The 72,089-nt window shown below is 42.1% G+C and overlaps 3 non-coding genes across 3 annotated transcripts; all 3 read right to left on the minus strand.

The window, feature by feature from the left end:
- Nucleotides 1–14,254: 14,254 nt before the first annotated feature.
- trnal-uag (transfer RNA leucine (anticodon UAG)) lies at nucleotides 14,255–14,337 on the minus strand. Its single transcript has one exon. It is a non-coding gene; the product is annotated as a tRNA-Leu (tRNA).
- A 21,119-nt stretch (nucleotides 14,338–35,456) lies between these two features.
- trnaf-aaa (transfer RNA phenylalanine (anticodon AAA)) lies at nucleotides 35,457–35,538 on the minus strand. Its single transcript has one exon. It is a non-coding gene; the product is annotated as a tRNA-Phe (tRNA).
- Nucleotides 35,539–68,142: 32,604 nt separating this feature from the next.
- trnal-uag (transfer RNA leucine (anticodon UAG)) lies at nucleotides 68,143–68,225 on the minus strand. The gene has a single exon. It is a non-coding gene; the product is annotated as a tRNA-Leu (tRNA).
- Between the last annotated feature and the right edge of the window lie 3,864 nt (nucleotides 68,226–72,089).

Genomic DNA, 72,089 nt, shown 5'->3' on the forward strand with positions numbered 1-72,089 from the left:
CAGAAAATCAAGGAACAAAACAATTATTGCGCCTGGCTCCTCAATGGGATAGCTTTAACGTGTTAATGCGTTGGTTTAACAGTCCGGGTGTGGCAAGCTTCTAATGTCTCCCGACTTCGGCAAAAGGAACCTGTCTATTCTAGCCATACATGAGAATATAGCATAAATACACCAAGGGATTGGGTGAGTTCCCATCACAAAAAAAAAAAACTGCGAGCCTGCACTACTGTGACCATAGTACAGTATGGAGACCAAGACCTTTTACGAGAAGAGACGAGGTGCTTCTGCCGCCCCAGCTTGCGAAGAGCGAAGGGTAAGCAAATACAGCAGGTTTCATCTGAAATACGCGATTTTAGCGTATATTACAAGGTATTATTGCCGTTTTGAATTATACAGATGCAGCCATTCAAAACGAGCAGGCGATACCGTATTATTTTGCGGTGTGCTTGACACAGCCTACCACGAGTTACCGTAAATTCTCGTATAGTACCTCATATAAACCACGTGGTACCTCAAGTAAAATAATAGTATCCGGAATTTCTGCAAGGTGGAGCTAATAAAGCTCAACCTCTCATGTTTGAGGTGTCGCCATCAACGTCTTTAATGAAGATATTACTAATAGTATTAATAATGAATGACCTTGGACAAGCTGTAAACTCAAAGTATTGCCCTGGTCCACGTTCTTTTTTTCATTGACCGTCTTTGTAAAAGTAACACCGCAGCATTTCGCAATCACGCATTTGTTTCCAATCATGCAAAGTACAGTAATTTTTGAAAATCTCCGATTCACCATGCCTTTCACATGCTCATAAAAGAGATTGATTTAGGAACATAAACATATTACTGTGTAAAAATGGTACTGTATACAGTATGTATATGTATATTTAATGTCTTTACTGTGCCTGTTAAAGTATTGAATATTTATATGGAATTTTACCACTAAAGGGAAATCTTAGCAGCTGAGCATAAAAAGAATAGGAGCATACTGTAACGTGTGTGAAGGCCAAAAACGATATTAATTTTGGAACATTAACATACAGTATATGGCTGGTCTTGGTACTTTAAAGAAAAAAAACACAGTACAATGGAACAGTATTCCATTTCTCCCTAAACATTTTAAGCATCAAAGTCTTTAACTAACGTGATACCAGAGTCAACAAGCATACTTTTAGAATTTGATTAAAAGGGAATATAATATGGAATCGCGTATCTAAAGAAATTAATAACGATATAATTATATTCATGTACCGCAACACAAGAATAGTACATGCTGTACAATGTCTGTTGACACTGTTTCTGTAGGGCTTTTTCAACACTCTTCATATGACCTTGCCAGTGGTGCTGTGGGTTAGGTTCCCAACTTATACGTCACATGTTGGGTGTTTGAATCCACCTGGACCCATTACTTTTCTTTGAAAAAATAAAACTTTTCCCTGGGTCAGAGATTAAATAAAACTTCACTCGCACCAAACAAATGTATATTTCTAAATATCACAACATGATCGAATTTAAGTCATTTTAATAACAATTAATAGTCACCTATGCGTTTCAATATAAAAATTAATATTGATTTAAATCGTGTTTTAATTTAAATCGCAAAAGCGTGTTTAAATATATGTGTTTTTTGACTCACAATCAGAAAAATGCAACATAAATTGATATCTTTGTCTTCTAAGTATCTTAATAAACTTTCAGCATAGCTTTCTCCCCGTTTAGATTTATTTTGGGATCAAACGTGGAAAGATTAGATGTAATCGTTTTTATTTTTTAAATACATTTTAGAAAAGTGTAATCTAAACTAAAAAGCTGTACACCACCTGCTATAAAGATACATATTGTAATACTTTCGGGTTCGGATAGGACGGACACAAGAACTCAGACTTGCGGAGTTAAAGCAAGTTAAAGCCTTTATTTTTCTTCTCTGTCACCACCTGCCAGCCCGGCTCTCCCGCAAGGAACTATTTACAAGGAAAACGGATACCTCCCCAGACTGTACGCCCGCTTCACTGTGGGACAGCCGCACTGGTCAGCGGCCTTCCTAAACCCCGCCCTGACCACTTTCACTCCCCCTGCCCCTCCCCACGCACCCCAGCCGGGCGCCCTTCGGCCTCTGCCCGGGGCGAATGCTCTGCAATATGTTTTAGATATTTTGATATTTAGACCCGGCGCGGCACCGAGAGAGTGTCTGCATTTATAACTTAGTTTTTACAATTAGTCAAGCTATATGAAGCATCTCTTTTTACTTTTAAGTCCCTTAATTATCATTAAGCACAGCTTTCTCACCACTTAGACTACTTTTTGATACCATCCTTAGACAAAGCAGAAACTTATTGTACTTTCTAATGACATACAAGTGGAAAGATTACAGATTTTTTTTGTCTTTAATTTTGTTACATTATACATTTTAGAAACGTTTCATCTATACAAACACCACAAAACTATTTTCGATTGTATTTCTGAATGTTATGTTACACTTACAGTAGTTCACTGTTTTAAATACATCTAATTAAGAAAGTTAGGTGTTAGCATAAACTATTAGTAATCAATATTATTTAATTTAGCACTGTAATAAGTTGTTGCACTTTCCCCCGCATCTTGTAAAAATATATTTTCATTGTTCAAATATACATTTAATCTGACTATCATATAATAAGTTAAATACAAAACCAAAGAAAAAACAGGGTAAAATATAATTCAAAATATTTTGCTAACAATGTTAACTGTTTATAAATAATAAAATGTATTAACTAAGGAGTAGGATGGCACAGTTGTTAGTATGCTTTTTGTTTTGTTTCTTTTTCATAAATACAACAGTAGTACCTGATGTCTCAGTGGCTTTCAAAATTAAATTATGCATGCAAACCTGTGAACTGGCCTCTGATACTGGCCATGTAATACCATGCATTGTGGAATAATAGTTTATTTTAAAGGATAGAGAAAGCACAGAAAACAGGCAGTTAGATTGATCAGATTAGTATGAAAAGCCATTTAGCAAAGAGGGAATGAGAAGAGTGACAAACTAGTATACTTTAGATCTTTTTTTCTGAACCAGGGGAAATCTGATCATGTTTCTCTATAACAATAATAAAAAACTTTATTTTATATATCACCTTTAAAAGTGGCATCTCAAAGCAATACAGTAGATGTAAAAACAGTTAAAAGGACCACAGATTACAAAGTAAATACCCAACACTGATTGTACCCATCTGTCATGCTAATAAAGCACCTTGAATTGAATTGAATTGAATTGAGAGGGGGGGGGGGGGACAAGCGAGAGAGCACAGACAATAGATTAGCATACTGTAGAGGAAAACAGTATAGGCATCGTTGATATTAGGACTTTTGAAACCAAATTTCCCAAATTTAATATGTGCTTTTCTATATTTATTGTCAATTGGTTGTCCATAATATTGCTATTCTAAGCAAGAAGGAGCACTTCACCCCGCCTGCTGTGGGAAGAGTTGGCTTATTCCTTCCCTGCCTCACCGAGGGCAGATCCTGCCAGGCCCTCATCGACACCGGTTCAACCATCACCCTGCTGCGGCCTGGTGTCCTGCCAGGCACCGAGGCAGCCGGACCCCCAGGGCGCTCACCGCGCACTTTGGAGCTGCGAGGGTGAAACACCCCTTCTACCTTGCCCCAGTCCGTGAGGACTGTATCCTGGGGTTGGACTGGTGGGTGGTTGCCTTGACTTGGGCGTGAGGGACGGGGTGCTGCGCTGGGGGTGGCAGGTGCCCTCCAGCGGCGAGGTCAGGTGGCAGTTTGTGGTGGGGCAGTTCTCCAAGCGGTGCACGGCCAGCCGGAGGCCGCCAAGCAGTGACCTCGCCGCTGGAGGGCACCTGCCACCCCCGGCGCAGCACCCCGTCCCTCATCTCCAAGGCCATCCACAGTGCTCAGAGTGCCTTACAGACTTCGGGTAGGGGCAAGCTTATCTCACCGTACTGGGAGTCAGTTCTGGCACGCTCGCCCCGACACCCGCGGCTCTGACAAGCCAAAGAGACGCCTGCCGCTGCCACCTCCGCTTCCCGCTCCGGTCAACCCACACACTCTGGACACCTCCCGCCCCGCCCACCGTAAGACTGATTCATTCCCCCTGCCCCACCAACTCTCGCCGGCCCAAGCCAAGGCAACCACCCACCTGCTGCAACCAGTCCAACCCCAGGATACAGTCCTCATGGACTGGGGCAAGGTACTGTAGAAGCGGTGTTTCACCCTCGCAGCCCCAAAGTGCACGGTGAGTGCCCTGGGGGTCCGGCTGCCTTGGTACCCGGCAGGACACCAGGCCTGGCAGGGTGATGGTCGAACTGGTGTCGACGAGGGCTTGGCAGGGTCTGCCCTCGATGAGGCAGGGAAGAAATAAACCTTCCCACGGCAGCAGGCGGGGTGAAGCGCTCTTTCTGGCTTTCCAGAGTGGGGATAGCGTCGCTCAAGGGTGGCCTTCCCCCCTTTAGGCCGCCCCGCTCCTGTTTCCCGATGGCCTCTGGTGTCCCCGGGGCTCCAGCGCCCGGCACTCCCGTGCGATGTGCCCCCTCTCCCCACAGCGGTGGCAGATGACCAGCCGTCGTCGCTCCCCCAGCATTGCCGCGGTGGCCGTCTCCTCCTCCCCATCTGATTCCCCGTGCACCCCTCCGTTGGTGCCCACCGGTCTCCTCGAATATGGCATCAGCCTGCTCAGCCAGAGCCAGGGCCTGCTCCAAGGGGACCGGAGAGGCCAGCATCAAGTGGCGCTACACCTCAGTCGGCGCCAGGGCCCAGAGTAACGCCTGGAGTGCTATCTCCCGGTGGGCCTCCTCCGGGAGAGTAGGGTAACCCTGGCGGGCTAAGTAGGCCACGTCTGCGGCTGTTACCTTCACTGTTACCTGAATTCCCCCTGCCTGTCTGGCTTCTTTTAATCCTTCTGTGCCCGGATTGCAGCGGGTAAGATGTTTTTCCAAGAAAAAAAGAGAAATTAAAAAAAAGAGAAATTTCACCAGAGCCTCTTCTCGAGTCTAATTTTTAGTTTAGAAGGATTCAAGCAGGATTTTAGATGAAAGGCAGCGACCTTAATCAAGCCCAAATCATAATTGAACCCATTCAGAGCCTACATTACATTTTAGCGTTTAATTCTGAGCAGAAGACCCTCACACCTGAAGAAGGCTTGCGTTTTACCGTCTTACCGCTTTCTTTTTTACTGTCCTGGTGGTAGATTTCGAAGATCGTTTCGCCCGTGCTGTGTTTTCCTGAAGAACAGGCTACGAAGAAATATTTATAACTGAATGTAAAATTCAAAACGGCACTAATACCTTGTAATATGCTCTATAATCGCGTATTTCAGATGAAGCCTGCTGTATTTGCTTACCCTTCGCTCTTTGGAAGCTGGGGCGGCAGAAGCACCTCGTCTCTTCCACCTCGTCCAAAGGTCTTGGTCTCCATACTGTACTGTGGTGGCTGTAGTGCAGGCTCGCAGATTTTTTTTTGGGATGGGAACTCACCCAATCCCTTGGTGTATTTATGCTATATTCTCATGTACGGCTAGAATGTGTTCATTGTCTTCCAATGAAAGGCAGGTTCCTTTTGCCGAAGTCGGGAGACATTAGAGGCTTGCCACACCCGGACTGTTAAACCAACGCATTAGGACGTCAAAGCCCATTGAGGAGCCGGGCGCTTGTTTTGTTTTGTTCCTTGATTTTCTGATCTGCATTAATTACAGAAATCAAGTTCCTGCTCTATGCAGACGACCTGGTCCTGCTGTCGCCCACAGAACAGAGGCTGCGGCAGAACCTGGCACTGCTGGGGCAGCACTGTCAGACCTGGGCGCTGACAGTCAATTTGGAAAAGACCAGAGTTATGGTTTTCCAGAAAAAAAGCCAGACCTCAGGGAAACAGGTAAAAATTCACACTTAACAACAACACATTAACACCTAACAACGGGTGCAGGGCCGAATTAGGCCAGTACCCACTATTGTTAAACAGAAAAGTATATTCAAGTATTGGCTTTAATATTAGCCGTACAGAACATTAAAGTGCCCCTTTCCATTCAGCGGGTGTCTGAGCCGCTGTGTCCTGTCTTCTGACAGTCACTGTTGTGAATGTCTGTAGAGTGTATCTTATTTTTAGTAGTATATTTTTATATTATATTCCCTATTAATCAAACTTTAAGAGTATGTATCGGCTTGTCCCCCCCTCCCGCCCCTCTCTGTGTACAGTAGAGCCTCCTGTCCTGGATGGTGGAGCCCATACAGCTGTGTCTGGAGAGAATCCAGCCAGTACAGGAGGCTCTACTGTACACAGAGAGGGGTGGGAGGGGGGAACAAGCTGCACAGCCGTGTGGTTGAAGCTGATACCCTGGATTCTCTCCAGACACAGCTGTATGGGCTCCACCATCCAGAACAGGAGGCTCTTCGGTACACAGAGAGGGGCGGGGGGGGGGAACAAGCTGTCCAGCCGTGTGGAATGCAGAACCCTTTACAGAACCCTAAACAGACAATACACACTAGCCGAATATTTGACCGAGATATCCAGACACAGCTGGATGAGCTCCACCAGCCAGGACAGTCAAATAAGATACACTGCACAGACATTCACAACAGCGACATATCATAAAACCTTTGCACATACTGTTAAATTATTACTTGTTTTTCAGGAAGTTAATAAAACACTTGAATCACTTATCCAGTCTCTCGAAATAAAATTATTTTTCAAGCAATGCAACTAACGTCGGGCAATGTGTTTTTTTTAATCCAACATTGACAGCCACATCTTAAATCTTGTCAGTCAGCTCTTTTTTCTCTATTTGAATTGTGACGAATCAAACAACTTGGGATAACAAGTGGTCTCAAAGTCACCGAGCTCACAGAGCTTCAACAACAGATGGCAACTTCCTTAGTCCTTCCTTAGTCTTCCTGAAATTGTCAGATTATGAGTGAATAAAAGCATTTTATTAAAAACACGTTTGCGTTTGTTTGGGAGCTATATTATGTATTTTCATATGTAAGATATAATGATGTGTTCCTGCTTACACATTGCACGACTTTAAAAGCTAGAAAAACAGGTTTCGATTCACATTATCTGGCAAGCCTTGTTTTGTCAAAGGACAGCACATACTTTGAAAAGACTGCAAATGTATTAGCAAGGGTTAATTGCACTATGGACCGCACAAAGAAATTTAAAATTGTCTTCTTTAGGTGTGAGGACAGGAGTGGATCGCAGCAGGCATAATCAGCAAATAACAAGAAAACAAAGAAAACAGGGCAGGTGAGACGAGTATCCAGAGAGCGAGTGATCAGAAAAAGGAAACAATTGTTAAGCCCGGGTTTTCGACACAATTTTTTTAACTTGCTAATGCATCAGACACATTTGCTGGCGTATTGTGTTTTAAATGAAATAGGAGTGTCTTTCCCTGGTATAAGCTCATTGGTATGGTGTAAGTTTTATCTGTACCATACTGTATACAGGTACAGACTTCAAGCTGCACCACTGTATCGCTTTGGGAAGGAGACGGACTATGGTCAAAATCACGAAAGTCTGATAAAGACAGTCTCACGTTTGTGGACAGTCTGTCCACAAACAAAACATTCCTGTTAGACAAGAGGAATGTAAAAAAAACAATTACTTTTTGTCAATGAAAACCGGTGTGTGTGTCTCTCTCTCTGCTGGATGTCTCTCTCTCTCTGCTGAATGAATAAAAGCATTTTATTAAAAACACGTTTGCGTTTGTCTGGGTATTTACTTTGTAATCTGTGGTCCTTTTAACTGTTTTTACATCTACTGTATTGCTTTGAGATGCCACTTTTAAAGGTGATATGTAAAATAAAGTTTTTTTTTATTATTGTTATAGAGAAACATGATCAGATTTTCCCTGGTTCAGAAAAAAAGATCTAAAGTATACTAGTTTGTCACTCTTCTCATTCCCTCTTTGCTAAATGGCTTTTCATACCAATCTGATCAATCTAACTGCCTGTTTTCTGTGCTTTCTCTATCCTTTAAAATAAACAATTATTCCACAATGCAGGGTATTCCATGGCCAGTATCAGAGGCCAGTTCACAGGTTTGCATGCATAATTTAATTTTGAAAGCCACTGAGACATCAGGTACTACTGTTGTATTTATGAAAAAGAAACAAAACAAAAAGCATACTAATAACTGTGCCATCCTACTCCTTAGTTAATACAATTGATTATTTATAAACAGTTAACATTGTTAGCAAAATATTTTGAATTATATTTTATATATATTTAACTAATTAACTATATTTAACTATATTTATATTTAAATATTTAACTATATGTATTTAACTTATTATATAATAGTCAGATTTAATGTATATTTGAACAATGAAAATATATTTTTACAAGATGCGGGGGAAAGTGCAACAACTTATTACAGTGCTAAATTCAATATTATTGATTACTAATAGTTTATGCTAACACCTAACTTTCTTAATTAGATGTATTTAAAACAGTGAACTACTGTAAGTGTAATATAACATTCAGAAATACAATCGAAAATAGTTTTGTGGTGTTTGTATAGATGAAAAGTTTCTAAAATGTATAATGTAACAAAATTAATGACGATAAAAATCTGCGGAATTCACAGACGCCAGTGGAACGAACAAGTCTCCCAGATATCCAACTGTTGCCCATCACTCAAGAGAAGGAGGGGGGGTTGTACTTGCAGTGAATCGGTATAGATGGGAAAGCCAGAGCCAACCGCTACGCCACCCTCGTGTTTGGGGTGATCATTCTCAGTGCATAACAAGGAAGATTAATAAACATAAACATAATCTCATGGTTAAATAGTTAAGTCTAGTTATGTGTGAGTCTAGTCTCACAGAGCTTCAACAACAGATGACAACTTGTGAGTTCGATTAAGAATGAATAAAAGCATTTCATTAATAACGCGTTTGCGTTTGTCTGGATGCTGACAAAGTAAAAAACAATTACTTTTTGACAATGAAGAACTGTGTGTGTGTGTCTCTCTCTCTGCTGGCGTTTGTAATCGTTTTTATTTTTAAATACATTTTAGCAAAGTAATGTACCATAAAAGTATTGTGAGACATATTTGGGTTAACATGTTCAGTGTTCAGTGTGTGGTAATTTGTTTGGTGCGAGTGAAGTTTTATTTAATCTCTGACACAGGGAAAAGTTTTATTTTTTCAAAGAAATTTTTGTTAAAAATAAAGTCATGGCTCCAGCTGGACTTGAACACCCAACACGTGATATACAAGTCAGGAACCTAACACAGCGCCACTGGCAAGGTCACATGAGGACTGTTGAAAAAGCCCTACAGAAACAGTATCAACAGACATTGTACAGCGTGTACTATTCTTGTGTTGTGGTACATTAATATAATTAAATCGTTATTAATTTCTTTAGATACGCTATTCCATATTATATTCCCTTTTAATCAAATTATAAAAGTATGCTTGTTGACTCCGGTATCACGTTAGTTAAAGACTTCGATGCTTAAAATGTTTAGGGAGAAATGGAATACTGGTGTGTATTTTTTCTTTAAAGTACTGAGACCAGCCATATACTGTATGTTTATTTTCCAAAAATTAATATCGTTTATGGCCTTCACACGCGTTACAGTATGCTCCTATTCTTTTTATGCTCAGCTACTAAGATTTCCCTTCAGTGGTAAAATTCCATATAAATATTCGATACTAAAACGGGCACAGTAAAGACATTTAAATCTTTCTACGACCGACCAACGCACCACGAGTGCCCCTGTCGGTCAACCAATCACGTACCACGGTATTTTGCGTCACAATGCGCGAGGCCGTAGCCAATTACCCGCGGTACGTGTCTGTGCCGCGTACTTTGAATGGCTACATCTGTGCATTCAATTATAAGTATTTCTTCGCAGCCTGTTCTTCAGGAAAACACAGCACGGGCGAAACGATCTTCAAAATCTACCACCAGGACGGTAAAAAAGAAAGCGGTAAGACGGATGAAAAGAAAAGTTTATTTAAAGTCTGTTCCTCAACTGATGAATACTACTGTGTGACTTTATTTCTTACATGAATTATGTTATTTTGCCACAGGCTGTGGGTCTTTGCTCTCGGCCACTGGCCAGGGTGCCAACCTGTAGAAGCAGCACCTGTATGGAGACTTTTCGGCAGCAGCGGGAGCAGTACAACGCATTACTGGGGAGGATTGGGAGGTTAGAGACACTCCTGAAGATGCAGAAGAAGGAGACAGTATGTTCCGGCAGTCAAACGGTAGAGCAGCTGTCTCCCGATAAGTGCCTCTCCCCGCCGCTCAGGTTGCAATGCCTGGCGGAAGCTCTGGCCCCCACAGAGCACACACCGCCTCAGGACACTCAATCCTAGCCTCTCTGCTCACCATCGCGCAGGAATTGGCTGATGCTGTCCCTGCCGTATATCTCCCCTCAGGAAGCATCGTTTACAGAGTGGAATTCACAGACGCCAGTGGGACGAACAATTCTCCCAGATATCCAACTGTTGCCCATCACTCAAGAGAAAGAGGGGGGGTTGTACTTGCAGTGCATCGGTATAGATGGGAAAGCGAGAGCCGACCGCTACGTCGCCCTCGTGTTTCGAAATCTTGTGACTTTTGAAATTTACTGGGGGTGGACCACATCTGTAAATTTCGATGGGTCCAGAGGCAAAAGTGCCTTGTCTTGCAATCTCCGAGAAACTATTAGTAGCATGGTGAATCAGAGATTCTCAACACTTACTTTGTGCGACTGGAAAAGAATTAGTGATCGGATCAACAAAATGCTTCGAAGAAGGAGGCGCTCTTTTCCTCTAGACTAACAGTCTGTCCAGAACCAAAACATTCCTGTTAATAAAGAGGAATGTAAAAAAAATTGGTATATGTGACAGAGTGCTTGTTATTTTTTCTTTCTTTCTGAATGTGAAATACTCCAATACTTCCCCCTACCCTTCTGGTATGTTTGAGAGAGTGTATGTGATACGAATGAAGTGTGAATGATACTTACCCTTTTGTTGTTTCCCAAAAATCACTGCAGTGTTTTCCCCATTTGGAGTATTGTATTGTATTGTATTGTTTTGTGTTGATCAAGATGGCCACCAGTCACCTTTCCTGTTTGTAGTATCACACAAATGATCTTAAAGGGAAAGGTTACTGGTGAGCCATCTATAAATAACTGATGTAAGGTTAGTTGTTTTGTTTAAGTGAATATATATCAGTTGCATGACTCTGTTAAAATTTATAAGTAATTTTGGGATGGTTAAATACTTTATTTTGATCAATCTGCCCATCTCTGTTAACAAAAATGTGAGCGAGTCCCTTTAAGAGGATGGTCCTTAGAAGAGGAGGGGCTATAAAAGGGACTGGGAGAGCTCAGTATGGGGGAGGGTGCCTTGGAGGAAAGGTGTGGAGAGTATTCCTGTGAGGTTTTTTTTTTTTGTTATCCTTATTTTTTGGCAATAAATCCAGTTTTGTTTGCATTTGAAGGCTGCTGTGTGGAAGTTTCTTTTCTTTTGAGCCAAACCTGGTCACTTGGCTGGTGACAGTACAAAAGTAAAAAAACAATTACTTTTTGACAATGAAAACCGGTGTGTGTGTGTCTCTCTCTCTCTGTTGGCGCACGGGCGTGGTTGAGTGCTGTGCCAGCCATACAGACCATTAAAGTGTCCCTTTTCATTCAACGGGTGTCTGAGTTGCTGTGTTCCAATGTCACTGAGTTAAACCCAACGTAAAACAAGAACTGATCAATGCGATCTACAAATTCTGGGAGGAAGAACTGACCAAACAAAATTGCAACAATTTTATTAACAGGCTGTTTCGTGTTCTTCCTAGGATTGTTGAGAGGGGAGGGGCGGGGAGGGGGGGGGGACATTCGGGAATATGAGTCTGATTAAGAATGAATAAAAGCATTTTATTAAAAACACGTTTGCATTTGTCTGGGTGCTGACAAAGTAAAAAACAATTACTTTTTGACAATGAAAAACTGTGTGTGTGTCTCTCTCTCTCCACTGACGTTTGTAATCGTTTTTATTTTTAAATACATTTTAGCAAAGTCATGTACCATAAAAGTATGATAAACCATTAATACTTTAGCTGGAGTTTAAATAAAGTCGATGTTTTCTCTTTTTGGCTAGACTTGACTATTAAGCCATGAGATAAACAATAGTTTGTCATTAAACAACGTTATGTTTATTAATCTTCCTTGTTATGCACAGTGAGAATGATAATGTAATGAGAATTAATTTAATCACAGAGTGCTCATCATTTGTGCTAGGAAGAAAACAGATAGGTGTTCTGAAAGGTCACATATAAAGAAGACCCAAAAACTCAGATTTCCGGAGTTAAAAGCTGCCTTTATTTTCTTCTCCGTCACCACCTGCCAGCGAGCTCTCCCGCGACCCGACCAGAGAGAGACACACGACGAGCCCTGCAAATAAAGCACCTTGAATTTAATTGAATTGAGAGAGAGAGGGGGGGGAGGGCAAGCGAGGGAGAGAGAGAGAGGGCGAGCGAGCAAACAAGCGAGAGAGAGAGAAACACCCAGGGGTGCAGAACCAGGGAACTATTTACATATTAAAACTATTTCCCAAATTGAATATGTGCTTTTCTATATTTATTGTCAATTAATTGTCCATAACATTGCTATTCTATTTTTTCAAAGAAATGTTTGTTAAAAGGAAAGTCACAGCACCACTGGATTTGAACACACAACTGCTGGTTTAGTAGGGGGGGGCACCTAGAACACAGGACCACCCACAAGGTCACATGAGGAGAGGTGAAACAGCCTTACACAAATAGTATCAACAGACATTGTACAGCGTGTACTATTCTTGTGTTGCGGTACATGAATATAATTATATCGTTATTAATTTCTTTAGATACGCGATTCCATATTATATTCCCTATTAATCAAATTCTAAAAATATGCTTGTTGTCTCCGGTATCGAGCGTATTCGCAGAAAAGGTTAAAACTACCACTTTTTATACACGTTATTCCACATGTTAGTTAAAGACTTCGATGCTTAAAATGTTTAGGGAGAAATGGAATACTGGTGTGTATTTTTTCTTTAAAGTACCGAGACCAGCCATATACTGTATGTTTATGTTCCAAAATTAATATCGTTTATGGCCTTCACACGCTTTACAGTATGCTCCTATTCTTTTTATGCTCAGCTACTAAGATTTCCCTTCAGTGGTCAAATTTCATATAAATATTCAATACTTAAACAGGCACAGTAAAGACATTAAATATACCTATACATACTGTATACAGTACAGTTTGCATACAGTAATATGTTTATGTTCCTAAATCAATATCTTTTATGAGCATGTGAAAGGCATGGTGAATCGGAGATTCTCAAAAATTACTGTACTTTGCATGATTGGAAACAAATGCGTGATTGTGAAATGCTGTGGTGTTACTTTTACAAAGACGGTCAACAAAAAAAAGAATGTGGACCAGGGCAATACTTTGAGTTTACAGTTTGTCCAAGGTCATTCATTATTAATACTATTAGTAATATCTTCAGTTAAGACTTTGATGGAGACAGCTCAAACATGAGAGGTTGTGCTTTATTAGCTCCACCTTGCGGAAATTCTGGATACTATTATTTAACTTGCGGTACCACGTGGTATCATGCGGCACTATGCGAGAATTTACGGTATTAATACAGTAACTTGCGGTACACTGCGTCAAGCGCACCACAAAATAATGCGGTATCGCCCGCTTGTTTTGAATGGCTGCATCTGTATTATTCTGCATCCACGAACGACATTTCGCACCTGGAAGCAGATAATGACTCTCTATGTGTTCGCATGTCTTGTGGCCTACTCTTAGCCTTTGAAAACTCAATTAATAAAGCTGAAAGAACCGACTCCATAGGTCTACCTAGTGGACGAGGACGAGCAGCGGCGATAGCAGAGAAGGAGTGAGGATGGTGCAGATGGAAACTCATTTTTACGCGCTCCTCTGGAAGGAATGTAAATAAAAGCCTAAACCCGAAAACAGTAGTGGCCGTAAGAGGAAATACCTCCTAGTGGCACACTAGTGCTCCTCGTTAGTATAGTGGTGATTATCCCTGCCTGTCTTGTGAGAGACCAGGGTTTGATTCCCCGACGTGGAAACAATGTAGCTTTTGTCCAATCAGATTCCAATGTGTGGGATCTTACGTAATTTCCCTTCTCCGTCATTTTCTGAGCCCTATTCCAAAGGGGCATTCTGTCCACTCCACAATGCTTTTCGAAAACCTTCCTGTGTGTTTGATTAGTGTTGATTTGTTTCGAAAAAGCTCGAAGAAAGGAAGACTGATCTAGCTCTATATCAGGAGTGGGATTTCAACCCACACCTCCAGGGAAGACTGCAACCTAAAAGCAGCGCCTTACACCACTCGGCCATCCTGACATGTGCCGCCGGCCCCAACCGGTCCGATGAGCCACCGCGATCCTACTGCGTTCCTCGATCATTGCACTGTTATTAAATTTACATGGAGTGACAGTAGTACTGAAATCTTTGAAAAATCTGTCGGCTTTCATGACCCGTTTACTTTGTGGAGTGAATGTTGCACACTTGCGAGAAAACGTTTGTGAACCCTTTGGAATTATCTGGATTTCTACATGAATGACTCCTAAAATGTGATCTGATCTTCATCAGAGGCATAATAATCAATAAAGACAGTCTTATTTAACAAACAACACACACGACATTTTACATTGTCAATTCAATTCAATTCAATGTATTTCTATATAGCGCCTTTCACAACAAGGTTGTCCCAAGGCACTTAACAGTGCAAGTTGTTAAGAGCCTTGTGTCTAATATGACGCCTAGGTTACGTGCTGTGTCTTTGAGGCAAATTTTTAAATCCTCTGAGTTAAGTGCTGAAGTTATAGTAGTCCTATCAGTATTGTTGCCTCCAATCAACAGATCCTCAGTTTTATCAGAACTGAGTAACAAAAAGTTTTCACACATCCAAGTCTTTCCTTCATTAATGCATTTAACTAAAGTGATAATAGAAGAGTTGTTGTTTGGTGTAAACGAAATGTATATTTGAGTGTCATCGGCATATGAATGAAAGTTCATATTATGTTTTCGTATTATCCTACCTAGCAGCAGCATGTAGAGAGAGAGCAATATTGGTCCCGGCACTGATCCCTCTGGTACCCCAAACTGAACTGGTGACGTTGATGAAGCAGTATAATTATTAGATATTTGAACATAATGAAAACGATTAGTTAAATATGAAGTAAACCACTTAAGGACAGTTCCAGATAAGCCAACCTCAAACTCAAGCCTGTGTAACAAAACAGAGTGGTCAACCGTGTCAAAGGCAGCACTAAGATCTAGAAGCACAAGCACTGTTGCATTCCCCGCATCAGTAGCTAACAGAATATCATTTACGACTCTTGTTAATACAGTTTCAGTGCTGTGGCCTGGGCAGAAACCAGACTGAAATTTCTCAAGTATATTATTTGAATCCAGATACGATTGAAGTTGGGTCACAACTATTCTCTCAAGACTTTTAGATTGAAATGGGACGTTTGAGACAGGCCTGTAGTTGTTAAGAACTTGTGGATCCAAATTTGACTTCTTAAGGAGCGGTCTAACAACCGCTACCTTAAATCGATCAGGTACAATGCCTGACACAAGGGATGCGTTCATCATACTAATTATAGGTCCTGCCAGTCCTTCGAGGGAATCGTTGACTAGCTGAGTGGGGATGGGATCTAGCAAAAAGGTGGTTGACTTTGTCTTAATAATTAATTTCTGGAGTTCTTGTTCATCGTCTTTATCTTTATTGAACAAGTACAGTATCTTTATTGAACAGATGGTTTAAACAATCAAGGTCATTGATGGAAAAATATGTGAACCCCTCGGATAATGACATCTTGAAAGGAGGGTAATTGGAGTCGGTTATTCCAATCGATGAGTCAGCTGATGAGTCAATTCAGGTGTGGGTTTGACCTGCCCTGCCGCAATAAAAATCACACAATCCTGGATAGCTGCTCTTCACATCAGAATTCTGTTGACGTACAATATGGCCCGATCAAAAGAGATTTCAGAGGACCCCGGAAGAAGAGTTGTTGAAGCTCATAAGACTGGAAAGGGTTACGAAAGGTTTTCTAAAGACTTGGGCCTCCATCAGTCCACAGTCAGGTAGATGTCAGCACCGTTGCTACTCTCCCTAGGGGTGGGTGTCCTACAAAGATCAGTGCAAGGACACGCTGTACAGTCCTCAAACAGATGACAGAGAACCCCATGACAGCTAAGGATCTGCAGGCATCTCTTGCACGTGGTAACGTCTGTGTTCATGAGTCCACCATAAGAAAAAATCTGAACAGGAGTGGTGATCATGGGAGGTCACCACGGAGGAAACCACTGCTCCCTTCAAAAAATAAAACACCACTGCCCCTCTCAAGTTTGCTAAAGACCACATGGATGTTCCACAGCAACTCCTGGAACAATGTTCTGTGGACAGATGTGACAAAAGTTGAACTTGTTGGTAAATGTGCACAGCGTTATGTTTGGAGATAACAAAACACTGCATACCAACTCCAAAACCTCATCCCAACTGTGAAGCATGACGGAGGCTGTATGGCTTGCAATCATCAAGGGACCGATGAATTCCAAGTTGTATCAGGAAATTCTACAGCAGAATGTCAGGGTGTCTGTCTGTGATCTAAAACTCGAAAGACGCTGGGTCATGCAACATGACAAAAACAAAGGAGTACATCAAAAACAGATTGACTGAAACAGAAGAAATTCTGTATTTTGGGATGGCCAAGTAAGAGTCCTGACCCCAATCCCATTGAAGTGCTGTGGTGTGATCTGAAGCAGGCCATTCAGCGCAAGACATCCCAAAAAGATACATGAACTGAAACAGTTTTGCATAGAGGAATAGGCCAAAATACCTCCTAACCGCTGCTCAGGTCTGATCAGCCGCTACAGAAAGTGTGTATTGAGGTTTTTGTCAATAAAGGAGGTTCCACTAGCTCCTTATTATAAGGGTTCACATACTTTTTCCATCAATGACCTTGATTGTTGAAACCATTTGTTCAGTAAAGAAACAGCAATGTAAAATGTTGGGCATGTATTGTTTGTTAAATCAGACTATCTTTCTTAATTATTATGACTTACATGTAGATAAAGATTAGATCACGTTAGGAGCCATTCATGCAGAAACCCACATCATTCCCGAGGGTTGTTTACAAAGGTTTTTCTCACAACTGTATGTGAGAAAAAGGTTGAGATACTCACTGAGGAAGGTGGGGTTGTAGCTTTGCAAATGGCAAAGACATTTGTACACTCATAATGGGACAGGAGCACTCTAGAGAGAACTCAAACCCACAATCCCTGGCTTAGAAGGCCAGTGCCTTATCCATTAGGCCACTGAAGCATGCTGGCTAAGGTCGATCACGCTGATGAAAAGACAGTTTATTTTTTTTCTTTGCTATTTTACAGCGATCTACGAAATTAGGGAAGCTAGGCAGCAGAAGGACCGGCATCCAATCACGGTGGTACACACACACACGCTCTCACTCATCTGAGCTACAGGGTAACCAAGATGATCTCAGATGCGCCGAGCTGCTACGGAGCATATTGAATTGATCGACGGTGAATTGTCTCTCAGACAGGCTTTTCACCTCTGAGCTCCCTGACTGACAGTGATCAGCTAGGTAGTGAAACAGTCAGCTGCTTCTAAGCCTTAAACAGCTGCATCTGAGCGCTTCCACAGAGAGATGATTTGAAAGCCGAACATCGCCCATTCGGGACACCTTACCATCACTAGTTTAAGAGACTCTTAAGGTCTTGCAGAGGTGCCTGTCTAATAGCATGCGCTTTGCAAGGTATAGGTGTTTAGGCTGAGGTGGAATGCCTGTTAATAAAGTCTTTTTCTAAAGGGGCCTCGCACTCTTTTCCAAGCGGAGGACCCCATCCCCACTGAGCGTCACGATGTAGTCATGTCCTAGGACATCACCTGTTAGTCTCCATTTGTCTGCCACCAACACTTCAGGTTATGGGGTCACAACCGCAACCCAGAACAGAGGAGCCATTGGCGTTCTCGCTGTACAGACTGCTCTGAAGGTGGGGCGCTTGAATCTCGCTGTTGGAGGCCGTCTGAAACTGACCCAAGCCTTTCCCTTGAATTAAATGTAAATAAGAAATTAACCCCAGATGCACATGGAATCAATCACGTGTTTCCTTTGAGCCATTTCAAAGACTGCTCAAGAGTTTACCTTGCACAGATGCGCAAAGATTAATGATGGGGGTGCACGCTTCAAGGCGCCTTACAACTGTAGGGACTGATTAGAGACAATTCGTTGCGTGTGTTCGTTTCCATATATGCCCCATGTTGCAGTGGTAGGATGAAGTCAAATACTGCTTGGACACGTAATGGCATTCTATTCAACTGTAGGACTTGAGGGTTTTTTGTGCTTTGTTCTGTTTTCGTTGACATCGCATTCGTAAGAGCGTAAAAAAAAGGCAATTCCAGCATCTAACACTAATAAAAGGCTATTCCAACTGCAGTACTGCGCACACAATTCTCCGTTATTATTACGTCCTTCATTTTGTCTAACAAAGTTCCCTTTTCCTGACCGGACGGGGAGACTTTATCATTCCAACTTGAAGCCACCATTAAGTCCTGCGAGGCACGTTTGTCAAAGTTTTTTTTGTTGTTGTTGTTAAACAGAAAGCGACTTTGAAAAAGGTTTCCGCCGCCGCCCAGCACTCTATGTTAGACTGTATCAAGAATGCAGTGGCGGCAGCTGTGGTATACTCTGCAGGTGTGGCTGAGTGGCTAGGGTGACAAGCTAGAAGGCTGTTGGGGTCTCCCCACAAAGCTTCAGGTCTTGCTGACTATGGTGTCGTCGTGTGCCTGCGCAACAAAGGAAAAGCACCTGTTTTGCTTTTCCTGCTACTTTTAAAACACTAAATCACTTGGACCTGCTACCTTAGGCATATATTATTCTGTGTCCACCAATGACATTTCGCACCTGGGAGCAGATAATGACTCTCTATGCGTTTGCATGTCTTGTGCCCTACTCCTAGCTTTTGAAAACCCAATTAATAAAGCTGAAAGAACCGACTCCATAGGTCTTCCAAGCGCACGAGGGCGAGCAGTGGCGATAGCAGAGGAGGAGTGAGAATGGCGCAGATGAAAACTCATTTTTACGCGCTCCTCTGGAAGGAATGCAAATAAAAGCCGAAACCCGAAAACAGTAGTGGCCGTAAGAGGAAATACCTCCGAGCGGCACGCCAGTGCTCCTTGTTAGTATAGTGATGAGTATTCCTGCCTGTCATGTGAGAGAACGGTGTTTGATTCCATGACGGGGAGACGACGTACCTTTTGTCCAATCAGATTCCAAAGTGTGGGATCTTACGTAATTTCCCTTCTCCGTCATTTTCTGAGCCCTATTCCAAAGGGGCATCCTGTCCACTCCTCAATGCTTTTCGAAAACATTCCTGTGTGTTTGATTAGTGTTGATTTGTTTCAAAAAAGCTCAGAAAAAGGAAGACCAACTAGCCCGTTGTCAGGAGTGGGATTTGCACCCACGTTTGACGGGGAGACTGCTACCTAAACACAGCACCTCAGACCACTCAGCCATCCTGACGTGTACCCCTAGCCCCAACCGGTCTGATAAACCACCGCGATCCCACTCTGTTCCTCGATCATCGCACTGTTATTAAAGTTACATGGAGTGACATCAGTACTGAAATCTTTGAAAAATCTGTCGGCTTTCATGACCCCTTTACTTTGTGGAGTGAATGTTGCACACTTGCGAGAAAACGTTTGTGAACCCTTTGGAATGATCTGGATTTCGACATGAATGGCTCCTAAAATGTGATCTGATCTTCATCTGAGGCATAATAATCAATAAAGACAGTCTTATTTAACAAACAACAGACACGACATTTTACACTATCAATTCAATTCAATTCAATGTATTTCTATATAGTGCCTTTCACAACAAGGATGTCCCAAGGCAGTGGCTATAAAAAGGGGGAGCACAGGGCGTAGTGTGGCTTAGTTGGTTAAAACACCTGTTTAGCAAATAGGAGCTCCTGGGTCCAAATCCCAGCAGTGGCTGTTTTTTTCTGTCTTCTCGAGCAGAACTGGTCATTATGGACAATCGCCTACGGCTAGCCTTAATTAAATGCAAGTATTCATTTCCTGTCTTAAGCGACTTGTTTTTCTTAAAATGGATGCAACTTGCAAAAGATGAAATACAAACCTTGCTAATCAGCACTCGTGGCTGGCAAACAAAGTCAGCAATGTTTTTTCATTAACCTTAGCCTTGCAAATGGAGAAGAGTTAAACGATTGAGTCCATGCAGCTTAATCGGTCCGCACATCGGGTTCTTAACTGAAAGGGTGGTAAATCGAGCTCACCCCAGTCCTTGATCTTTTAAAGAGGATAAAAAATTGAACCTAAAGGTAACATCTATCCTCGCTCCAGAGTAAATCACACGTTGAGAACATTTTTTTTCACTTTACCGTGAGTCGGGCTCGGCTGCAAAGAGGCGAGAGCAGAGCAATGAGGTCACGGGGACAGGGTAGTCACACGCTGGCGGTTTGAACACGCAGAAGATCACTGAGGAATGTAGGTGGACCCTCTGTGCACCATCGGTCCGCACTCTGGACTCTGAATCCTCAAATCCGAGTTTAGGTCTCGGTGGAACCCAAGCCGCAGTTCCTTCTTAAAACATAATCTGGTGAGCGTTTCTAGCTTTTATGATGACAGAGTCAAGTTCAGGTACTTTGTTTGATGGAGGAAGCTTATTTCGGACTCTGTGATCTGCTTGACCGGAAAGGTCTGCTGTACTACTACAAGAGAGAAGTAGAGTCTGGCAATTTTATGATGCTTTGGAAGAATTTTTTTTTCTTTGAAATCAAAATGAATAAGAATATCAGTGCAAAGGACAAACTCTTGGCTTGGTTTAAAGATATATGGTTTTAAAACAGACAAAATGTAGAAAACAGGTGTTTCTCACTTTTGGAAAAAAATGGACCGGGGGTAATATTGTGCTAGTAGCAGTGCTGAGCTCACTGTGTTACAGTCCAGGAGTGTAACACCAGAGCCAGTGGCGCAATGGATAATGCGTTTGACTATGGATTAGGAGATTGTAGGTTTGACTCCTGCCTGGCTCCTGTTGCTTTTAAACGCATCGGGCTACTCACTACGTAGCCTGTTCTACTTACTGTATTGTAATCGTATCCAGTAAGAGATTTCCTTCATGTAAATAAACTGCACCTGACAGCTTTAGAAAAACACCTGAGCTCAGTACGGTGCTGAGAGCTCAGCGTTGCTGTCGTTCTAATTAGCACGCACTGCATCAGCTATGAACCCGAACTTTTCAATTATTCCGATCAGTAAATCAACACGTACAGATGCAGCCATTCAAAACAAGCAGGCAATACCGCATTATTTTGTGGTGCTCTGGACGCAGCCTACCGCGAGTTACCGTAAAATCTCATATAGTACCTCATAATACCACGTGGTACCGCAAGTAAAATAATAGTATCAGGAATTTCCGCAAGGTGGAGATAATAAAGCTCAACCTCTCATGTTTGAGCTGTCGCCATTAAAGTCTTTAATGAAGATATTACTAATAGTATTAATAATGAATGACCTTGGACAAGCTGAAAACTCAAAGTATTGCCCTGGTCCACATTCTTTTTTTCATTGACCGTCTTTGTAAAAGTAACACCACAGCATTTCGCAATCACGCATTTGTTTCCAATCATGCAAAGTACAGTAATTTTTGAGAATCTCCGATTCACTATGCCTTTCACATGCTCATAAAAGAGATTGATTTAGGAACATAAACATATTACTGTATGCAAACTGTACTGTATACAGTATGTATATGTATATTTAATGTCTTTACTGTGCCCGTTTAAGTATTGAATATTTATATGGAATTTTACCACTGAAGGGAAATCTTAGTAGCTGAGCATAAAAAGAATAGGAGCATACTGTAACGCGTGTGAAGGCCATAAACAATATTAATTTTGGAACATAAACATACAGTATATGGCTGGTCTCGGTACTTTAAAGAAAAAATACACACCAGTATTCCATTTCTCCCTAAACATTTTAAGCATCGAAGTCTTTAACTAACGTGATACCGGAGGCAACAAGCATACTTTTAGAATTTGATTAAAAGGGAATATAATATGGAATCGCGTATCTAAAGAAATTAATTACGATATAATTAAATTCATGTACCGCAACACAAGAATAGTACACGCTGGATGATGTCTGTTGATAATGTTTCTGTAGGGCTTTTTCAATACTCATGTGACCTTGCTGGTGGCGCTGTGGGTTAGCTTCCTGACTCCCACATCAGAAGTTGGGTGTTCAAATCCAGCTGGAGCCATGACTTCCTTTTTTTTAACAAACATTTCTTTGAAAAAATAAAATAGGGTTAGTGTCAGGGTTACTGTCAAACTAAATCAACAATTGATTTAAGGACGATCTGTCAAAGTGCAATGAAATACAATATTGTTGTTGTTGTTATTGTTGTTTTTATCCTGTAAAGCGTTTTGAGAAGCCACCTTTAAAGGCGCTATATAAAAGCGCTGATTCTTATGGAATGTGTTTTCTTTATTCTTTTTTTTCAGCATGGAATAAACCTATTACTTGATTCTTATGGATGCCCGGTTCCGCCGGGGATTAAAAAAAAAAACCCATGGAATCGCATATCTAAGGAAAAAGCAGTATAACCTTATTCATGCACAAACAGTGGCATGTTACATTATTAATTTGGGTGTCTCCTCTTGCCAGAAAGCTCTAAATTGCATTTTGAGTGCGGTTGTTGACTTTTTTTAAATTACAACCCATAAATAAAGCTGATACTGTTTAGACTTTTAATTATTTAAAACTGTATTACAGCAGCACAATGCACAATGCAACGTAAATCGCTATCTTTGTCTTCTGCGTAATAATGCTCACCTCTCTGTCCAGCAAATTAACAATAGTAATAATAATGAACTTTATTGTATATGGCGCCTTTAAGGCGGCTCCTCAAAGCGCTTTACAGGATAAAAACAATAACAACAATACTGTTAGGCTGGGCAAACGATTTTTATTTTTTTTTAAAAAGAAATACAAAATGAGATATAATGATGTGTTCCGGCTTTAACGAAGAGCATAATGAAGGTCATAAAGGTCATAAACGATATTAATTTTGGAACATCAACATATTATGTAAACTGTATGTTGCTGTTATTGGTATTTTAAAGAAAAAATACTGTAAAATCTTGGGTTCGGCACAATGTTTCAGGCATTCATGTGAAGGACAACAGAGCTTTCACTGGCCGATTATCAAACTTTATGGATAAAACAAAAACAAAAACTATCCGACCAAGCCAGAAGAAGACAAAAAGAATAACAGAAACAGCGCGAGCCTGCATTCTCACCTCAACCGTCCACACCACACTTTTCCCTGGGTCAGAGATTAAATAAAACTTCACTCGCACCAAACAAATTACCACACACTGAACACTGAACATGTTAACCCAAATATGTCTCACAATACTTTTATGGTACATTACTTTGCTAAAATGTATTTAAAAATAAAAACAATTACAAACGCCAGCAGAGAGAGAGACACACACACAGTTCTTCATTGTCAAAAAGTAATTGTTTTTTACTTTGTCAGCACCCAGACAAACACAAACGCGTTATTAATTAAATGCTTTTATTCATTCTTAATCGAACTCACAAGTTGTCATCTGCTGTTGAAGCTCTGTGAGACTAGACTCACACATGGCTAGACTTGACTATTTAACCATGAGATTATGTTTATGCCGTAGCCGACCGCTACGTTGCCCTCGTGTTTGGGGTGCTTATCATTCTCAGTGCATAACAAGGAAGATTAATAAACTGTAAGAGGACCAGAGGGAGGGTCATCCAGGACAGGTATTTTAGGAACGATCTGCTCACTGTACTTGACTAAGACCTGACCAAGATGGCCGCTAAGAGAAACCAGCTGACCTGCAGGTGGAAAGGGCTCAGGCTGAAAGACAACGAGACACAGGTGGGTCTCATCAGGAAACAAAATATATATGCCCCGGAAACAGTGAACCGGCGCGGAAGCCAGTAGGTGAATGCGTGTTGGAGAAGATAGGGGAGTTTGGTTGGAGTGAATAAAGATTTAAGGACAACGGATTTTCGGAATAAATAAAGGATAACGGTATACGGCTTGTGATTTGGACTCGACGCGGATTTGTTGGATTTTACGAACTTTTGGAACACGGACTGAACAAGGACAGAGAAAACGGATTGCGGACTGGTTTGGAAGACGGACGAACGAAAGAAAAGGAAGAAACCTCATGAAAATAAAAGTAGAGTTTGTGGTGTGAGTACTTTCATACATATTACATTTATCTATTCCCCCGGAGACGCCACAAAATGTTGGAGGATGCGGGCAACCGCTGATCGTGACTAAGACTTGTGGAAATAAAAAGTTGACTTATTTTTTTTTCCTCTTCTTCTCTCGGTTTGGGTAAGAACTCTTGCTAAGAACAATGGAACAATTAATACAACAATTGTCCCAAGCCACCCTAACTCAGTTCCACGCTTTAAAGACACAACAAGAAGCCATACAGGCACAGCAGGAGGCTAATAAGATTCAAACGGAGACGAATCAACGAATTATAGAAGAGCAGAATTTGGTGAGAGAGGAATTGCAAAGATTAGGAGAAGAAATTAGACGGTCCTCGGTAACAGGGGGAGAACCCCGTAAGATGGAAGAAATTGGGCTTCAAAAGATGTCGGAGCTCAATGATGTAGAAGCATATTTAACCACCTTTGAGAGAACAGCTGCCAGGAATGCATGGCCCAGAGAGCAATGGGCAGGGAGAGTAGCGTCTTATTTAATTGGGGAAGCCCAGAAGGCTTATTACGATTTAAAAGAAGAGGATGCGGAGAACTATGAAACTCTAAAAAAGGAGATTTTGGCGAGATTAGGGGTAACCATGGAGATAAGAGCAGTCCGGTTCCATAACTGAAAGTATCAAATGGACAAGCCCGCCAGATCTCAGATGTTTGACCTGATTCATCTGGCGAAGAAATGGCTTCAGCCAGAAAAACTAAACTCGGGGCAAGTGGTAGAAAGAGTAGTATTGGACCACTTTGTGAGGAGTCTGCCTGTTCACTTGAAAAGAAAAGTGAGTGATGGGGATCCCCAGACCTTAGACCAGGCTGTTGATTTAGTGGAGCGACAGCATGCCACAGAAGCCTTGATTAAGGAAGAGGAGAGGAGGAAACCTGAGAGTTCAGGGAATGGAATGAGGTCACTGAAGTACCGGGACCATCGAGATCCTCCTCAATTTAAAACATCTTTTCAGAAAAGATTGGTTCAAAGGCCCCAACCATGGAAAGAGTCCCGTAGGTGTTTTAAGTGCCATAAAGAGGGACATTTGGCCAGTAAGTGTCCCAACTGGGGTGAACCTATGCAAGTGGACACCAGAGAGGAAGCCAAATGCAACTACCTCACGGCGAGCGTTCCGTCCTGTGAGGCGCCCCACATCGCTAAAATTAAGATAGGGGAAAAGCCTGTCGAGGCCCTGTTAGACTCTGGATGTATGGTGACCCTGGTGACCTCTTCAGCCCTACCTGAAGGAACCAAGGTCAGGCAAGCGGTGGGGATACCTATTACGTGCATTCATGGGGAAACTAAGGTGTATCCACCTGTGAAAGTTTCCATTACTACAGAAATGGGAATGTATACTTCAACTGTAGGGGTAGTTGAACAATTGCCTTACCCTGTGGTGTTGGGTCATGACTGTCCCCACTTTCTTCAAATTTTGAATACTGTCCAGTTGGCTAGGCAAGAACCAATCCCCTGTCCAGGAGATTCAGATGATAACACAGACTCCCCTGGAGAGGCGAACCAGCCAGGAGAAGGCTTGGAACTTGGAGATGAGTTCTTAAATATGGATTTACCAGACTGGGAGCCACCCGAACATCGAGGTAGGTTCGGAACGGCCCAGCTGGAAGATGGGAATTTAAGACATGCATGGGGACATGTGAGAAAAATTGAGGGGGAGTTATGTAATAATAATAGTCCCCTGAATTACCCCTACTTTATGGTAAAAAACAATCTCCTCTATCAGGTCCAGAAGAGAGGACAAGAAGAAGTGGAGCAACTTCTCATTCCCCGAGCCTACCAGTCGAAACTCCTCAGCTTGGCCCATAGCCACCTCTTGGGAGGACACCTGGGCGTGAAGAAAACGGCTGAAAGGCTACTTTCTTGATTTTTCTGGCCCGGAATATACAAGGCCATCGAAAGATATTGTCAGGAATGCCCAACCTGTCAGGAAACTGCCCCACAACCTTATTATAAAAACCCTCTGATTCCCCTCCCAATAATAGATACTCCTTTTGAGCGGATTGGTATGGACTTAGTGGGACCCCTGATTAAAACTACAAAGGGACATCAGTATATACTGGTGATAGTGGACTATGCCACGAGGTACCCCGAAGCCATTCCTCTGAGGGCAGCTACGGCCAAAAACATAGCTAGAGAGCTAGTGCACGTTTTCTCTAGAGTGGGAATCCCTAAGGAGATCTTAACCGATCAAGGGACTCCTTTTATGTCAAAGGTCATGCAAGGCCTAAGTAAGCTTTTGGGTATTCATCAAATCAGAACCTCTGTTTATCACCCGCAAACAGACGGTCTAGTGGAGCGCTTCAATAAAACCCTGAAAAGCATGCTGAGGAAGGCCATGCAAAAGGATGGCAAAAATTGGGATCAATTGCTCCCTTATCTAATGTTTGCTATCCGAGAAGTACCGCAAGCCTCGACTGGCTTCTCTCCTTTTGAGTTATTATACGCTCGGAGACCACGGGGATTATTAGACCTGGTCAAAGAGTCCTGGGAGCATCAGCCTTCACCATTACAGACTGTCATTGAACATGTGGAACAAATGAGGGAAAGAATAAACATTGTTGTTCCCATTGTGAGGGAAAATCTGGAGAAGGCCCAGGCGCAGCAACAGCAAATTTATGATAGGGGAGCTATAGTGCGAGAATTTCAGCCAGGGGACAAAGTATTGCTATTGGTCCCGACCCCGGAATGTAAATTCCTGGCCTCCTGGCAGGGGCCTTATGAGGTGGTGGAAAAATTGGGTCCAGTCACTTATAAAGTTAAGCAACCTGACAAACGAAGACAGCATCAAATCTACCATGTGAATTTACTAAAGAGATGGCATGGTGCAGAAGTTTTGCTCACCCACTTCTCCCCTGATCCTTTGGAAGAAGAAACGGGTGCCATCGCCGTGGGGGACCTGGCTCCGGCACAGAAGCAAGAATTACAAGAGTTCCTGTCGCTAAACAAGGATGTTTTTTCCCAAAGTCCTGGTTGAACCCACCTCATTCAACATAAGATTATCACGGAACCAGGAAAAAGGGTAAGGTTGGCCCCCTATCGAGTACCTGAAGCAAAAAGGAAACTAATTAAGGAAGAAGTAGAAAAAATGTTAAGAATGGGGATAATAGAAGAATCCCATAGCGAGTGGGCTAGTCCCATAGTACTGATACCCAAGCCAGACGGAACTATTAGGTTCTGTAATAACTTCAAAAGATTAAATGAGATCTCGTTGTTTGACGCATACCCTATGCCTCGTATAGATGAGCTAATCGAGCGATTAGGTAACGCCCGATATATCAGTACGCTAGACCTTACGAAGGGATATTGGCAAGTACCCCTAGCCGAAGAAGCTAAAGCCAAAACCGCGTTTGCCACCCCGGAGGGGCTATACCAGCATTGGGTCCTTCCGTTTGGTTTACACGGCACTCCTGCTACGTTTCAGCGATTAATGGACCGCATACTCAGACCTCATCGAGATTTTGCGGCTGCCTACCTAGATGACGTCGTAATTCATAGCATGACTTGGGAACAACACCTACTACACTTGGGAGCAGTAACCGGAGCTTTGCGGAAAGCAGGATTAACTGCTAATCCAAAAAAATGTTGTCTAGGGACCCAGGAAGCCAATTATCTCGGTTATACGATTGGGAGGGGAATGATCATGCCACAAGAACAGAAGGTACAGTTAATTAGAAACTGGCCTAGACCTTCTACAAAAAAGCAAATAAGAACATTTTTGGGATTAGCAAGCTACTATCGTCGATTCATTTCAGGATTTGCCGCCATTGCCGCCCCATTGCACAAAGACGAGTTGCCCTGAAAAAAATAAAATGGACAGAAAGGGAAGAGAGGGCCTTTCAAGAACTAAAAAAGACTTTGTCATCGCAGCCGGTCTTACAGGTACCTAATTTTAACAAAACATTCATGGTACAAACTGATGCATCGGACACTGGGATTGGAGCCATACTGTCGCAGGAAATTGAAGGATCAGAGCACCCCATTTTGTATATTAGCCGTAAATTAAGCCCTGCGGAGAAACATTATTCCACAATCGAAAAGGAGTGTCTTGCGATCAAATGGGCCCTGGATTATTTAAAATATTATTTATTGGGAAGACGATTCATCTTGTATACTGACCATGCGCCACTAACCTGGTTGTTAAGGAACATGGACAAAAATGATCGGATTACGCGATGGGGCCTTAGTCTCCAGAGGTTTCAGTTCCAAACCGTTTATAGACCAGGAAGAAAACAAGGTAATGTCGATGCCCTCTCCCGAATGCATTGTTTCTTTTCCAGACAGCCCGAGGACGGGGCTGATCTCAGGGGGAGGGTATGTAAGAGGACCAGAGGGAGGGTCATCCAGGACAGGTATTTTGGGAACGATCTGCTCACTGTACTTGACTTAGACCTGACCAAGATGGCCACTAAGAGAAACCAGCTGACCCGCAGATGGAAAGGGCTCAGGCTGAAAGAAAACGAGACACAGGTGGGTCTCATCAGGAAACAAAATATATATGCCCCGGAAACAGTGAACCGGCGCGGAAGCCAGTAGGTGAATGCGTGTTGGAGAAGATAGGGGAGTTTGGTTGGAGTGAATAAAGATTTAAGGACAACGGATTTTCGGAATAAATAAAGGATAACGGTATACGGCTTGTGATTTGGACTCGACGCGGATTTGTTGGATTTTACGAACTTTTGGAATACAGACTGAACAAGGACAGAGAAAACGGATTGCGGACTGGTTTGGAAGACGGACGAACGAAAGAAAAGGAAGAAACCTCACGAAAATAAAAGAAGAGTTTGTGGTGTGAGTACTTTCGTACTTATTACATTTATCTATTCCCCCGGAGACGCCACAAAACATAAACATAATCTCATGGTTAAATAGTCAAGTCTAGCCATGTGTGAGTCTAGTCTCACAGAGCTTCAACAACAGATGACAAGTGAGTTAGATTAAGAATGAATAAAAGCATTTAATTAATAACGCGTTTGCGTTTGCGTTTGTCTGGGTGCTGACAAAGTAAAAAACAATTACTTTTTGACAATGAAGAACTGTGTGTGTGTGTCTCTCTCTCTGCTGGCGTTTGTAATCGTTTTTATTTTTAAATACATTTTAGAAAAGTAAAGTACCATAAAAGTATTGTGAGACATATTTGGGTTAACGTGTTCAGTGTTCAGTGTGTTGTAATTTGTTTGGTGCGACTGAAGTTTTATCTAATCTCTGACCCAGGGAAAAGTTTTATTTTTTCAAAGAAATGTTTGTTAAAAAAAAAGTCATGGCTCCAGCTGGATTTAAACACACAACATGTGATGAAGTCAGGAACCTAACCCACAGCGCCACTGGCAAGGTCGCATGTAAAGTGTTGAAAAAGCCCTACAGAAACAGTATCAACAGACATTGTACAGCGTGTACTATTCTTGTGTTGTGGTACATGAATATAATTATATCGTTATTAATTTCTTTAGATACGCGATTCCATATTACAGATGCAGCCATTCAAAATGCACGGTACAAACCCGCGGTACAGTAAACTACCCACAAGCCACCACAGGGCACCGCGGTAAGTGATTGGCTGGCCAAAATGACTGACAGGTGCACTCGTGGTGCATTGGTTGGTAGTGAAAAGATTTAATCATTTAATCTCTTTACTGTGCACATTTTAATCCGCTTAGTATTGAATATTTATATGGAATTTTACCACTAAAGGGAAATTTTAGTAGCTGAGCATAAAAAGAAGAGGAGCATAACGCATCTGAAGGTCATAAACGATATTAATTTAGGAACATAAACATTACTGTATGTACGTAAACTGTACTGTGTATGGCTGGTCTTGGTAGTTTAAAGAAAAAATACACACCAGTCTTCCATTTCTCCATAAACATTTTAAGCATGAAAGTGTTATGAAACGGTACCCAAAAATGCTATTGATGTATAGAATGAATTTTAATTTAAAATTATTTAACACGAAAATTAAGCTGTTTACATCTTCCGCCTGAGAACAGTCACCCGTTGCTAATCAACGCAGAAACACAGCCACTAACTAGCAAAGAGAGGACATTAGCTAGCCAATATGATAAAGAAATAAATTATTATTTTGTTTATTTCTTTTGCACTTTTATTTGAACATTTCCATCGATTGTACAAGCACTTGAAAACTGTCCAATCCCTAGTTCATCAGGCATTTTCTTTTACGTTGCGGGCATTCTCCCGGTCTGGTGCCGGTCTGTGTCTTCTAGGATATAATGCCAGCGATTTTTTGTTAAATTTGGGTTTCCAATAACGCCGCAGCAAACTCTTGTTTTTATGTCCACTATAACAGACAATCTCCTTTGCTTTTAACCGAGCGTTTAATAATTTCCTAAAATGAAAATGATTTACTTTATTTCCCTCACGGGATCAATAAAATTATCTATCATCTATCTACATAACCTATGGGACAGAATTCTTGGTTCTCCCTATACCAGAGATTATGGTAGGGCTTCAGAATGGTGATTGGCTGACACCATCTGACACCCCTCTGATTGGAGGAAAAAGACGTACTGGTTTGCTATACATACTGTACCAGGAAGAGGATTTCTTTCTATTCGAATCGTGTATTTTAAAAGTTTAATTAAGAAGTAAAAACCTTACAGCATACACAGATTTCTAAACTGATCAGGAGGAAGAAAAATCACCCGTGTTTCGTCCATAAAAAGTGGTTATTAACTATCGAAACCTGTTTTATTTATTTTATTTTTATTTAGATTAAGAGTTCCCGTCACCCCCATTCCTATTTAAATCACAAACCCGTGTTTAATTAAATGTCTTTTAACGTAAATCGTTATCTTTGTCTTATGCATAATAATGTTCACCACTCTGTCCAGCAAATTAATAATAAACTTTATTTTATATAGCGTTTTAAACGAATAAGTATTTAGATCGCTCATAAACCTAATCACTTATTCTGCATAAACACTCTCTCTGAAAATGCTTTTTCTTTTTATTTAGGCTCAGATTTCAACTATAGATCGTATTATTAATAACCATAATAACGACCAACCAACAAAAACAACCATATAAACATAATACCAACCAAAAACATAGATAACAACCACAATACAAAATCAAATATATTGTAACGCTTACGGCCGACAGGTACTGTGTAAGAGCCGGCGTACCAGAGCAGGTGACGTCACCGCCCTTCCCTGTGATAGCAGGACCACAGCTACTGGGCTGTGGAGAGATCTCTCTTTAGCTCACGGGGCTAGGTCGCTGCAGAGAGACGCGGAAGTCCCGGGTTCGAGCCACCTATACTTTGGGCCGACCAGATGCGGCAAGGGCGCCCGCCTGAGCCCCCGTTGCGTTACAATATCAAACCATTAAACTCTCTCAAATTCCTCCAATTATCATAACCCCGCCCCTTATGCAAAACCAAACCCTCCTCCCATCCCAGTTTATCCTCTTTATCATAAACAAAATCCACCTTAATTCTCAACATAAAGCATTACACAAAATCAATACCTCAACACTCCATACTCAACAACGATAATTCACAAACAGCCAGAACATGTAACTCCACATTCCCAAATAGACCTAATTTCCCCGCCCCTTATGCAAAACCAACATCCCTCCCCTGTTCTCTCTCTCCGCTGGCATTTGTAATTGTTTTTATTTTAAAATAAATTTTAGCAAAGTCATGTATTTTAAAAATCTTAAGATTTCTACATTTATGTCTTTATTTAGTGGTTTCATTAGTGACAAAGGCTAAACTTTCTTGGAAAAATGTCTTTTATGTAAACCATGTTTGCTATTAATTCATTTAGGGCTAGAATATGTTCATTGTCTTCCAATGAAAGAAGGGTTCCTTTCGCCGTAGTTGGGAGACATTAGAAGCTTGCCACTCCCAGACTGTTACACCAACGTATTAGCATGTTAAAGCGATTTCATTGAGGAGCCTAGCTTTCTTAACTAGTAAGTACTGTACTTACTGGGTTTTTGAGGGCGGGAGGTGTCTTTCGCTGGAAATCTCGCCCCCTTCTACTTTGAAAATACCTGTGAAACCGGTTTAATTCGTCACAGCCAGCACTCCCGCAGAGAGGGGGGTTGTACTTGCAGTGTATCGGTATACAGTAGATGGGAAAGCCAGAGCCGACCGCTACGCCGCCCACGTGTTATGCTCTTCGTTAATGTCTAAACCGGAACACATCATTATATCTCATTTTGTATTTCTTAAAAAAAAAAATCATTTGCCCAGCCTAACAGTATTGTTGTTATTGTTTTTAACCTGTAAAGCGCTTTGAGGAGCCACCTTTAAAGGCGCCATATACAATAAAGTTCATTATTATTACTATTGTTAATTTGCTGGACAGAGAGGTGAACATTATTACACAGAAGACAAAGATAGCGATTTACGTTGCATTGTGCATTGTGCTGCTGTAATACAGTTTTAAATAATTAAAAGTCTAAACAGTATCAGCTTTTTTTATGGGTTTTAAATAAAGGCGATTTAAACGCAATTTAAGTCAATATAAATGTTTATATTGTAACGCATAGGTGACTATTCATTGTTATTAAAATGACTTAAATTCGATCATGTTGTGATATTTAGAAATATACATTTGTTTGGTGCGAGTGAAGTTTTATTTAATCTCTGAGCCATACTGATTCTTATGGAAGCCAGTTTCTGCCAGGGAGTAAAAAAAAAACACACTATGGTATTCTCTCCGATGCAGTGCAGTTAAAAACATATCTCTGATGCTGTTCCTAAATGAATATCGTTTATGACCATCAGATGCTTTATGCTCCTTTTCTTTTTTCCAGTGGATTGAACAGGGAGAGGCATTTCATGATGTACTTTTCACTGATGAAACAACAGTGGCTCTGGAACAGTTTTCAACCATGTCGTTTTATAAAAAGGGAAGATATGTGAACAAGCAAAACCCAAAACAAACATGTATGCCATACGGCGTACGCATTACTAAAGCTAAAAGTTTAGCCTTTGTCACTAATGTAACCACTAAATAAAGACATATAGAAATCCCTACGTTACAGACTGTATATGGCTGGTATTGGTAGTTTAAAGAAAAAATACACACCAGTATTCCACTTTCACAGAAAAGGTTAAAAGACTATCACTTTTCACAAAGTATATAATCCTAATATGGTCAGAAGGAGCACGTACAAACGTTTCCCAAATAACAACATGTAAGACTTTGATGCTTAAAATGTTTAGGGAGAAATGGAATACTGGTGTGTATTTTTTCTTTAAACTACCTAGACCAGCAATATACAGTGCAGTTTACATACAGTAATATGTTTATGTTCCTAAATTAATATCGTTTATGAGCATGTGAAAGGCATGGTGAATCGGAGATTCTCAAGAATTACTTTGTATGATTGGAAACGAATGCGTGATCGGATCAACTAAATGCTGTGGTGTTACTTTTTGTCAATGAAAAAATAAACTCTTTTCGTTTACAAAGATGGTTACAAAGAATGTGGACCAGGGTAATATTTTGAGCTTACAGCTTGTCCAAGGTCATTCATTATTAATACTATTAGTAATATCTTCGGTAAAGACTTTGATGCATAAAATATTCCTGCATAATTAAAATATTTATAATAAAGGTGGTAGGTTGTGTACTTTTGTCCAAAAGAACAATTTTGCTTTTATAAAAGATACTGCCTTTTTAATGTTTAATGATTAACATGCTGTAATACGCTGTTTAAATTTAAAAGTCTAAAGAGTATACAACTTAAATTCTTAATTGAATAAAGATTGTCCCTCAGCAGTGATTCGAAACTGACGTTTTCTGGTGACAGCTCAAATGCTGTACAGGAGAGGTTAACCTTTATTAGCTCCACCTGGCGGTTTTACAAGGTGATTCCGGATACTATTAACATAATCTAATTTGCATACGTTATGATGCGGTTTACTGTGACACGCCCACCATGTTATACCGCAGCATACCCCGCTTGTTTTGAATGGCTGCATCTGTATATTCCCTTTTAATCAAATTCTAAAAGTATGCTTGTTGCCTCCGGTATCACGTTAGTTAAAGACTTCGATGCTTAAAATGTTTAGGGAGAAATGGAATACTGGTGTGTATTTTTTCTTTAAAGTACCGAGACCAGCCATATACTGTATGTTTATGTTCCAAAATTAATATCGTTCATGGCCTTCACACGCATTACAGTATGCTCCTATTCTTTTTATGCTCAGCTACTAAGATTTCCCTTCAGTGGTAAAATTCCATATAAATATTCAATACTAAAACAGGCACAGTAAAGACATTTAAATCTTTCTACAACCGACCAACGCACCACGAGTGCCCCTGTCGGTCAACCAATCACGTACCGCAGTATATTGCGTCATCGCGCGTCACGATCCGCGAGGCCGTAGCCAATTACCTCCGGTACGTGTCAGTGCCGCGCACTTTGAATGGCTGCATCTGTAGTCCACATGAAAGGTAGAAATATTCTCTTGTCTGTCTCTTGTTTGTATATAACTGAATGTCCCTGACAATGTACTGTTAGTTTTAATTTAAGAATGGCATTTGTGTTAAAATATGCCAGATAAGTTTATGTAACTGCTCATGTGACACTCAGTTGTAATTAGTCAAAAAATAAACTTGAAGAACAGCTGCAGGTTTGAATCTGAACATGTATCAGATTGCAGCGCCTTTTACTTCCATTGACAAATGATAGAGATTCGAAGAGAGATCCTTCAGACCAGCAAGCAAACCCATGGCTATTTCGGTTTTCTATCTAGGCAACGTCGGTGTCTGCAATAGCATAAATGAAAGCGTTATGCAATTTCTGCGGCTACATTTGTTGCACTTCATGCGCAGTGAGAGTGTTTCTCACACCAAATAAAAAGTCAACAATTAGCGATCAGGCCTTCTCCTCAGTTAATACACTGAAACCCTTTGATGTTAACAGTTCTTTACAGGCGTGCTTTACAAGAACCTATCGTGTCGGTTCTTTAGGTTTTCAAAGGCATAAGTAGAACACCGGTCGTGCGAACACAAAACGTGTCGTTATCTGAAGAATTGATTTCCATGGCACAGGGTCCAAGCGATTTAGCGTTTTTATAGTACCAGAAAAAGGGGAAGCGGCACTTTGCCTTTGCTGCGCAGGCATACGGTGACGTACGGCAGACGCCGTAGTCGGCAGGATTCAAAACTGCGCGGGGAATCCCCAACAGATTTTTAGTCTATCGCCTTAACCACTCGGCTACGACTACAGCAAGCTCTGCTGCCGCTGCATTGCATTCCTCCTACAATCTAACATGGAGTGCGAGGTGGCTGCGGAAACCTTTTCAAAGTCGCTCTCTGTTCAAAAAAAATGTTTGACAAAATACATGCCGGCAGACAGATACGCCTCAGAGGGTTTAAGGGCAGCTTCACGTTCGAATGATCAAGTCAAAATGCAACTTTGGCAGACAGATAAAACATCAACAAACGAGAAATGTGGACAAGGATTTTACAAGCTGCACCACACTGCACTTTGAAAAGCTTTTACATTAGTGTTAGACGCGGGAATTGCCTTTGATTTACGCGCTTACGAAAGCCCTCAGCTCCTGAAGTTGAATATAATGCCGTTACGTGTCGAAGCAGTATTTTACGTCATCCTACCACTGCAACACGGGGCATATATGGAAATGAGCACACGCTACGAATCGTCTCAATCACTACCTAGAGATGTAAGGCGCATTGAAGGGTGCACCCCCATCATTAATCGTTGCGCGTTTGTGAAAGGAAAGCTCTTGAGCAGTCTTTGAAACAGTTCGGATGAAACACTTGATTGCTTCCATGTGCATCTGGAATTGATTTCTTATTTTCATTTCACGCCGCCCAAAGCATTTCTAAAACAGGAGATTCGCGTTTGGGAATGCGTCCTGCTGTACAAATAAAACTGGTCTACGGGTCTGAAACCTGCTCCACGGAAAACACTTTTGTTGCGCTTTTGATTGTACTGTATAACGTCTAAAGGAATCACAAACTATTTGAGAGGCCATCATTCCAGGGGGAACTGACAAAGTCTATCTCTAAACACCTAGCGCAGTTTCTCGAGAGACTGTCAAAAATTGCTTTCTCCGTTTGCGTTGCAAGTAAGTGAAAGAGCAGTCTTAACCCAGAGCCACTTGGGAGCAGTGGCACGTAAATACTGTTCAATTCAATTCAATTCAATTCAAGGTGCTTTATTAGCATGACCGATGAGTACAATCAGTGTTGCCAAAGCAAATAAAATAATACAATTAACATAGAACAAAACATAAAATAAAATCTACAGACATATTACAGACATTTACAACAGAGACATGTCATAAAATATTTACATATACTGTAAACATATTGAGCATTATTGGGAGACAGGCTCACTGTTCCTCAGGCTGTGACAGGAGATCACATACTGGGCTGCCAGTTCAACTGAGTTCCCTCCTCCCTCTCCCAGTAGGATTGGGACCCGTTGTGATCTGGCAGGTGTGGGATCTCTGGGACTAGATTTCTGAATTTAGAGAAGGATGTTTCTCTAATCCCAGAGTATCTGTCACAGTGCAGTAGGAAGTGCATCTCTGCCTCTATTTCTCCCCGCTGGCAGTGGGAGCACAGCCCGTCCTCTTTGGGCAGCCAGGTCTGCCTGTGTCGCCCAGTTTCTATTGCCAGGCTGTGGTCACTGAGCCTTTACTTCCTCAGGGTCTGATTCTTTTTGTTGTTTCTTATCTTGGTCAAATATTCGGCTTGTGTGTATTGCCTGTTTAGGGTTCTGTAGCATTGCAGTTTATGTTGTGTTTGTGTGTGTGTGTCCCAGTGTGTGAGATATTGCTGTTTGGTCTGTGATGTGGTTGAGTCTGAGTTGTGGTGCTCTAGCAGTGCTGTCCTGATGCTGGTTAGTGTCAGTGTGGCTTGTGTCAGTGAGCCTCGGGACCAGCTGGCTCAGGGGGCTCTGTTTTGGGCTCAGCTCTTGGCTCAGCAGGGCTTTGTGGTGGTATGAATTTTGGTCACTGTTTTTTAGGTGTAGCCAATACTTTAATAATCTTTTTTGTATGTTTATCAATAGTGGGTACTGGCCTAATTCGGCCCTGCATCCGTTGTTAGGTGTTTTTCTCTGCACATGGAGGATGTTTCTACAGATCTCCATGTGCAGAGTTTCTGTGGGGTGTTTGTCCCATTGAGTGTACTCCTGGACTGTGAGGGGGGCCCACACTTCACTGCCGTATAGGGCAATGGGTTGGATTACACTTTTAAATATTTGGAGCCAGATTCTTGTTGGTGGGTTGATGTTGAAGAGCCTCCTTATTGCGTAGAATGCCCTGAGTGCCTTCTCCCTCAGTGCCTTCACTGCCAGGTCAAAACTCCCAGATGAGCTGATGGTGAGACCGAGATATGTGTAGCTGGATGTATGCTCCAATGTGTTGCTGTTGAGTGTGAATTTGTTCCTGTTTCCCTGAGGTCTGGCTTTCTTCTGGAAAACCATAACTCTGGTCTTGTCCAGATTGACTGTCAGTGCCCAGGTCTGACAGTACTGCTCTAGCAGTGCCTGGTTCTGCTGCAGCCTCTGTTCTGTGGGCGACAGCAGGACCAGGTCATCTGCATAGAGCAGGAACATGATTTCTGTGTCATGTAGTGTGAGACCAGGAGCTGCAGACTTTTCCAACATTCCTGCTAATTCGTTGATATAGATATTGAACAGTGTTGGGCTCAGGCTGCAGCCCTGTCTCACCCCACGGCATTGGGTGGAGAATTTGGTCCTTTTGTTTCCAATTTTCACTGCACATTTGCTCTCTGAATACATTGATTTAATAATGTCGTACACATTGCCTCCTATGCCACTTTGGAGTAGTTTATAAAACAATCTTTCATGCCAAATCAAGTCAAATGCTTTTTTGAAATCGACAAAGCAGGCAAAAATTTTTCCTTTGTGTTTTTGGTGGACGTGTTTGTCTATCAGTGTGTGTAGGGTGTAAATGTGATCAGATGTGCGGTGATCTGGTAAGAAGCCAATCTGACTCTTACTCAGGACATTGTGTTCGGTAAGGAAGGCCACTATTCGTGTATTTAGGATACTGCAGAATACCTTCCCCAGGTTACTGTTCACACAGATGCCCCGATAGTTGTTGGGATAGAGTCTATCTCCACTCTTATAGATGGGCGTGATCAGTCCTTGGTCCCAGGCCTCGGGGAAACATCCGGCTGTCATGATAAGATTGAGGAGTTTGAGCAGGGCTTGTTGCAACTTTGGGCTGCTGTGTCTCAGCATCTCATTTATGACTCCATCTTGGCCACAGGCTTTGCGTGGTCTGAGGGCCTGGAGTTTGTCTAGTAGCTCCTGCTCAGTGATAGGGGAGTCTAAGGGGTTTTGGTTGTCTTTGATAGCCAATTCAAAAATTTCGAGTTTTTCATAAATGGTGTTTTAGTCTGATTGATTTGTATTTGGGAGCCTTTGATAGTGATTTTCAAAGTATGTTTGCCAGATTGTTCCATTTTGGATGGCCAATTCTTCTGGTTTTGATTTGTTTAAATTGTTCCACTTCTCCCAGAAACAGTTCTGATTTAGTGTCTCCTCAATTTCTGCAAGTTGTTTGTTTATGTATGTGTTTCTTTTCTTTTTCAGCGTGTGTTTGTAAAGTTTTACCGTATCACAGTAGCTGAGGTTTAGTTTTGTGTTGTGTGTTTGTCTGTGTTTTTGATTTGAGAGTTTTCGTAGTGCATTTCTGATGTTTTTGCACTCCCTATCAAACCACTTTTCTTTTGCTTTTGTTTTTTGGTAGTTTTTTGATTTAGTTGTTTTTAGTTTAGATTTTGATGCCAGTTTGTGAAATAGGTGATTTAGTTTTTGTGTGGCCAAGTTTATGCCTAATTTGTTGGATTGATACGGAGTGTTTAGGAATGTGAATTTCTTCATCGCCCAGTACAGTTTGGTATCTGTCTAGGCTGTTTGTGTCCCATCTGTACGCCTGGTTGAGGTCATACAGCTGGCTGGGCTGTGTCAGTGTGTCTCTGTGCTGGTGTGCTCTCTTCATGTAGAGTGTGATCTGGCTATGGTCGGAGAGGAGTTTGTGGCCTGATAGTGAAGGCACTGATACAGAAGGGGTCCAGGTCGGTGATGGCGTAGTCCACCACACTGCTGCCCAGAGCTGAGCTGAAGGTGAACCTGCCTAGAGAGTCCCCTCTAGTGCTGCCTTTGACGATGTACAGGCACAGCCCTTGACAGCTGGAGCAGCTCGCACCGGTGCTGTTGACCGTGGTGTCATGGCTGCACCTGTGTGAGGTGACTGGTGTGTGGTACAGAGGGGATTGTCCGAATACATGAGTGTTTCCCTGTGTGTTAGTAAAGTCTGCCAGTGTGCCTGTTTGTGCATTGAGGTCACCACAGAGCAGCACGTTTCCCTGGCCCTGGAAATGACCGATCTCCGTGTGGAGACTGGGGAGAATTCCCCCACTGTAGTAAGGGGATTCTGAGGGTGGGATGTAGACAGCACACAGAAAAACCTCATTTTCTGTACATATGGTATTTCTTTTGATTTTAAGCCAAACTTGTGACTCTTCTCTCTTAACTAATTGTATGGAGTGACTGAGCTCCACTCTGTACCACACAATGATCCCCCCAGAGTCTCTGCCCCGGGTGATTTGTTTTTTTTTGACAAAGGGCACCATGATCTCCTTGTAGCCGGGGGGACAGTGGGTAGCCAAGTCTCCCTGACACCATGTCTCCTGTAGGATCATGATGTCTGTCTCCTTTACATTCTTCATAAAGTCAGGATCAGTGTTCTTCAGCCCAAATGCTGACAAGCCCAGACCCTAAATGTTCCATATACTTATCGTTAGAGATCTCATTGTTATCGTTTGAATTATCTTTGCAGTTTGTTTTTGCTTTCTGGAACTGTAACAAATTTGTGTCGGACACTTACATCATCAACAAAAACAGTATTGTCTGTCGCTGTGGGTGGTGGTAGTTTAGCTCATAAGCCGGGTGCAGATGAGGTTCAGGAGCTGCCAGATTTCTCCCAGCTCCAAACCGCTCGGGACTGCTGGTCTGGCCAGGGCTGCGGCGTAGCTGTGCAGGAGGGGCTCGGTCCAGCTCTGCTGTTGTGCTGGGTGGGGGTTTGTGGATTGGCCTGGTTCAGCTGCTGGTCTGGCTGAGGGGCATGGGGTGAGGCGCTGGTTCTGGTCCCGTTCGGTCGTTGGTCTGGGTTGGAGGGCTGTAGGATGGGGCTGGTTCTGTTCTTTGTGGGTTGAGCTGGTCTGGGGTGGGGGTGTGGGTGTTGGGGTGTTCCTCTGGTAGTCCTGCTGTTTCTCTCTGGGGTGCTGTTTGGGTGTCTGCCCAGTGTGGTGTCTTTCAGAGTTTTTGTGAAGAGTTCGATGGTCTGTTTTTTGAGGTGTTTATGGTCATGTAGATGCTGTGATCCAAGGGTGGGGTGATGGGCCAGGTGGACGTTTGGGAGCAGGGCACAGCACTGTGAGATCTCAGCTTTGATTCTCTGGATGGTGTGGTGCTGCTCATCCTGTCTTGACAGCAGGGTGGAGATGGCAATTGGGCGCGAGGGAACTCCTGTATGGCCCTCTCTGCCACTCTCCTAATGGACTGGGCCACCTGCTCCCTCCAGGTCCTCAGATCGTTGGTGCCGGTGTGGATGATGATGTGCCGTGGGGCTCCCAGGACAGACCTGGACAGCAGCTGCAGGGCCTTCTCCGTCGTCGGACACCAGAGCTTTGCTGTTTGTAGTCCCGGGAAGAGCCTGTGCTCATCAATGTACTTCCCGTTGGAGTCAATGAGAAGGGCTACTTCCGTGCATCTGCCTCTGGTGTCTGGTGTGCTGCCAGGCGGGGGGCTGCATGGGGGGTGCAGTGTGTGAGGTGGAGGTGTTGGGTGGGGCCGTCTCTGGGACTGGGTGTGTGTGTGGGTCACCCTGAGTGTTTGGCAAGGTGGATGTGCTTTTGGGGAGTGATGTTGTGAGTGGATCTGGGATGCCGGGGGGTGCAGTGGGTGTGGTGTTTGCTACGGTGGGGGTATTGGGTAAGTGGGAGTTGGTGGTGGAGGTTGTAGGGATGTCAGGTTGTGTGGGGGTCGGTGTGTCTTTGCGGGTTGGGGGTGGGTGTTGTGTGTTGTGTGTTCTGGGCCTCAGGGCTGTTCTGTTGCAGTCGGGGCTGCAGTGGGAAGTAGCGAGTTTCCTCAGCTGTTCTTTGAGGGTCTTGCTTGTCCTCTCCACGAGCTGCACCTCCTCTCTCAGCTCTGCTACTTCCGACTGCAGCTTACTGTTGTCCTGCAGCAACTCTTCCATCTGTGCCCTGAGCTGTTTGTTGGAGGTTTTGCATTCGTTCCTGTGTTTGTTAACCTCATCTCTTAGCTGTTGTGCTGTCTGCCCCTCTGTGAGTCTCCCCAGCATCAGTTCCTTGGACTCAGTGAAGTCCAGCTCCAGAGCAGAGAGTTTCTCTCTCAGGAGGCGGGCTGTGCTGTGGTCATAGGGGGGTTGGTGTGGGCCGTGTGTGTCTGGGTGGTGTGATTCAGTGTTGCCTAGGGCTACACTCTTGCTGATCTGTTCTGTAGCTGTGGCTGTGTTCATGGGCTCAGAGTCAGGTGGAGCTGAACTCTCCGGTGTGGTAGGCATCAGGCTACTGGGTCTCTCTCCTGTTTCTGGGGGAGGTTTCTCCAGGTCAGCCTGTGATTTCAGGTCCGTGAACTTTTCCTCAAATAGCTCCAGAGCAGCCTCACTGCCCTTTATCATCACTGTACCATTGTGGTAAGTGTTGACGGTCAGGACAGTGTCTTCTAGCTCGCTGTCACCCCCTATGGAGATTTGCCTGCCTTTGCTGATGCCCCTTCTCGTGGTGTTTGTATATGTCTTGCACACAGCTGTGTGCCAGGCATTTGGGTGCTCAGTAAAGAAGAGCAGGTTTTAATGTGTTTTTCTCCTGCCTGGCAGTAGTCAGCGATAAGGGTCTCTGGATTTTCCTTCATCCATGTGTCTTTGTACTGTTTCCTGGTCTTAACGGTTTTCGCGTCCTCAGGGTATTGGAGTACTGTGCTGAGAGGGCAGGGCTGGTCCAGTGGGGCTGTCTTCTGCTCTGTACTCATCTTGCTTCTTTTAAATACAATTGGCCCAGGTGAGAAGAGCAAAAAGACAGCCTGGCTAGGGCGTTTTGAATACAATCAGCCCCACTGTTGCTTGGGAACAGGTTCTTCAACTTTGGCCTTTTGAGTTTAATGGGCCCAAGTGGTATTTGGTTTAGTTTAAACTTTAAGGTAACTTTTTCTAAAGACTTTTTTTTTACTTTTATTTAGTAAATCAGTTCAATTTTAGAGGCCTCTTCAAATAAGGAGAAGAAAGATCAGGGCTTACCAGTTGTTTTTCATGCTTATGGCTGAGTTCTTGGCTTCTCTTGATGCTGCTTGTATTTTCCCTTTCCTTCTTGTTTCCTTTGGTGTACTTTTTATTTCTTTCTTGTCTTCTTATTCTATTTCCTTGTTTTAATTGTTCCTTTTTTCTGTTTGCTCCTCTTCATTTCTTGAAGATTTTTCTCTTTGAAGTTTTTCCTCAGGTCCTTTATCTTCAGGTGTAGCTGTGTCTTATAGTTGGTCTTCAGATTTTCAGATGTTTGCTTTGTTGTTTTTTTTTCAATGATAATTTCAATGATTTTTCTTTACTTCTTTGGTTTTCTTTAGTTTTTGTTAGATGTTGCCTTATTCCTAGACTATTTGTTCAGTTACAAAAAACAATAAAATCTCAAAGAAATTAGGAGCTCAACTTCTGAGCTGCCTCTCTCTCTCTCAGTAAATACTGTTACTGTCACTGCTCGATACCGATGTTAGCCTACTATACCATCTTCAGCCACAGCTAGAAAATGTACTGCTCTAGTACCGGAGCAAAAGAAAGCAAGGCCAACTTTGAATGGGCACATGTGTCAAATGCTGAATGTGACAAGGATGGGATTCAAACCCATGCATGCAAAGCCCGATGAATTAGCAGTCCATTGCCTTAACCACTTGGCCACCTCGTCAAGGAAACTGGGCTGTCCGTACATGTGTTGGCGTGCTCCAGATGATCTTTTTTTTTTCCCTTGTACTCGAAGGGTCATTTTTCTGTTCCACATGCGATTTCAACATTTTCTTTGGGAGATATCAAGCCACCAAGCCACTGCTGTGCTTCAGTGGCCGGTGTGGAGTTCAGTGGCCCTGTTGTACACGGAAAGCACATTGAGCTCCTTGGACATGAAAAGTTCCAGATAAAAGCCATTTGTCATCCTTTCTCTTGGTGTCGATGTTGCTTTTGTATGTAAAGGTGGCAACTTGCTCAGCGAGCAGGCGGAGCGCGCACCGAATGCAGATGTCTCAGAGTGGTGTGTCCAAGTAGTTGTAAAAGGACAGCACTCCAGGGGTGCTGTGGCTTAGTTGGTTAAAGTGCCTGCCTAGTAAACAGGAGATCCTGGGTCCGAATCCCAGCGGTGCCTTTTTTTTCTGTCTTCTCGTACAGAACTGGTCATTATGGACAACCTCCTACGGCTAGACTTAATTCAATGCAAGTATTCATTTCCTGTCTTGAACGACTTTTTTTTAAATGGATGCAACTTGCAAAAGATGAAATACAAACCTTGCTAATCTGCGCTCGTGGCTGGCAAAAAAAAGTCAGCAATGTTTTCTCATTAACCTTAACCCTGCGAATGGAGAATAGTTAAATGACCAAGTCTATGCAGCTTAATCGGTCCGCACATCGGGCTCTTAGGGTGGTGAATCACGCTCACCCCAGTCCTTAATCTTTTAAAGAGGATAAAAAATTGAACCTAGCCGCCACATCTCATACATTCTGTTCAGTGATATAAAGGTAACATCTATCCTCGCTCCAGAGAAAATCACACGTTTAGGGCATTTTTTTTTTCACTTTACCATGAGTCGGGCTCGGCTGCACAGAGGCGAGAGCAGAGCAATGAGGTCACGGGGACAGGGTAGTCACACACTGGCGGTTTAAACACGCGGAAGATCACTGAGGGATCTATATGGACCCTCCGTGCGCCATCAGTCCGCACTCTGGACTCTGAATCCTGCCATCTGAGTTTAGATCTTGGCTGAACCTGAGCCGCAGTTCCTTCTTAAAACGTAATCTGGTGAGCGTTTTATAGAATCGTTCTTGTATGGATTCAGAACTAGCAATACATCAGGAACGAACCGGTCTTCTTCCTGTCTAAAGAGTGTGACCTGCTTGGACCCGCAGTCGCTTTTCTCATGTGCACAAACTCTCACTAGTAAGCCAGAACTAACTAGCTGGTCTTCAGAGAGCCTACTACCAGAGCGTCGCAGCAGGAATCTCTCCCACTTCCCTCATGCCAAACCAGCACTGCCTGACACTAGGCCAGAGAATGCTGATTGGACACAGCAACAAGCCTGCCACTGTTTCTTTGTGTCCACGGGAGATCTGAATCCACACAGATTGGATGAGTATTCAATATTCTGAGTTACAGCTCGAGAATTCAATTGTTACCTCAACCCCAGTTGATATCAGTTTAATTCCTATGAGTGATGTACTTGCTTTTGAGTATCTAGTGTAGAAACTGAAATCAAAGCTCATTAACGAAATGGTATAAATGAATGGTATACTCAATGTATGTCCCTCTTGGTTTGTAACTCTTCGTGATCGAATATATACCTTTTGTATTCTGCTAACCCTCACTATAAGATCTGTTATGTTTATATACACATTTTATGCCTTAATAAATGTATTGTTGTGTAATAGTATCCGTGTGTGTGTGTGTTATCCCGCAAGGTTGGTTTTCTAATAGCCATCAAAGAATCATTTTGTGACTTACTGCTACAATTAATAATTGTCCCTGTAATGCACAAAACCCCTACATTTATTGGTGCCTCATGAGAGGATGCCTACAAACTCAAACTCAGTGACTGACTACAGAAAGTGATAAATAGCACTAAAGTATCTGCCAACGTGCACTAGAACAGTCCAGAATGCTGGTTCTGCTGGCGATCCTCTCCTGGGTCCCTGCTCTGGACATCCCTTCCCCCACCTCTCTGGGCAGACCAGACACCCGCATTGCAGCTTTTCACCACTACCGTATTTTTTTATTTATTTTACCTTATACGGCATCCAAAGTTTCATCTAAATGCTCAGAATACCCCATTTCTGGTACCAAAATTTGTAGCCTGGCAAAGAACACACCGTACTACAATGAATTTAAATGGGGATTTTTTAATTCTGGATCTGCATGAAATCATAAAAATGAGGGGTTGTATTATTTTCTGTTACAGAACTTAGATTGGATGCAGTATAACCTTTAACTCAAAAGCTTCACATAGATATACCTGGAGATATACACACACCAGGATGCACAAAGAGCTACTATAGCTCTTTGTTATTATATATACTATAATAACAAAGACAAAGCAAAAAATATGGTAGTGGCAATTTCCTCTTTGATCTCGCCTAATCCAAGATGCACAGAACATCAGTCTTATTTGAACATGCTCTTTGCATTCACATCATGTGTAGCCACAGACCACGCTCAACTGTACGATGTCCACTCCCACAGTTACTGGCGTGCTGATGTCACTCATACGTGCATGTCTTAAAGAGACAGCTACCAATTTCAGTGTCAGATTTCAAATATCCCCTCCATAACCACCTGGTTACACAGTCATCGCTCAGAATCCCCAGTAAGATTCTCCCCAATTCAGTTTTGCAGTGCTTTAGCTCTTTCAAAGGGTTGGGCTTTGCTAGTCGCATTCCTAGGTTCATCACAGCATTTGAAAATATTCACCAATGTGTTGGCTGGGAATCAAACCTGGGTCAACTGCTTGGAAGGCAGCTTTGCTCACCACTATACCACCAACGTACACAACCAGAAGCCATGGAGCACACCATCAGAGAATGCTCACGATATCGGAAGCTGTCTCTGGGACGTGCTGATTCCACATATTGTGAATAAATCATGATATTGTTAGTAACTGTAGCTAGACGTTCAAATGAGTTTCATGGCCAGATGGACTGTTTCCTCGAGTGGTATAGTATTGCAGTGAGACAGCACGATGCCTGCAAGACTATGTCACGCTAAACGCCACAGATTATGATTGTCCATTCGTGTCAGTCGTCCTGCAGCTACAGGAAGAGAGACACAAACATGCTGCAATGCTTTCAGGACATTAGGATTTGTTTGTGCAACATCCGAGAAGAGTACTTGTGGCTTCAATGTGAACTGTACGTGCCTGCCCCCTTTCATCTGTAGTGCATGAATTCCTCCCGGCATGCACCGGGGTAAAGTTTGATAACGATTTTGGCATGCCAGTAGCGTTTTCACGAAACCTCCTAGGGTTACGAGAACACTTGCTTTGTGTATAAAGTACATTGTGACTGTTTTCACAGCCTTCACTTTGTCGTTTTTATGACATTTTTTTTGACAACTCACTAATATTCTCTTGTCCATATCAACACAATGGAAACACAGAACGCCTTCAAACCAGATGCATTTTAAAGAAGACCCCTTTATTTCAGTATATTACCTGTAGTGCTATAGTCAAAAAATCATTAAAAAATAAAGAAAAGTTCACAACACAAAACAAAGCTGGGAAAGGTCAGAGGACCGGCCTAGTATGTGAAACACTTAGCTGCAGCATTGTGGGTGTTGTGCTTAAAAAGAAATTGAGTCATGAAGAAGACCCCACTATCCCAGTGTATTGCATGTCTCATGGTGCCAATATAAAACAAAAAGGTTTCACAAGCCAAAGCAAGGCTTGGAAAGGTCAGAGGACCTGCTTAGTGTGTAAAACACTTACTTGCAGCATTGTGGGTGCTGTGGTTTGAATGCTATTGTCTTCTGAACAGCATTCCCCTATCCCAGTGCATAGTGCCACATTAAATAAAAGCACGAGAAAAAGAGATTCAGAACGCAAAGCTGTGTCAGCCTCCTGTGTAAAAAATCGGTTGGTACATCATGGGAGCTGTTTTTAATATGCTGCTGAGTAAAGAATATTCTTAATTTTCCTGCTGTCAGCAGTATTGTGTATATAGTTGACCCTTACCTGAATGAAAACAGGATACAAACAAAGGGTTTCAGAAATCAAACAAAGCTTTGGTCCCATGCTTACAGTCTGGGGAATTGGAGACTGCACTGTTCTGCTTCCTATGGTGATATACAGGTTTTTCGCACAAAACCGTATTGAGCAGTCTTTCTCACATTGTGAACGTGTGTATAGAGTGGTCCACCAGGTTACAGTTAGTGCGTAATTATGCATCATTGAAAAACCGGAGGTTTAAAAAAAGATAATTGGCTCACTGATAGTTTGATGTAGAGAGTGTGAAAATTTTCATAAGTCATAGTCTTTAAAATGCATTTGGTTTGAAGGCGTTCTGTGTTTCCATTGCGAAGATATGGAGAAAAGAATTTTCGTGCGTGCTCAAAAAAATGGCTTAAAAATGACAAACAGATGGAGCCATTCAAAGTGCGCGGCACAGACACGTACAGCGGGTAATTGCCTACGTCCTTGCAAATTGTGACACACGATGACGCGCAATACTGTGGTACGTGATTGGTAGACCGACAGGGGCACTCTTGGTGCATTGGTCGGTCGTAGAAAGAACAGTTATTTATGGGGGTGGGTGGGTCTTTCACAGAGGCTCAGGACAAACCCCCCGCCTGAAAGTCTACTGTGTGCGTTCAGACAGTCACAGGTCAAGAGCCAGGCAGGAGGACAATGGACAGAAGAGCCAACAAACTAAAAATAAAATAACAAATATCAAAAAGCCGCCATCTTTTTCTTTTTGACATTTTCCGACTTTCATGCAAGCCAGGACATAGTTGCTCGTAGGTACTTGTGGATTCAAATACTCTATCGGATGCTTTGATAAGTTTTTGCAATTTGATTGTCGTCCTGTCAGCCTGTTTTGTTTTTTTTCAATCTAGTGATGGAAAGTATGAGGGAAATGATGGAGCAATCAATAACTGCTCTGGAAAAATGACAGAAAAAAATGGCCCGTCACTAAGGACATTTGTGAAGCAGAGGAGTGACATCACCACAAAGGCGACATATTCTGCTGATCGTTTTGGTGAATAATGATTGAGGCGCGTTAAGAGAAAGTTAGCTGCGCCAGCATGCGTAGGCTGCAAAGGATCAAGCAGAGGTTTACTCCATGCTGAAAAGAGAAGAAAAGAAACAAGACGTTTCAGCTGTGGAGCCTTCTGCGCCATCTTCTTTAGCGGTGATGATGTTTACATTGGAAAAACTGAGACATGCATTCTCAGGTGGGCTTGGACCACCAACCTTTCAGATTATAGCCAAACACACTAACCAATTGCGCCACAGAAACTGACTGCCTTTTTCCCTCCCTACATTTGCAGGTTGATAGTCAAAGAAAACAATCACTTGCGCTTCTTGCAGCCAGCAATATTTTTCCACTGACAACCAAGAAATGGATTTCATCTTTCACAAACTGTATGGATTTCTTCAAAAACAAGTTATTCCAGAAATGAAATGTATTCTTGCATTAAACTGAACCAAGCTGTACACGTTTGTCTGAAATGATACATTCGGCACAACAAGACACGGAGAAAGGCACCAATGGTATTCAGATCCAGGATCTCCTGTTTACTAGGCAGGCACTTTAAGCCACTAGGGAACTGCGCCAGTGGAGCACCACGCTTTTACAGACACTTGGACACATCTGCGTTCGGTTTGCACTTAACTTGCTCTCTGAGCCCGTTGCCTCCGTCCCATTTAATAGCAGAACTGACGCCAAGAGAAATGATGAGAAATGGCATTTATCTGGCACTTTTCATGTCCAAGGAGCTCAGTGCCCTTGACACCTCCCCAAGGCGACAGAGCTGTGCATTCTTTGGCGACACCGTTTTTTCTTTTGTTTTATTTCTATACTTATACAGAACAGAACTGGAGAGCAGCTGATTTTGTGCTCAGAAGGGTGGGGAGGACTCAGCATTGCTGTTGCTTTAATTAGTATGAACTGCAGGGGATCTGAATCAGAACATGTCAGTTAGTTAGATCATTGTCAACATGTAGGCCACGTTAATATAGAATTATTACTTTGTCTGTCTCTTCTTTGTACAGATGCAGCTATTCAAAACAAACGGGCGATACTGCATTATTTTGCAGTGCACTTGACGCAGTGTAACACAAGTTACAGTATTAATACTGTAAATTCTCGCATAGTGCCGCAAGATACCATGTGGTACCACAAATTAAATAATAATATCCGGAATTTCCGCAAGGTGGAGCTAATAAAGCTCAACCTTTCATGTGTGAGCTGTCGCCATCAAAGTCTTTACCGAAGATATTACTTATAGTATTAATAATCAATGACCTTGGACAAGCTGAAAACTCAAAGTATTGCCCTAGTCCACATTCTTTTTTTCATTGACCGTCTTTGTAAAAGTAACACCACAGCATTTCACAATCACGCATTTGTTTCCAATCATGCAAAGTACAGTAATTTATGAGAATCTCCGATTCACCATGCCTTTCACATGCTCATAAAAGAGATTGATTTAGGAACATAAACATATTACTGTATGCAAAATGTACTGTATACAGTATGTATATGTATATTTAATGTCTTTACTGTGCCTGTTTTAGTATTGAATATTTATATGGAATTTTACCACTGAAGGGAAATCTTAGTAGCTGAGCATAAAAAGAATAGGAGCATACTGTAACGTGTGTGAAGGCCATGAACGATATTAATTTTGGAACATAAACATACAGTATATGGCTGGTCTCGGTACTTTAAAGAAAAAATACACACCAGTATTCCATTTCTCCCTAAACATTTTAAGCATCGAAGTCTTTAACTAACATGTGAAATAACATGTGTATAAAAAGTGGTAGTTTTAAGCTTTTCTGCGAATATACTCGATACCGGAGTCAACAAGCATTCTTTTAGAATTTGATTAATAAGGAATATAATATGGAATCGCGTATCCAAAGAAATTAATAACGATATAATTATATTCATGTACCGCAACACAAGAATAGTACATGCTGTACAATGTCTGTTGATACTGTTTGTGTAAGGCTGTTTCACCTCTCCTCACACAACCTTGTGGGTGGTCCTGTGTTCTAGGTGCCCCCCTACTAAACCAGAAGTTGTGTGTTCAAATCCAGTGGTGCTGTGACTTTTCTTTTAACACACATTTCTTTGAAAAAACAGAATAGCAATGTTATGGACAATTAATTGACAATAAATATAGAAAAGCACATATTCAATTTGGGAAATAGTTTTAATATGTAGATAGTTCCCTGGTTCTGCACCCCTGGGTGTTTCTCTCTCTCTCGCTTGTTCGCTCGCTCGCCCTCTTTCTCTCTCCCTCGCTTGCCCTCCCCCCTCTCTCTCTCTCAATTCAATTAAATTCAAGGTGCTTTATTTGCAGGGCTCGTTGTGTGTCTCTCTCTGGTCGGGTTGCAGGAGAGCTCGCTGGCAGGTGGTGACGGAGAAGAAAATAAAGGCAGCTTTTAACTCCGCAAGTCTGAGTTTTTGGGTCCGTCCTATCCGAACCCGAAATCGTTACACTATCATTCTGTCCATCGAAAACCTGTTTATATGTGACCTTTCAGAACACCTGTCTGTTTTCTTCCTAGCACAATTTATGAGCACTCTGTGATTAAATTAATTCTCATTACATTATCATTCTCACTGTGCATAACAAGGAAGATTAATAAACATAAGGTTTTTTAATGACAATCTATTGTTTATCTCATGGATAAATAGTCAAGTCTAGCCAAAAGAGAAAACATCGACTTTATTTAATCTCCAGCGAAAGTATTAATGGTTTTTAATTACCATACTTTTATGGTACATGACTTTGCTAAAATGTATTTAAAAATAAAAACGATTACAAACGCCAGCGGAGAGAGAGAGAGACACACACACAGTTTTTCATTGTCAAAAAGTAATTGTTTTTTACTTTGTCAACACCCAGACGAACGCAAATGCGTTTTTAATAAAATGCTTTTATTCAATCTTTATCAGACTCACATTCCTGAATGTCCCCCGCCCTGGTCAACAATCCTAGGAAGAACACGAAACAGCCTGTTAATAAAATTGTTACAATTTTGTTCGGTCAGTTCTTCCTCCCAGAATTTGTAGATCGCATCGATCAGATCTTGCTTTCAGAGATCAACAGTTAGTTATAAAAATAATGTGCATAGTCGTATTTACATGCAAGAAAAGTATTTTTAGAAAGTTATTTACCTTTGAATCGTCCTCGGTTTAGATTCTCTTTGCCTCCTCTCCCCTTTATAATGTCATCTCACTGTGTTTTCACAAACGAAGATGTCCATCGAAGCCAAATGCCTGTCTCGTGTTGACTTCCCGTTTCTTTTCATCTTCATTATTTGGTGTGAGAGAGTCTTCGTTATTTTGGCCATAGTCCTCCTTACCAAAGCGATACAGTGGTGCAGCTTGAAGTCTGTACCTGTATACGGTATGGTACAGATAAAACTTACACCATACCGATGAGCTAATACCAGGGAAAGACACTCCTATTTTATTTAAAATACAATACGCCAGCAAATGTGTCTGATGCATTAGCAAGTTTAAAAAAATTGCATCGAAAAGCCGGGCGTAACAATTGTTCCTTTTTCTGATCACTCACTGTCTGGATACTCGTCTCACCTGCCCTATTCTTTGTTTTCTTGTTATTTACTGAGTATGCCTGCTGCGATCCACTCCTGCCCTCACACCGAAAGAAGACTATTTTACATTTCTTTGTGCAGTCCATAGTGCAATTAACCCTTGCTAATACATTTGTGGCCTTTTCAAAGTCTGTGCTGTCCTCTGAAAGCGAGATGATCTCTGGTTCTTTGACAAAACAGGGCTCGCCAGATAATGTGAAAAAGACACGAATTGAAAGCTTTTTCTATAGCTTTTAAAGTCGTGCAATGTGTAAGCAGGAACACATCATTATATCTTATATATGAAAAATACACAATATAGCTCCCAAACAAACGCAAACGTGTTTTTAATAAAATGTTTTTATTCATTCACAATCTAACTTGCATACTGTAACTCACATTCCCGAGTGCCCCCCACCCCGTCTGACAATTTCAGGAAGACTAAGGAAGGACTAAGGAAGTTGTCATCTGTTGTTGAAGCTCTGTGAGCTCGGTGACTTTGAGACCACTTGTTATCCCAAGTTGTTTGATTCGCCACAATTCAAAAAGAGAAAAAAAGCTGACTGACAAGATTTAAGATGTGGCTGTCAATGTTAGATTAAAAAAAAACACATTGCCCGACGTTAGTTACATTGCTTGAAAAATAATTTTATTTTGAGAGACTGAATAAGTCATTCAAGTGTTTTTTAACTTCCTGAAAAACAAGTAATAATTTAACAATATGTGCAACTGTTTTATGATATGTCGCTGTTGTGAATGTCTGTGGAGTGTATTTTATTTGCCTGTCCTGGCTGGTGGAGCTCATCCAGCTGTGTCTGGATATCTTGGTCAAATATTCGGCTAGTGTGTATTGTCTGTTTAGGGTTCTGTAGCATTCCACACGGCTGGACAGCTTGTTCCCCCCTCCCGCCCCTCTCTGTGTACAGTAGAGCCTCCTGTACTGGCTGGAGCCAGCCAGGAGAGGCAAATAAGATACACTCTACAGACATTCACAACAGCGACTGTCAGAAGATAGGACACAGCGACTCAGACACCCGTTGAATGGAAAGGGGCACTTTAATGTCCTGTAAGGCTAACATTAAAGCTAATACTTTAATATTCTTTTCTGTATGTTTAACAATAGTGGGTACTGGCCTAATTCGGCCCTGCACCTGTTGTTAGGTGTTTTTCTCTGCACACGGAGGATGTTTCTACAGATCTCCATGTGCAGAGTTTCTGTGGGGTGTTTGTCCCATTGAGTGTACTCCTGGTCTGTGAGGGGACCCCACACTTCACTGCCGTACAGGGCAATGGGTTGGACTACACTTTCAAATATTTGGAGCCAGATTCTTGTTGGTGGACTCTGGTTTTGTCCAGATTGACTGTCAGCGCCCAGGTCTGACAGTGCTGCTCCAGCAGTGCCAGGTTCTGCTGCAGCCCCTGTTCTGTGGGTGACAGCAGGACCAGGTCATCTGCATAGAGCAGGAACTTGATTTCTGTGTCGTGTAGTGTGAGACCAGGAGCCGCAGACTGTTCCAGCATTCCTGCTAATTCGTTGATATAGATATTAAACTGTGTTGCACTCAGGCTGCAGGCCTTCAGGCCTGGGCTCAGGCTGCAGCCCTGTCTCACCCCACGGCCCCACAGCCAGTGGTGGTGATGTAATTAATAAATCTTTAATAACCAGCAAAATCCAGGAAACACTCAATGTCCTCTTTGAACTTTGGAAGGGAAACACAGAAAGCCTTAAAACCCGTTAAGTTCCCTAAAGCTTTCTCAGTCAGGTATATTGTAAATGTTGTGAATGTCTGTAGATTGTATCTTATTTTTAGTTTTTGTTTTGTTTCACGTTAATTTTATATGGGAGAGTGTCATAGAGACGACTCCCTTAACCCCCATCTTGATTTAAATACTTTTATTCTTTCACAATCTGGCAAAGCCAGACAGAATTCACATTCGCTGCAGCCAAATGGCCTTGCAGATCAGAAAATCAAGGAACGAAACAATTATTGCGCCTGGCTCCTCAATGGGATAGCTTTAACGTGTTAATGCGTTGGTTTAACAGTCCGGTTGTGGCAAGCTTCTAATGTCTCCCGACTTCGGCAAAAGGAACCTGTCTTTCATTGGAAGACAATGAACACATTCTAGCCATACATGAGAATATAGCATAAATACACCAAGGGATTGGGTGAGTTCCCATCACAAAAAAAAAAACTGCGAGCCTGCACTACTGTGACCATAGTACAGTATGGAGACCAAGACCTTTTACGAGAAGAGACGAGGTGCTTCTGCCGCCCCAGCTTGCGAAGAGCGAAGGGTAAGCAAATACAGCAGGCTTCATCTGAAATATGCGATTTTAGCGTATATTACAAGGTATTATTGCCGTTTTGAATTATACAGATGCAGCCATTCAAAACGAGCAGGCGATACCGTATTATTTTGCGGTGTGCTTGACACAGCCTACCACGAGTTACCGTAAATTCTCGTATAGTACCTCATATAAACCACGTGGTACCTCAAGTAAAATAATAGTATCCGGAATTTCTGCAAGGTGGAGCTAATAAAGCTCAACCTCTCATGTTTGAGGTGTCGCCATCAACGTCTTTAATGAAGATATTACTAATAGTATTAATAATGAATGACCTTGGACAAGCTGTAAACTCAAAGTATTGCCCTGGTCCACGTTCTTTTTTTCATTGACCGTCTTTGTAAAAGTAACACCGCAGCATTTCGCAATCACGCATTTGTTTCCAATCATGCAAAGTACAGTAATTTTTGAAAATCTCCGATTCACCATGCCTTTCACATGCTCATAAAAGAGATTGATTTAGGAACATAAACATATTACTGTATAAAAATGGTACTGTATACAGTATGTATATGTATATTTAATGTCTTTACTGTGCCTGTTAAAGTATTGAATATTTATATGGAATTTTACCACTAAAGGGAAATCTTAGCAGCTGAGCATAAAAAGAATAGGAGCATACTGTAACGTGTGTGAAGGCCAAAAACGATATTAATTTTGGAACATTAACATACAGTATATGGCTGGTCTTGGTACTTTAAAGAAAAAAAACACAGTACAATGGAACAGTATTCCATTTCTCCCTAAACATTTTAAGCATCAAAGTCTTTAACTAACGTGATACCAGAGTCAACAAGCATACTTTTAGAATTTGATTAAAAGGGAATATAATATGGAATCGCGTATCTAAAGAAATTAATAACGATATAATTATATTCATGTACCGCAACACAAGAATAGTACATGCTGTACAATGTCTGTTGACACTATTTCTGTAGGGCTTTTTCAACACTCTTCATATGACCTTGCCAGTGGTGCTGTGGGTTAGGTTCCCAACTTATACGTCACATGTTGGGTGTTTGAATCCACCTGGACCCATTACTTTTCTTTGAAAAAATAAAACTTTTCCCTGGGTCAGAGATTAAATAAAACTTCACTCGCACCAAACAAATGTATATTTCTAAATATCACAACATGATCGAATTTAAGTCATTTTAATAACAATTAATAGTCACCTATGCGTTTCAATATAAAAATTAATATTGATTTAAATCGTGTTTTAATTTAAATCGCAAAAGCGTGTTTAAATATATGTGTTTTTTGACTCACAATCAGAAAAATGCAACATAAATTGATATCTTTGTCTTCTAAGTATCTTAATAAACTTTCAGCATAGCTTTCTCCCCGTTTAGATTTATTTTGGGATCAAACGTGGAAAGATTAGATGTAATCGTTTTTATTTTTTAAATACATTTTAGAAAAGTGTAATCTATACTAAAAAGCTGTACACCACCTGCTATAAAGATACATATTGTAATACTTTCGGGTTCGGATAGGACGGACACAAGAACTCAGACTTGCGGAGTTAAAGCAAGTTAAAGCCTTTATTTTTCTTCTCTGTCACCACCTGCCAGCCCGGCTCTCCCGCAAGGAACTATTTACAAGGAAAACGGATACCTCCCCAGACTGTACGCCCGCTTCACTGTGGGACAGCCGCACTGGTCAGCGGCCTTCCTAAACCCCGCCCTGACCACTTTCACTCCCCCTGCCCCTCCCCACGCACCCCAGCCGGGCGCCCTTCGGCCTCTGCCCGGGGCGAATGCTCTGCAATATGTTTTAGATATTTTGATATTTAGACCCGGCGCGGCACCGAGAGAGTGTTTGCATTTATAACTTAGTTTTTAAAATTAGTCAAGCTATATGAAGCATCTCTTTTTACTTTTAAGTCCCTTAATTATCATTAAGCACAGCTTTCTCACCACTTAGACTACTTTTTGATACCATCCTTAGACAAAGCAGAAACTTATTGTACTTTCTAATGACATACAAGTGGAAAGATTACAGATTTTTTTTGTCTTTAATTTTGTTACATTATACATTTTAGAAACGTTTCATCTATACAAACACCACAAAACTATTTTCGATTGTATTTCTGAATGTTATGTTACACTTACAGTAGTTCACTGTTTTAAATACATCTAATTAAGAAAGTTAGGTGTTAGCATAAACTATTAGTAATCAATATTATTTAATTTAGCACTGTAATAAGTTGTTGCACTTTCCCCCGCATCTTGTAAAAATATATTTTCATTGTTCAAATATACATTTAATCTGACTATCATATAATAAGTTAAATACAAAACCAAAGAAAAAACAGGGTAAAATATAATTCAAAATATTTTGCTAACAATGTTAACTGTTTATAAATAATAAAATGTATTAACTAAGGAGTAGGATGGCACAGTTGTTAGTATGCTTTTTGTTTTGTTTCTTTTTCATAAATACAACAGTAGTACCTGATGTCTCAGTGGCTTTCAAAATTAAATTATGCATGCAAACCTGTGAACTGGCCTCTGATACTGGCCATGTAATACCATGCATTGTGGAATAATAGTTTATTTTAAAGGATAGAGAAAGCACAGAAAACAGGCAGTTAGATTGATCAGATTAGTATGAAAAGCCATTTAGCAAAGAGGGAATGAGAAGAGTGACAAACTAGTATACTTTAGATCTTTTTTTCTGAACCAGGGGAAATCTGATCATGTTTCTCTATAACAATAATAAAAAACTTTATTTTATATATCACCTTTAAAAGTGGCATCTCAAAGCAATACAGTAGATGTAAAAACAGTTAAAAGGACCACAGATTACAAAGTAAATACCCAACACTGATTGTACCCATCTGTCATGCTAATAAAGCACCTTGAATTGAATTGAATTGAATTGAGAGGGGGGGGGGAGGAGAAGCGAGAGAGCACAGACAATAGATTAGCATACTGTAGAGGAAAACAGTATAGGCATCGTTGATATTAGGACTTTTGAAACCAAATTTCCCAAATTTAATATGTGCTTTTCTATATTTATTGTCAATTGGTTGTCCATAATATTGCTATTCTAAGCAAGAAGGAGCACTTCACCCCGCCTGCTGTGGGAAGAGTTGGCTTATTCCTTCCCTGCCTCACCGAGGGCAGATCCTGCCAGGCCCTCATCGACACCGGTTCAACCATCACCCTGCTGCGGCCTGGTGTCCTGCCAGGCACCGAGGCAGCCGGACCCCCAGGGCGCTCACCGCGCACTTTGGAGCTGCGAGGGTGAAACACCCCTTCTACCTTGCCCCAGTCCATGAGGACTGTATCCTGGGGTTGGACTGGTGGGTGGTTGCCTTGACTTGGGCGTGAGGGACGGGGTGCTGCGCTGGGGGTGGCGGGTGCCCTCCAGCGGCGAGGTCAGGTGGCAGTTTGTGGTGGGGCAGTTCTCCAAGCGGTGCACGGCCAGCCGGAGGCTGCCAAGCAGTGACCTCACCGCTGGAGGGCACCTGCCACCCCCGGCGCAGCACCCCGTCCCTCATCTCCAAGGCCATCCACAGTGCTCAGAGTGCCTTACAGACTTCGGGTAGGGGCAAGCTTATCTCACCGTACTGGGAGTCAGTTCTGGCACGCTCGCCCCGACACCCGCGGCTCTGACAAGCCAAAGAGACGCCTGCCGCTGCCACCTCCGCTTCCCGCTCCGGTCAACCCACACACTCCGGACACCTCCCGCCCCGCCCACCGTAAGACTGATTCATTCCCCCTGCCCCACCAACTCTCGCCGGCCCAAGTCAAGGCAACCACCCACCTGCTGCAACCAGTCCAACCCCAGGATACAGTCCTCATGGACTGGGGCAAGGTACTGTAGAAGCGGTGTTTCACCCTCGCAGCCCCAAAGTGCACGGTGAGTGCCCTGGGGGTCCGGCTGCCTTGGTACCCGGCAGGACACCAGGCCTGGCAGGGTGATGGTCGAACTGGTGTCGACGAGGGCTTGGCAGGGTCTGCCCTCGATGAGGCAGGGAAGAAATAAACCTTCCCACGGCAGCAGGCGGGGTGAAGCGCTCTTTCTGGCTTTCCAGAGTGGGGATAGCGTCGCTCAAGGGTGGCCTTCCCCCCTTTAGGCCGCCCCGCTCCTGTTTCCCGATGGCCTCTGGTGTCCCTGGGGCTCCAGCGCCCGGCACTCCCGTGCGATGTGCCCCCTCTCCCCACAGCGGTGGCAGATGACCAGCCGTCGTCGCTCCCCCAGCATTGCCGCGCTGGCCGTCTCCTCCTCCCCATCTGATTCCCCGTGCACCCCTCCGTTGGTGCCCACCGGTCTCCTCGAATATGGCATCAGCCTGCTCAGCCAGAGCCAGGGCCTGCTCCAAGGGGACCGGAGAGGCCAGCATCAAGTGGCGCTACACCTCAGTCGGCGCCAGGGCCCAGAGGAACGCCTGGAGTGCTATCTCCCGGTGGGCCTCCTCCGGGAGAGTAGGGTAACCCTGGCGGGCTAAGTAGGCCACGTCTGCGGCTGTTACCTTCACTGTTACCTGAATTCCCCCTGCCTGTCTGGCTTCTTTTAATCCTTCTGTGCCCGGATTGCAGCGGGTAAGATGTTTTTCCAAGAAAAAAAGAGAAATTAAAAAAAAGAGAAATTTCACCAGAGCCTCTTCTCGAGTCTAATTTTTAGTTTAGAAGGATTCAAGCAGGATTTTAGATGAAAGGCAGCGACCTTAATCAAGCCCAAATCATAATTGAACCCATTCAGAGCCTACATTGCATTTTAGCGTTTAATTCTGAGCAGAAGACCCTCACACCTGAAGAAGGCTTGCGTTTTACCGTCTTACCGCTTTCTTTTTTACTGTCCTGGTGATAGATTTCGAAGATCGTTTCGCCCGTGCTGTGTTTTCCTGAAGAACAGGCTACGAAGAAATATTTATAACTGAATGTAAAATTCAAAACGGCACTAATACCTTGTAATATGCTCTATAATCGCGTATTTCAGATGAAGCCTGCTGTATTTGCTTACCCTTCGCTCTTTGGAAGCTGGGGCGGCAGAAGCACCTCGTCTCTTCCACCTCGTCCAAAGGTCTTGGTCTCCATACTGTACTGTGGTGGCTGTAGTGCAGGCTCGCAGTTTTTTTTTTTGTGATGGGAACTCACCCAATCCCTTGGTGTATTTATGCTATATTCTCATGTCCGGCTAGAATGTGTTCATTGTCTTCCAATGAAAGGCAGGTTCCTTTTGCCGAAGTCGGGAGACATTAGAGGCTTGCCACACCCGGACTGTTAAACCAACGCATTAGGACGTCAAAGCCCATTGAGGAGCCGGGCGCAATAATTGTTTTGTTCCTTGATTTTCTGATCTGCATTAATTACAGAAATCAAGTTCCTGCTCTATGCAGACGACCTGGTCCTGCTGTCGCCCACAGAACAGAGGCTGCGGCAGAACCTGGCACTGCTGGGGCAGCACTGTCAGACCTGGGCGCTGACAGTCAATTTGGAAAAGACCAGAGTTATGGTTTTCCAGAAAAAAAGCCAGACCTCAGGGAAACAGGTAAAAATTCACACTTAACAACAACACATTAACACCTAACAACGGGTGCAGGGCCGAATTAGGCCAGTACCCACTATTGTTAAACAGAAAAGTATATTCAAGTATTGGCTTTAATATTAGCTGTACAGAACATTAAAGTGCCCCTTTCCATTCAGCGGGTGTCTGAGCCGCTGTGTCCTGTCTTCTGACAGTCACTGTTGTGAATGTCTGTAGAGTGTATCTTATTTTTAGTAGTATATTTTTATATTATATTCCCTATTAATCAAACTTTAAGAGTATGTATCGGCTTGTCCCCCCCTCCCGCCCCTCTCTGTGTACAGTAGAGCCTCCTGTCCTGGATGGTGGAGCCCATACAGCTGTGTCTGGAGAGAATCCAGCCAGTACAGGAGGCTCTACTGTACACAGAGAGGGGTGGGAGGGGGGAACAAGCTGCACAGCCGTGTGGTTGAAGCTGATACCCTGGATTCTCTCCAGACACAGCTGTATGGGCTCCACCATCCAGAACAGGAGGCTCTTCGGTACACAGAGAGGGGCGGGAGGGGGGAACAAGCTGTCCAGCCGTGTGGAATGCAGAACCCTTTACAGAACCCTAAACAGACAATACACACTAGCCGAATATTTGACCGAGATATCCAGACACAGCTGGATGAGCTCCACCAGCCAGGACAGTCAAATAAGATACACTGCACAGACATTCACAACAGCGACATATCATAAAACTTTTGCACATACTGTTAAATTATTACTTGTTTTTCAGGAAGTTAATAAAACACTTGAATCACTTATCCAGTCTCTCGAAATAAAATTATTTTTCAAGCAATGCAACTAACGTCGGGCAATGTGTTTTTTTTAATCCAACATTGACAGCCACATCTTAAATCTTGTCAGTCAGCTCTTTTTTCTCTATTTGAATTGTGACGAATCAAACAACTTGGGATAACAAGTGGTCTCAAAGTCACCGAGCTCACAGAGCTTCAACAACAGATGACAACTTCCTTAGTCCTTCCTTAGTCTTCCTGAAATTGTCAGATTATGAGTGAATAAAAGCATTTTATTAAAAACACGTTTGCGTTTGTTTGGGAGCTATATTATGTATTTTCATATGTAAGATATAATGATGTGTTCCTGCTTACACATTGCACGACTTTAAAAGCTAGAAAAACAGGTTTCGATTCACATTATCTGGCAAGCCTTGTTTTGTCAAAGGACAGCACATACTTTGAAAAGACTGCAAATGTATTAGCAAGGGTTAATTGCACTATGGACCGCACAAAGAAATTTAAAATTGTCTTCTTTAGGTGTGAGGACAGGAGTGGATCGCAGCAGGCATAATCAGCAAATAACAAGAAAACAAAGTAAACAGGGCAGGTGAGACGAGTATCCAGAGAGCGAGTGATCAGAAAAAGGAAACAATTGTTAAGCCCGGGTTTTCGACACAATTTTTTTAACTTGCTAATGCATCAGACACATTTGCTGGCGTATTGTGTTTTAAATGAAATAGGAGTGTCTTTCCCTGGTATAAGCTCATTGGTATGGTGTAAGTTTTATCTGTACCATACTGTATACAGGTACAGACTTCAAGCTGCACCACTGTATCGCTTTGGGAAGGAGACGGACTATGGTCAAAATCACGAAAGTCTGATAAAGACAGTCTCACGTTTGTGGACAGTCTGTCCACAAACAAAACATTCCTGTTAGACAAGAGGAATGTAAAAAAAACAATTACTTTTTGTCAATGAAAACCGGTGTGTGTGTCTCTCTCTCTGCTGGATGTCTCTCTCTCTCTCTGCTGAATGAATAAAAGCATTTTATTAAAAACACGTTTGCGTTTGTCTGGGTATTTACTTTGTAATCTGTGGTCCTTTTAACTGTTTTTACATCTACTGTATTGCTTTGAGATGCCACTTTTAAAGGTGATATGTAAAATAAAGTTTTTTTTTATTATTGTTATAGAGAAACATGATCAGATTTTCCCTGGTTCAGAAAAAAAGATCTAAAGTATACTAGTTTGTCACTCTTCTCATTCCCTCTTTGCTAAATGGCTTTTCATACCAATCTGATCAATCTAACTGCCTGTTTTCTGTGCTTTCTCTATCCTTTAAAATAAACAATTATTCCACAATGCAGGGTATTCCATGGCCAGTATCAGAGGCCAGTTCACAGGTTTGCATGCATAATTTAATTTTGAAAGCCACTGAGACATCAGGTACTACTGTTGTATTTATGAAAAAGAAACAAAACAAAAAGCATACTAATAACTGTGCCATCCTACTCCTTAGTTAATACAATTGATTATTTATAAACAGTTAACATTGTTAGCAAAATATTTTGAATTATATTTTATATATATTTAACTAATTAACTATATTTAACTATATTTATATTTAAATATTTAACTATATGTATTTAACTTATTATATAATAGTCAGATTTAATGTATATTTGAACAATGAAAATATATTTTTACAAGATGCGGGGGAAAGTGCAACAACTTATTACAGTGCTAAATTCAATATTATTGATTACTAATAGTTTATGCTAACACCTAACTTTCTTAATTAGATGTATTTAAAACAGTGAACTACTGTAAGTGTAATATAACATTCAGAAATACAATCGAAAATAGTTTTGTGGTGTTTGTATAGATGAAAAGTTTCTAAAATGTATAATGTAACAAAATTAATGACGATAAAAATCTGCGGAATTCACAGACGCCAGTGGAACGAACAAGTCTCCCAGATATCCAACTGTTGCCCATCACTCAAGAGAAGGAGGGGGGGTTGTACTTGCAGTGAATCGGTATAGATGGGAAAGCCAGAGCCAACCGCTACGCCACCCTCGTGTTTGGGGTGATCATTCTCAGTGCATAACAAGGAAGATTAATAAACATAAACATAATCTCATGGTTAAATAGTTAAGTCTAGTTATGTGTGAGTCTAGTCTCACAGAGCTTCAACAACAGATGACAACTTGTGAGTTCGATTAAGAATGAATAAAAGCATTTCATTAATAACGCGTTTGCGTTTGTCTGGATGCTGACAAAGTAAAAAACAATTACTTTTTGACAATGAAGAACTGTGTGTGTGTGTCTCTCTCTCTGCTGGCGTTTGTAATCGTTTTTATTTTTAAATACATTTTAGCAAAGTAATGTACCATAAAAGTATTGTGAGACATATTTGGGTTAACATGTTCAGTGTTCAGTGTGTGGTAATTTGTTTGGTGCGAGTGAAGTTTTATTTAATCTCTGACACAGGGAAAAGTTTTATTTTTTCAAAGAAATTTTTGTTAAAAATAAAGTCATGGCTCCAGCTGGACTTGAACACCCAACACGTGATATACAAGTCAGGAACCTAACACAGCGCCACTGGCAAGGTCACATGAGGACTGTTGAAAAAGCCCTACAGAAACAGTATCAACAGACATTGTACAGCGTGTACTATTCTTGTGTTGTGGTACATGAATATAATTAAATCGTTATTAATTTCTTTAGATACGCGATTCCATATTATATTCCCTTTTAATCAAATTATAAAAGTATGCTTGTTGACTCCGGTATCACGTTAGTTAAAGACTTCGATGCTTAAAATGTTTAGGGAGAAATGGAATACTGGTGTGTATTTTTTCTTTAAAGTACTGAGACCAGCCATATACTGTATGTTTATTTTCCAAAATTAATATCGTTTATGGCCTTCACACGCGTTACAGTATGCTCCTATTCTTTTTATGCTCAGCTACTAAGATTTCCCTTCAGTGGTAAAATTCCATATAAATATTCGATATTAAAACGGGCACAGTAAAGACATTTAAATCTTTCTACGACCGACCAACGCACCACGAGTGCCCCTGTCGGTCAACCAATCACGTACCACGGTATTTTGCGTCACAATGCGCGAGGCCGTAGCCAATTACCCGCGGTACGTGTCTGTGCCGCGTACTTTGAATGGCTACATCTGTGCATTCAATTATAAGTATTTCTTCGCAGCCTGTTCTTCAGGAAAACACAGCACGGGCGAAACGATCTTCAAAATCTACCACCAGGACGGTAAAAAAGAAAGCGGTAAGACGGATGAAAAGAAAAGTTTATTTAAAGTCTGTTCCTCAACTGATGAATACTACTGTGTGACTTTATTTCTTACATGAATTATGTTATTTTGCCACAGGCTGTGGGTCTTTGCTCTCGGCCACTGGCCAGGGTGCCAACCTGTAGAAGCAGCACCTGTATGGAGACTTTTCGGCAGCAGCGGGAGCAGTACAACGCATTACTGGGGAGGATTGGGAGGTTAGAGACACTCCTGAAGATGCAGAAGAAGGAGACAGTATGTTCCGGCAGTCAAACGGTAGAGCAGCTGTCTCCCGATAAGTGCCTCTCCCCGCCGCTCAGGTTGCAATGCCTGGCGGAAGCTCTGGCCCCCACAGAGCACACACCGCCTCAGGACACTCAATCCTAGCCTCTCTGCTCACCATCGCGCAGGAATTGGCTGATGCTGTCCCTGCCGTATATCTCCCCTCAGGAAGCATCGTTTACAGAGTGGAATTCACAGACGCCACTGGGACGAACAATTCTCCCAGATATCCAACTGTTGCCCATCACTCAAGAGAAAGAGGGGGGGTTGTACTTGCAGTGCATCGGTATAGATGGGAAAGCGAGAGCCGACCGCTACGTCGCCCTCATGTTTCGAAATCTTGTGACTTTTGAAATTTACTGGGGGTGGACCACATCTGTAAATTTCGATGGGTCCAGAGGCAAAAGTGCCTTGTCTTGCAATCTCCGAGAAACTATTAGTAGCATGGTGAATCAGAGATTCTCAACACTTACTTTGTGCGACTGGAAAAGAATTAGTGATCGGATCAACAAAATGCTTCGAAGAAGGAGGCGCTCTTTTCCTCTAGACTAACAGTCTGTCCAGAACCAAAACATTCCTGTTAATAAAGAGGAATATAAAAAAAATTGGTATATGTGACAGAGTGCTTGTTATTTTTTCTTTCTTTCTGAATGTGAAATACTCCAATACTTCCCCCTACCCTTCTGGTATGTTTGAGAGAGTGTATGTGATACGAATGAAGTGTGAATGATACTTACCCTTTTGTTGTTTCCCAAAAATCACTGCAGTGTTTTCCTCATTTGGAGTATTGTATTGTATTGTATTGTTTTGTGTTGATCAAGATGGCCACCAGTCACCTTTCCTGTTTGTAGTATCACACAAATGATCTTAAAGGGAAAGGTTACTGGTGAGCCATCCATAAATAACTGATGTAAGGTTAGTTGTTTTGTTTAAGTGAATATATATCAGTTGCATGACTCTGTTAAAATTTATAAGTAATTTTGGGATGGTTAAATACTTTATTTTGATCAATCTGCCCATCTCTGTTAACAAAAATGTGAGCGAGTCCCTTTAAGAGGATGGTCCTTAGAAGAGGAGGGGCTATAAAAGGGACTGGGAGAGCTCAGTATGGGGGAGGGTGCCTTGGAGGAAAGGTGTGGAGAGTATTCCTGTGAGGTTTTTTTTTGTTATCCTTATTTTTTGGCAATAAATCCAGTTTTGTTTGCATTTGAAGGCTGCTGTGTGGAAGTTTCTTTTCTTTTGAGCCAAACCTGGTCACTTGGCTGGTGACAGTACAAAAGTAAAAAAACAATTACTTTTTGACAATGAAAACCGGTGTGTGTGTGTCTCTCTCTCTCTGTTGGCGCACGGGCGTGGTTGAGTGCTGTGCCAGCCATACAGACCATTAAAGTGTCCCTTTTCATTCAACGGGTGTCTGAGTTGCTGTGTTCCAATGTCACTGAGTTAAACCCAACGTAAAACAAGAACTGATCAATGCGATCTACAAATTCTGGGAGGAAGAACTGACCAAACAAAATTGCAACAATTTTATTAACAGGCTGTTTCGTGTTCTTCCTAGGATTGTTGAGAGGGGCGGGGAGGGGGGGGGGACATTCGGGAATATGAGTCTGATTAAGAATGAATAAAAGCATTTTATTAAAAACACGTTTGCATTTGTCTGGGTGCTGACAAAGTAAAAAACAATTACTTTTTGACAATGAAAAACTGTGTGTGTGTCTCTCTCTCTCCACTGACGTTTGTAATCGTTTTTATTTTTAAATACATTTTAACAAAGTCATGTACCATAAAAGTATGATAAACCATTAATACTTTAGCTGGAGTTTAAATAAAGTCGATGTTTTCTCTTTTTGGCTAGACTTGACTATTAAGCCATGAGATAAACAATAGTTTGTCATTAAACAACGTTATGTTTATTAATCTTCCTTGTTATGCACAGTGAGAATGATAATGTAATGAGAATTAATTTAATCACAGAGTGCTCATCATTTGTGCTAGGAAGAAAACAGATAGGTGTTCTGAAAGGTCACATATAAAGAAGACCCAAAAACTCAGATTTCCGGAGTTAAAAGCTGCCTTTATTTTCTTCTCCGTCACCACCTGCCAGCGAGCTCTCCCGCGACCCGACCAGAGAGAGACACACGACGAGCCCTGCAAATAAAGCACCTTGAATTTAATTGAATTGAGAGAGAGAGGGGGGGGAGGGCAAGCGAGGGAGAGAGAGGGCGAGCGAGCAAACAAGCGAGAGAGAGAGAAACACCCAGGGGTGCAGAACCAGGGAACTATTTACATATTAAAACTATTTCCCAAATTGAATATGTGCTTTTCTATATTTATTGTCAATTAATTGTCCATAACATTGCTATTCTATTTTTTCAAAGAAATGTTTGTTAAAAGAGAAGTCACAGCACCACTGGATTTGAACACACAACTGCGGGTTTAGTAGGGGGGCACCTAGAACACAGGACCACCCCCAAGGTCACATGAGGAGAGGTGAAACAGCCTTACACAAATAGTATCAACAGACATTGTACAGCGTGTACTATTCTTGTGTTGCGGTACATGAATATAATTATATCGTTATTAATTTCTTTAGATACGCGATTCCATATTATATTCCCTATTAATCAAATTCTAAAAATATGCTTGTTGTCTCCGGTATCGAGCGTATTCGCAGAAAAGGTTAAAACTACCACTTTTTATACACGTTATTCCACATGTTAGTTAAAGACTTCGATGCTTAAAATGTTTAGGGAGAAATGGAATACTGGTGTGTATTTTTTCTTTAAAGTACCGAGACCAGCCATATACTGTATGTTTATGTTCCAAAATTAATATCGTTTATGGCCTTCACACGCTTTACAGTATGCTCCTATTCTTTTTATGCTCAGCTACTAAGATTTCCCTTCAGTGGTAAAATTTCATATAAATATTCAATACTTAAACAGGCACAGTGAAGACATTAAATATACATATACATACTGTATACAGTACAGTTTGCATACAGTAATATGTTTATGTTCCTAAATCAATATCTTTTATGAGCATGTGAAAGGCATGGTGAATCGGAGATTCTCAAAAATTACTGTACTTTGCATGATTGGAAACAAATGCGTGATTGTGAAATGCTGTGGTGTTACTTTTACAAAGACGGTCAACAAAAAAAAGAATGTGGACCAGGGCAATACTTTGAGTTTACAGTTTGTCCAAGGTCATTCATTATTAATACTATTAGTAATATCTTCAGTTAAGACTTTGATGGAGACAGCTCAAACATGAGAGGTTGTACTTTATTAGCTCCACCTTGCGGAAATTCTGGATACTATTATTTAACTTGCGGTACCACGTGGTATCATGCGGCACTATGCGAGAATTTACAGTATTAATACAGTAACTTGCGGTACACTGCGTCAAGCGCACCACAAAATAATGCGGTATCGCCCGCTTGTTTTGAATGGCTGCATCTGTATTATTCTGCATCCACGAACGACATTTCGCACCTGGAAGCAGATAATGACTCTCTATGTGTTCGCATGTCTTGTGGCCTACTCTTAGCCTTTGAAAACTCAATTAATAAAGCTGAAAGAACCGACTCCATAGGTCTACCTAGTGGACGAGGACGAGCAGCGGCGATAGCAGAGAAGGAGTGAGGATGGTGCAGATGGAAACTCATTTTTACGCGCTCCTCTGGAAGGAATGCAAATAAAAGCCTAAACCCGAAAACAGTAGTGGCCGTAAGAGGAAATACCTCCTAGTGGCACACTAGTGCTCCTCGTTAGTATAGTGGTGATTATCCCTGCCTGTCTTGTGAGAAACCAGGGTTTGATTCCCCGACGTGGAAACAATGTAGCTTTTGTCCAATCAGATTCCAATGTGTGGGATCTTACGTAATTTCCCTTCTCCGTCATTTTCTGAGCCCTATTCCAAAGGGGCATCCTGTCCACTCCACAATGCTTTTCGAAAACCTTCCTGTGTGTTTGATTAGTGTTGATTTGTTTTGAAAAAGCTCGAAGAAAGGAAGACTGATCTAGCTCTATATCAGGAGTGGGATTTCAACCCACACCTCCAGGGAAGACTGCAACCTAAAAGCAGCGCCTTACACCACTCGGCCATCCTGACATGTGCCGCCGGCCCCAACCGGTCCGATGAGCCACCGCGATCCTACTGCGTTCCTCGATCATTGCACTGTTATTAAATTTACATGGAGTGACAGTAGTACTGAAATCTTTTTGAAGATGTGAAGTTTTCACACATCCAAGTCTTTCCTTCATTAATGCATTTAACTAAAGTGATAATAGAAGAGTTGTTGTTTGGTGTAAACGAAATGTATATTTGAGTGTCATCGGCATATGAATGAAAGTTCATATTATGTTTTCGTATTATCCTACCTAGCAGCAGCATGTAGAGAGAGAGCAATATTGGTCCCGGCACTGATCCCTCTGGTACCCCAAACTGAACTGGTGACGTTGATGAAGCAGTATAATTATTAGATATTTGAACATAATGAAAACGATTAGTTAAATATGAAGTAAACCACTTAAGGACGGTTCCAGATAAGCCAACCTCAAACTCAAGCCTGTGTAACAAAACAGAGTGGTCAACCGTGTCAAAGGCAGCACTAAGATCTAGAAGCACAAGCACTGTTGCATTCCCCGCATCAGTAGCTAACAGAATATCATTTACGACTCTTGTTAATACAGTTTCAGTGCTGTGGCCTGGGCAGAAACCAGACTGAAATTTCTCAAGTATATTATTTGAATCCAGATACGATTGAAGTTGGGTCACAACTATTCTCTCAAGACTTTTAGATTGAAATGGGACGTTTGAGACAGGCCTGTAGTTGTTAAGAACTTGTGGATCCAAATTTGACTTCTTAAGGAGCGGTCTAACAACCGCTACCTTAAATCGATCAGGTACAATGCCTGACACAAGGGATGCGTTCATCATACTAATTATAGGTCCTGCCAGTCCTTCGAGGGAATCGTTGACTAGCTGAGTGGGGATGGGATCTAGCAAAAAGGTGGTTGACTTTGTCTTAATAATTAATTTCTGGAGTTCTTGTTCATCGTCTTTATCTTTATTGAACAAGTACAGTATCTTTATTGAACAGATGGTTTAAACAATCAAGGTCATTGATGGAAAAATATGTGAACCCCTCGGATAATGACATCTTGAAAGGAGGGTAATTGGAGTCGGTTATTCCAATCGATGAGTCAGCTGATGAGTCAATTCAGGTGTGGGTTTGACCTGCCCTGCCGCAATAAAAATCACACAATCCTGGATAGCTGCTCTTCACATCAGAATTCTGTTGACGTACAATATGGCCCGATCAAAAGAGATTTCAGAGGACCCCGGAAGAAGAGTTGTTGAAGGTCATAAGACTGGAAAGGGTTACGAAAGGTTTTCTAAAGACTTGGGCCTCCATCAGTCCACAGTCAGGTAGATGTCAGCACCGTTGCTACTCTCCCTAGGGGTGGGTGTCCTACAAAGATCAGTGCAAGGACACGCTGTACAGTCCTCAAACAGATGACAGAGAACCCCATGACAGCTAAGGATCTGCAGGCATCTCTTGCACGTGGTAACGTCTGTGTTCATGAGTCCACCATAAGAAAAAATCTGAACAGGAGTGGTGATCATGGGAGGTCACCACGGAGGAAACCACTGCTCCCTTCAAAAAATAAAACACCACTGCCCCTCTCAAGTTTGCTAAAGACCACATGGATGTTCCACAGCAACTCCTGGAACAATGTTCTGTGGACAGATGTGACAAAAGTTGAACTTGTTGGTAAATGTGCACAGCGTTATGTTTGGAGATAACAAAACACTGCATACCAACTCCAAAACCTCATCCCAACTGTGAAGCATGACGGAGGCTGTATGGCTTGCAATCATCAAGGGACCGATGAATTCCAAGTTGTATCAGGAAATTCTACAGCAGAATGTCAGGGTGTCTGTCTGTGATCTAAAACTCGAAAGACGCTGGGTCATGCAACATGACAAAAACAAAGGAGTACATCAAAAACAGATTGACTGAAACAGAAGAAATTCTGTATTTTGGGATGGCCAAGTAAGAGTCCTGACCCCAATCCCATTGAAGTGCTGTGGTGTGATCTGAAGCAGGCCATTCAGCGCAAGACATCCCAAAAAGATACATGAACTGAAACAGTTTTGCATAGAGGAATAGGCCAAAATACCTCCTAACCGCTGCTCAGGTCTGATCAGCCGCTACAGAAAGTGTGTATTGAGGTTTTTGTCAATAAAGGAGGTTCCACTAGCTCCTTATTATAAGGGTTCACATACTTTTTCCATCAATGACCTTGATTGTTGAAACCATTTGTTCAGTAAAGAAACAGCAATGTAAAATGTTGGGCATGTATTGTTTGTTAAATCAGACTATCTTTCTTAATTATTATGACTTACATGTAGATAAAGATTAGATCACGTTAGGAGCCATTCATGCAGAAACCCACATCATTCCCGAGGGTTGTTTACAAAGGTTTTTCTCACAACTGTATGTGAGAAAAAAGTTGAGATACTCACTGAGGAAGGTGGGGTTGTAGCTTTGCAAATGGCAAGGACATTTGTACACTCATAATGGGACAGGAGCACTCTAGAAAGAACTCAAACCCACAATCCCTGGCTTAGAAGGCCAGTGCCTTATCCATTAGGCCACTGAAGCATGCTGGCTAAGGTCGATCACGCTGATGAAAAGACAGTTTATTTTTTTTCTTTGCTATTTTACAGCGATCCGCGAAATTAGGGAAGCTAGGCAGCAGAAGGACCGGCATCCAATCACGGTGGTACACACACACACGCTCTCACTCATCTGAGCTACAGGGTAACCAAGATGATCTCAGATGCGCCGAGCTGCTACGGAGCATATTGAATTGATCGACGGTGAATTGTCTCTCAGACAGGCTTTTCACCTCTGAGCTCCCTGACTGACAGTGATCAGCTAGGTAGTGAAACAGTCAGCTGCTTCTAAGCCTTAAACAGCTGCATCTGAGCGCTTCCACAGAGAGATGATTTGAAAGCCGAACATCGCCCATTTGGGACACCTTACCATCACTAGTTTAAGAGACTCTTAAGGTCTTGCAGAGGTGCCTGTCTAATAGCATGCGCTTTGCAAGGTATAGGTGTTTAGGCTGAGGTGGAATGCCTGTTAATAAAGTCTTTTTCTAAAGGGGCCTCGCACTCTTTTCCAAGCGGAGGACCCCATCCCCACTGAGCGTCACGATGTAGTCATGTCCTAGGACATCACCTGTTAGTCTCCATTTGTCTGCCACCAACACTTCAGGTTATGGGGTCACAACCGCAACCCAGAACAGAGGAGCCATTGGCGTTCTCGCTGTATAGACTGCTCTGAAGGTGGGGCGCTTGAATCTCGCTGTTGGAGGCCGTCTGAAACTGACCCAAGCCTTTCCCTTGAATTAAATGTAAATAAGAAATTAACCCCAGATGCACATGGAATCAATCACGTGTTTCCTTTGAGCCATTTCAAAGACTGCTCAAGAGTTTACCTTGCACAGATGCGCAAAGATTAATGATGGGGGTGCACGCTTCAAGGCGCCTTACAACTGTAGGGACTGATTAGAGACAATTCGTTGCGTGTGTTCGTTTCCATATATGCCCCATGTTGCAGTGGTAGGATGAAGCCAAATACTGCTTGGACACGTAATGGCATTCTATTCAACTGTAGGACTTGAGGGTTTTTTGTGCTTTGTTCTGTTTTCGTTGACATCGCATTCGTAAGAGCGTAAAAAAAAGGCAATTCCAGCATCTAACACTAATAAAAGGCTATTCCAACTGCAGTACTGCGCACACAATTCTCCGTTATTATTACGTCCTTCATTTTGTCTAACAAAGTTCCCTTTTCCTGACCGGACGGGGAGACTTTATCATTCCAACTTGAAGCCACCATTAAGTCCTGCGAGGCACGTTTGTCAAAGTTTTTTTTGTTGTTGTTGTTAAACAGAAAGCGAC

Source organism: Atractosteus spatula, unplaced genomic scaffold (genome assembly GCF_055471065.1).
Source record: "Atractosteus spatula isolate fAtrSpa1 unplaced genomic scaffold, fAtrSpa1.hap1 Scaffold_9, whole genome shotgun sequence".
In the NCBI taxonomy this organism is placed as follows: domain Eukaryota; kingdom Metazoa; phylum Chordata; class Actinopteri; order Semionotiformes; family Lepisosteidae; genus Atractosteus; species Atractosteus spatula.